At 36.2% G+C, this 72,089-nt stretch overlaps 1 protein-coding gene across 2 annotated transcripts; it reads left to right on the plus strand.

Moving 5' to 3' along the window:
• Positions 1–7,470: 7,470 nt before the first annotated feature.
• LOC117419978 (sodium-coupled neutral amino acid transporter 4-like) lies at positions 7,471–44,769 on the plus strand. Of its 2 annotated transcripts, none has more exons than XM_034033441.3 (16): positions 7,471–7,600; positions 19,164–19,418; positions 19,606–19,699; positions 19,777–19,892; positions 24,707–24,780; positions 24,891–24,983; positions 25,980–26,061; positions 29,940–30,022; positions 30,124–30,182; positions 31,029–31,289; positions 31,379–31,458; positions 32,329–32,429; positions 33,479–33,603; positions 37,072–37,216; positions 37,954–38,051; positions 39,448–44,769. In XM_034033441.3, the coding sequence occupies exons 2-16, from the start codon at positions 19,300–19,302 to the stop codon at positions 39,547–39,549; spliced, it is 1,632 nt and encodes a 543-aa protein (XP_033889332.2). In that variant the 5' UTR covers positions 7,471–7,600; positions 19,164–19,299; the 3' UTR covers positions 39,550–44,769. The 2 variants fall into 2 exon arrangements, with proteins under 2 accessions (XP_033889332.2, XP_033889331.2); XM_034033440.3 differs by lacking the exon at positions 7,471–7,600 and adding an exon at positions 18,051–18,142.
• Positions 44,770–72,089: the final 27,320 nt, after the last annotated feature.

Raw genomic sequence — 72,089 nt, forward strand, 5'->3', positions numbered from 1 at the left:
ATGTAAACTATAATAAGATCTAAAATGGAAAATTACCTATATAGTAACAATATCCTGGGAGACAGTCAGCTTGGTTTTAGGAAAGGGAGTTCGTGTCTAACCTGCTTGATTCTTTTGAGGATGCAATATCAACAATGGATAACAGCAAAGCATACGACATGGTTTATTTAGATTTCCAGAAAGCTTTTGACAAAGTCCTGCATAAAAGATGAATTCTCAAACTGAATGCAGTAGGGATTCAAGGAAATGCATGCACAGGGATTAGGGAGTGGTTAACATGTAGAAAATAGAAAGTACTGATTAGAGGAGAAACCTCAAAATGGAGCGAGGTAACCAGTGGAGTACCACAGGGATCAGTATTCGGTCCTCTTCTATACCAGAATCTAAATCATTAATGTAGATTAGGAACAGCAAACAAACTTGTTAAATTTGCAGACGACACAATAGGAGGAGTGGCAAACACTGTTGCAGCAGCAAAGGTCATTCAAAATGATCTAGACAGCATTCAGAACTGGGCAGACACCTGGCAAATGACATTTAATAGAGAAAAGTGTAAGATACTGCATCCAGGCAATAAAAATGTGCATATAAAGATCATATGGGAGATCCTGAAATTGAAGGAGGAATCTATGAAAAAGACCTAGGAGTTTGTTGACAATGCCAATGTGGGGAAGCTATAAAAAAGGCCAACAAGATGCTTGGAAATATTGTGAGAAGAGTTTAATTTAAAATCAAGGGAAGTAATGTTAAAACTTTACAATGCATTAGTGAGACCTTACCTAGAATATTGTGTTCAGTTCTGGTCACCTTGTTACAAAAAGGATATTGCTGCTGTAGAAAAGGCATGTCGTATGCAGACAGGCTAAAATAATTGAATCTGTTTTTTTTGTTTGTTTATTTTTTACCACAGATAATTGTGAGGGTCTGGAACCAACTCCCCAGTAATGTTGTTGAAGCAGACACCCTGGGATCCTTCAAGAAGCTGCTTGAAGAGATTCTGGGATCAATAAGCTACTAACAACCAAACAAGCAAGATGGGCCGAATGGCCTCCCCTCGTTTGTAAATGTTCTTATGTAATGCATCGAATGAAGTGAGCAGGTGTTCATCTGCCAGAAAAAAAAAAGCCATTTAGAGAAATTCTTGTAAAGCTGCGCCTTCTTCATAATAACCCTATCTGTACTATGTACATATCCTTCTAATCTGAATGGATTTAAATATATAGTCTGAGTTTGTAAAAACCACCAGTGCAAGTCCTTGCTAAATTCATCTTTGTCCCCAGTTCAAATAACCTCTACTGGTAATCCATCTTTTTTTTAAATCACTTCTGATGTGCATCAGATTAAAAGAAAGATAGTGATCTATTAATCGTCAGTCTGTGTGTTTCTGGAGTTTTGAATGGAACGATTTCATGGAAAAAAGATCCAAGAAGGCTTTCAGAAGGTGTAAGCCTCCATAGAAACAAACATCCAAACAAGAACATGTATAAAACAGTATGTGTTCTGTGCATGCAGGTCAAACATATACAGCTGTTCTTTTTCTATTTGAGGTTTTCATAGAAATGGCCTTGGTCTGTCTATATAATTGGACTGGAAGTACACTTTATCCCCCCCACCCCACCCCACCCCACCCCACCCCACTCCACTGTTAATCAATACACCTTATTTAACAAATAACTGATGTAGTTTGGCGTACACTGTTTGTGAAAATAACTACAGGTAGCATATTACAACCAGGAGATTGCATTACAACCAGATAGATTGTATTTAAGGTGCATGCACTTTATTTGTAAAGCATTAGTAAATCTACAGAATGTTTATGCAATGTCTGTCATGCTAATGTTTAGGACTACAGCCCTACAGATACATTTATATTCACCTTTCCACCACAGTGCAAGTGCTGTGCAACACTTTAATCACAGCAAATTGCTTTCGTCTAAACTCAAACACTTTGATTGTCAAAACATTTACACTGCAACAATAGGTAACCAATTGTGTCTGCATTCTAAAGGAAATGGAACAAATCTTTGACGTTCTAAATATTTGCATGTTAACAGGCCATACCTCAAACCTGAAGAGGTTAATCATTTTTAACCGTCTCACTAACCAGGGTCACAGAGTTTGTAAGGTACACCATCAAAACACAGGCAGGATCTAAAATAAGTACTGGATTGGATGTCTTTGCTTCCTCCAACTATCTGCAATGTAAGAAAAAATAAATAAATAAAAAGGGAGAGAAAGCTCCTTTTAAAAATCCATAAATCTGATCTATGCAACACTGAAATATAAAGAATATGCTGTGGACTAGGGACAGCAAGTTTCTCCTACCCTGGGCAAGTTACAGAAATAAGGTTCTCGTACACTATATAGTTCTCAGCAGTGCCAACAATGGATATACAGTAAAGAGTGCAGGATTGTGCAGTCTATTGCCAATTAACCAAACTTCTCCCTGGTGCAGAAATAAAGTAATTTATTTTAAAATGTAATACAAACTTATTTGTTTTAGAACACAATGTCCAAAGCAGTGGCATATGAACATCATTCTGTTACAAGACTGTAATGGGTAAATTAGGCCCAGTCTTAACCTGGACGAGGTAGTACCCACTGACGACCTTGTTTTGATTTGGAAGCTGCTACATGGTTGCTATAGAAACTGGTGAGGACAAATTAGAGATTACATGTATATTATAGGCTTGCTACTTTGATTGTAATCGGTAATGCTCGTTAAACGTCGAATTCCACCCCCCCCCCCCAAAAAAAAAAAAAGTTGACTAAAATAATTTATACAAAAAAAGTCATTTAAATGACTGTCAATCAGACCAACTGTGCACTTCCATTTGTCAGCTACAGCGCCTGTCATTCGAAGCGCCTACTTTGAAGTTAGCCGGTTAAGGTGTAGGTAAGCGTTTGCTATTATAGGTATATACGGTGACAGTTACTAGTTTGATTTGAAAATGGGGAGCATGAGGAAAACACAAGTATTGTGCACAATTAGGGTTGCCAACCCGCCAGTATTTTAATGTAGTTTGACCCCCTGTCCGTTTTTTTTGAAGATGTCCGGTAATTCTAAGAATTCTAATCTATTGGATATATTCTTAAATGTGTTACAATAAACAATTTAATATAACATGTTGTGCTTGTACGAGTGAAATTCAAATACTATAATACAGCGGTGTGTAAATGCACCAGAAAGAATTAAAGGCAACAACGTAAGCCACCAAAACACTGTACCGTTATGTTTTTCTTGTGTACTCACCGCTGTGTGTTCTCTGGTATGAGCATGCGCGCTGCTGTAAAGTTTGACAGCCCTTTGAATGAAGAAGCTTGTACTTGTAACTGTAACATTAGTCACAATGTAACTAAAAAAGTAACTATAACGTTAGTCACAATGGCAGAGACAAATGAAGAAGTTGACAATAGGAGGGGATGGGGCGTCCGGTATTTTCGTATCTCAAAAAGGTGGCAACCCTATGCACAATACCCTGTTCAACAGCAGACATCTCCGCGGCAGGACGAAGCGGACCAGTCTGCCTTGCCTCCAATTAGTCCAGTTGTACTAAGGAGAGGGGCGGAGCTCTAAATTAGTGCAAGTTTTTGTTGCTTGTCAAATACGATAAAGGGGTTTCTCCAAAGGAGACGTTTCTGGCAGAAATAAAATCTTTCAAAAACAGACACTCTGCGTCACCCTGCATCGAGAATCGCCTCCATTAGGTCGCATTTAACATATTTTACTTAAAAGGTCTCCTTCAAGAAACTAGAAGCATGGTGGCATTTACAATTGCAAGCTGCTTCTCATGATAGAGGGATATACGGTCACAAATTTGCATTTCATTATCAAATCACTTACAGTATAAAAGCAATCTCAAATAATTACCTCACTGTCTTAAACAGATTTAGAAAACAGCCTTTTGACCCAGAAAATGCAACATATTCCTCAGTAAAGTTGCCATCCAAACATGTCTCATTACTTTCTTAAACTAGTTACTTTTCAACAATGGTCTTTGATCTGACTGTCAAAGAACATTTTACTAAGATCACCGTTTAAAGATTTGACAAAGGAATCAGAGAGGGTAATTTGCATGAAAACTTCTACAGTAATTTCTTGTTGCAAATTACAACTGTCATGTTGCCAGTAATTTCCAAATGTTATTTACCTTGCGGTTTACCGTTTTGTTTGATTAAATAAGTTTCATATGCAGGTCTAGAACAGTTTTGTGAATGTCAAACTATTTAATACAAAGACATGCGAGTACATTACAAACAAACCACTACCACACCCAGCAGTCACATGAGTTTTGAGTAAATGCAATTACTATGTCTACCAAGTTTGACAAGTTACAAAGTCATGCATTAAAATGACAGTTAACCGCTTACACAATGCCAACATTCCACAATTACAAGTCTACATAACCTATTTAAAATGTGACATACCATTAAACAGCTCAATACTGCACCTTAAAGCCACACAAGAGAATAAATACCCCTCACATTTGGCCATAGCCTGTCAAACTTCAATAGAAATCACAGAGTAAAGTGTTTTTGTAAAGGTTATATGAATCTGAGTAACCAATAGTGACCTGGGACAATGAGATATTTCTTTGTTTTGGGGTGAAGTAATTACCTTTTAAAAATGCATACCAATATACCAGCAAGATGTTGCCAACAATTAGACTTTTGCATTACAAATGCACTACTTAGTTACCTGGCATTGTAAAATCTTCTGTCCTCCAATCACCTCGTGTTAAAAAGCTTTAAAGCTACCAATACATTCCCCTCTCAAATCTAGACAGATCCTGATACACAGTAGTAAATGCAGTACTGATAATCAGCCCTCAATCCCTAAAAATTACTCCACTAAACCAAACCTCTCCAAGTCCCCGTTCACACTACTGGGCCGCTCCATATTTAGGCCTACAACCCCGTTCACGTTTAAGGCGCCTTTGTGCATTCACATATGTGACTGAAAAGCAGGCCTAAAACGTTCCTAACTTTTTTTTTTTTTTTTATTAAACAATAGCCTGCACTCAGAATGGAAGAGCTACCAGTATACACAGTAATCCTTTTGTAGAAGTACCTTTCATACTACAATTGCGCACACCTTCAATCAGGCTCCTTCACACAGCAACAGCCCTGCCTAGACTGGCTGCTTTCTTTAAATACCCTGCACCTGGCTCTGATTTACAATAATAGCCAGGTGCAGGTGATGATTTACAATAAAACAATAATTAAACAATTAAACAAAATACACGTTTTTAGGCAGGGAGGATATTAACCTCCTCCCTGCTATGTGTGTGCGTGGTTTTTTTTTTTTTTTTTTTTTTTGGTATTTACGTTTAAGCAAACAGGTGTTCTGGTTGTTCCATCCATTAAATAAATTAGTGACAAAGGTCTTATTTTTTATATTATTATTATTATTATTATTATTATTATTATTATTATTATTATTATTATTATTCATTTCTTAGCAGATACCCTTATCCATGGCGACTTACAATTGTTACAAGATATCACATTATTTTTACATACAATTACATTATTTTTTACACATTATTTTTATATAAAATTATGTAAAAATAGTGAAGTACTATGCAACACTGATCTTCGAACTGACCCAACTGGGTGCACCGAGACAAAATATTAACCATATACAGTAATAAGACACAAAATGAACTGGTGCTGTATTACAACCACACTGTAAATGTACTCAGATGATATCTTCTCATGTTAACTGATTGGTAATGGAGCTCAGAGTGAAAGATGTGCATATAAAAGGTCATATGTTTTGTTATGCATTACATATTTGCTGTTTTCCTTTCTTTTTAACACCATACAAAAACAAAAAAAAAAAACAATCTTAATTCAGAAGTTTATTTGGGATAATCAATGTACTCATTTTTTTCCCAAATATTTAAAATTGGATACTAAGTACTGTATGCAAAATACAATATTATAGTTATATTTACAAAAAACGTAAATAGAAAGGGCATCTTTATGCATATGCCTCAATTGAGTACTAATCGGCTAATTGTTTACACAATCGAAAATGGCAGGCTATTCCTGTATACAAGGTAATGCATGTCACTGGATGTTCTAATAATACTGCTGATGGTGTAGTCCAGTTATTAGAAGCTCATGTTGAAAATGTCAGCTCAGTACGTGTTTCCTGTCATTGCTTTGTATCTGGATAACAAAAACACTGTTACATAAAAAAATAAAAATAAAACTGACGGGCCTTTTTTTTTTCTTCTTTTGTTTACATTTTTGTTTTACTTCCCAGGCCCACATCACAGCTTGCAGGCAACATTAATAACCTGCTGTTGCTGCAGGAAGCGAGGCAGTATACAGTGACAGAATGATATGAAGACTTCAAAGAGAGAAGCAAGGGTACATAAGTAAGAAGATACACTGTAAAGCCAAATATTTATTATAGTAATAGTATAGTAAGTTGCTGCGCCACATTATTATTTGTTTATTTAGCAGACACCTTAATCCAAGGCAATTTACAGAGACTAGGGTGTGTGAACTATGCATCAGCTGCAGAGTCACTTACAACTACGTCTCACCAGAAAGACGTAGCACAAGGAGGTTAAGTGACTTGCTCAGGGTCACACAATGAGTCAGTATTTCAGTAACTGGGGAAAAAAACACCACTCAGATTAAAGACAAACATCAGAAAAATGTAAAGGGACAGAAAAAACTAAGAAAATGGAATTTGAACCTTTAAATGGAATAGATTGTCAGTGCATTTTCAGAGTCATTGAAAGGGGCCCCCTCTGGTTAAACTGGCTGAACGACTGTTCTCTGATAGCTGACAGACAAGTACTGAACTTAAGCGATAAGCTTGATACTGAGACAATTCAAACCACAAGATTGAGGGGCCAGCAGCATGTTTGACTTCAAGACTATTGCATTGGAATGTACATAATGTAATAAATGCAATACCATTTAAACTGTTCAATGAATTGTCGCGTAATATTTAGAAGTCTAATTCCAAGAATAGGCCTATACAATAAAATCAGCAGTTTCTCGTCAGAAAAACAAAAACTTGGCGTTTTATGACTTTACGCATTTGATTCACGCTGTCCTGTCACGCTGTGTCAAGTGGCATATCATCAAAGCTATTGTGCTGTAGTGGCGGTAAATCAATGTGGAAACTGCATTTTTTTAATCAGCAAAATGTCAAAATACATTACCAATGTATACGCTTGTGATCACCGCAATATTGTGCAAAGTGTGTGTGTGTATATATATATATATATATATATATATATATATATATATATATATATATATATATATATATATATACGCGCGCACATATCGTTTAAATCATTGATTATCAATATCCACGTGAATAAGCACGTTGTGGTGTTGATAAATATACATTAATTCTATCGCCTCTCTTTCCCTGATTGGTTGCAAGGCTGTCCCGGGTGTTCCATTTCATGGATGAAACACGATGCGAAGGGAGGGATAGGATCACATGGTGGAAATTTCCACTCTGTCTTCATGCTGTTAAATGGGAAGGGTCTGTTGATGCATTCACACATTTCTCTATTCGCCCATGCCTCAACCCCGATTCCTGTTGCATTTTACAAACAAGGTGGGTTTCAAAATAAGCTTCTTAACTAAAGTCTCACATCTCAATGCATTGTGTTAAACATTAATATTATAGGCAGGTACTGCAATAGCTGGTAGTGGATTTATTGCTTCATCTGTTTCTGACAGTTAAAAACAAACCCTTTGGAGATTTGACAGAATGCAAATCTCAAACCCAAGATGCAGTGTTCTAAGTAGTGCTTTTCTGTTGAAAACTGCATCGTATTCACTAAAACAATGCAGAGTGGACTTGACACCTTTTTGATATGCCTTGGAACGCTGTAATTGATGGCTGCTACAATAAAAACATATGAAGAACCCGCTAGGTGGTGGCGGTAGAATTGCGCGTGGGGGTGGGGTGTGTAATAATAATAATAATAATAATAATATGTATATATTTAAAATAATGATTTTTATGTTTAATGAAAAGTTTTCTTTTGGTCTTTATAATTTTCAAAAGTGAAGTAGATATTATCACATGTCTATTGTTGTATTCATTGGTGATACTTTGTTTAAATATACAGTACAGTTATATCACCAAATACAGCAGTTTCGAGTAATGTCGTTTTATTTATGAATGTTGCTAGACTATTAATACACAGGACTACATATAGAGAGAGAAAGAGAGAAGTGTATCTCATGCGTGCACTGTGTTACTTTATCTACAGATAGATTAATAAATACAAATTGTTGATATAATCTGATTTGTGGGTGTGATCAATTTTTAATGTTCAAATTAAAACACGTTGCTTTATGTATAAAACATATAATAAGTGAGCAGCGGAAAGAATCAGAATATGTATATTTATTTTAATGTATTTTGAAATATTCCATATTTTATCATCAAACCAAGTTCCATTTTCCATGGACGCTCATATTCCCAATGGATTTAAAGTAACTATTGTTGAAGTTCTGCCGTGTTTTATGCTTTGGGCGATATTCTGGAAGATTCTTCCATGGTTAAGTGATTTATGACCCTGGGGTATGTTTTTGTTTTGTTTGTAGCTTTTAAGTCTGTTTGGTTGACGAATAACCAGAAAGGTACTTGTATTAGCGTTTTAAACTATGCACTAACGGGGTTTCCGAGGAGTATTTTGAAATATGGTTCATACTGTGCATACTGTGTCTTCACTGATTATCCACTTGGCAGGGCTATGACATTTTAAGTGCGTATTACTACATATACGTCACAATTTGTATTTGGTATGGCTTGGCACACCATACCTAAATGAAGTTGTTCCACATACCAATATATACTCATTAGGAGCTCAATATACAGACTAAAAAGTTCTACCTGATAAATACTTGGGTAAATAGAAGCCGCTTTCCTCAGTTAGTTGCAATATAACCAATATGCCACAAATCTTGATAAAAAAAAACTGCATAGACAGCAAGAGTGATGTGGACATATAACCTGTTTAAAAAAAAAAAAAAAAAAAGCACACACATAAAGCACATAAAGATGTTACAAACTGATAACATAAGGTAGTTGTAGCTCTGTCTACCCTTATAAAACCATATGCACCATGCCAGTTAATAGCAAAGTGTTTTAAAGCATTGTGAAAGCCTCGTAAAGCAAAGGCAAGCATGTACTGCAAGCATGTACTGTATGGTACATTTCCAACGTAAATCACAACCTTGGCATTTGATTTAAAATATCCTTTGAAAGCTGGGTTTAAAATGTTGGATAAATGACAATAGAGTACATAAACATTGATTGCAGTCTGATGCATTTACCAGCATTTCACAAGAAAGAAAGAAAGAAAGAAAGAAAGAATGTTATTGTATCTCTCCAAGGACAGAAATAATTGGGGGGGGGCAGCAAGACTTCACATGTTTGAGAAACAGACCAATTGCTGTGAGCAAGCAGTAAACTATTAAGTTGTCAGTGAAAGCAACCCCTTTTACTGGAAGCACATTGTGTACTGTCCTTATGATTCCCTATGGCACCCCTCATGTATTTTAATAATACATCTTCAAAGTAGGATAACAAGGGAAAATAGCAATGCCAAGTCATTTCTTACATGTTGAATGTACTAGAATGTATGCCCCCTCTGTACAAGTACAGTTTTGTTTTTGCGATTTACAATGTTATTCATGTGCCGCTTGCCCAAACATAATGAGATCGCTTATACAATAAAAGACACAAAACACATTTACTAATAGCTTTCAGCTCAAAATCCACTTTGAAGTAACATGATAATCAGGACACCTCAAAGGGTCTTCTCAAAGAGACCTTTTAGACAGGTGGACTTTATAATGGAAGATATGTACACATACAAGGATTCATCAGTGGCCCCTTTTGACAGATGGTCTTTAGCTGAAGGCCACTAACAGTACCTTTTTGCATTTCAGTCTATTTTAAACCAGATTGTACTGCAAACCCAGAAATCAGGGGGACTTTTTAGTACAATATAACAGTCGATATTTGAGAATAAAAATGCCTGCCAAAAATGAAGAATATTCAACAATACAAAGATTAAAGAAATCTATCTAATATTCTGTCGTCGTCATCGTAGTCCCAACACTGTTCAAAAACAATTTGCACTGTGACAAAATTGCAGTTGCTGTAGAGTTCTCTTCAGCTCTTGCCATTCCTCCAATAAGAATGTTAAAAGTCAGCAGGAAGAATGGCGTTTTTGAACTGAACTTTTCAACAAACCTGTTTTGGCACATCAATTTTGAACATGAATTTAAACAAAGATTTTAAACAAAACAAAAAAGGTAATAAGTCTGTCTTTTTAAGGCAGACTATTTTAAGAGAATACTGCAGCTAGATAAGTTGAATCCTCTGTAGTATAAATCCTGTAACTGAGCCAAAAGAAAACATTTTTAGTAGCTTTAAGGACAGCAGAGATTACCAAGTGTGTACAGTGACGACTAAACAAAAGCATTTGCCTTTTTAAATTAAATAATGTATTTTTTTATTGATATGATAATTCCCAGTGCTCATTTTTTTATTGTGGTGTAAAAGCAGTCTGACTGTGGTCTAATTTTACTTTAAAACCTTAACATGGACAGCTCCATCTGTGCTTCTATATCACAGTCAGTTAATCTTTCTGTCATATTCTTCACTGTTTCTGACAAGCTGAAACTCAAGACTTCCTTAGCAATGAGAAGTGAGCAGCCCTCTCCTTCCTGCTCGTATAACATGGATTGTAAGTGTAGCTGACTCGGAATACAGTAGAGAAAATGATAAAATCAGCATAGTCTTACTCCAAGTAAAATATTATTATTATTTATTTCTTAGACACCCTTATCCAGGGCGACTTACAATTGTTACAAGATATCACATTATTTTTACATACAATTACATTATTTTTTACATACAATTACCCATTTATACAGTTGGGTTTTTACTGGAGCAATCTAGGTGAAGTACCTTGCTCAAGGGTACAGCAGCAGTGTCCCCCATCTGGGTTTGAACCCACAACCCTCCGGTCAAGAGTCCAGAGCCCTAACCACTACTCCACACTGCTGCCCAACATTAAAATATGCTATTATTATTATTATTATTATTATTATTATTATTATTATTATTATTATTATTATTATTATTATTATTATTATTATTATTATTATTATTATTATTATTATTATTATTTGCAGGTCCCTGTTAGATAATAGGACTGCATGCGCAACCTCTAGTTAGACAAGCTTCTTTATTGACTTCATCTCAGAACATCTGTACAAACCAAACCAGTAAAATAAGCACATCAAAATTACGTCTAGATTTCAAATGATATGCATTAGATTTCAGATCCAAACTAGTTATTTTAGCTGCAGTCATGTAGTCTTTCAACGCAGTTCAACAGTTATTGAATCATTAGTTTGTGATAAAAAATAAAGAAATAAATAAAATCAAGATACCAAGATACTGAAATAGAAGGAACAGGAAAGGACCATTGTCTATTCTGGTTGGCAAACCTTAGTGTTTATATCCATTGTGTCACGTAAGCCTTCTTGGCTGGCATGCTAGTACAGAATGTTGTCCAGAAAGTGAACATCAGTATTCAACACCACAGACATATAACACAACATCAAAACCATTGTATCTGTAACTTAATGACTCTCAAACGTGATTGCATTGTGTAGTAATCTATGGTATTGGTCTATATTCATGGTATATTTTTAAAGAAATACCAGCAGTGTAAAAACTGAGTTTTTAAAAATCCTTTTATTGAATTTCAAGCAGCAGAGGAATCACCATTTCCTCTGTTCCTGACCTGGTTGGGCCACAGAAATAGCGTGAAGACGGGTTGTCATGAAACACATTTGGCTGAACTGAAGGGACTGGAGAATTCCTTTTGTTGGGCACAGCAAAACAGGATGTGTGTTCTTTTAATCAAGTTACTTTCTCTCGAAGTGCTGGATGAAGGGTCAGGAAGAGTTATGTAAAGAAATCATTCCACCCGATTTGGCACATGTGCCAATGCCCACTCTATCCACACAAACTGACCCCCCACACTCTGGCATATACCAGTTTGCTACTCTCCCATCTCCTCTCTTGTTAGAACAAGTAGGAGCTGACCACGTTTGATTATGCCATATTGATCCTGATACCATGTACTAAGATGTTTGCTAAAACTGCCCAATTTACCAAAACCATCCATGTTCTGTATTACATTTTTGTGTTTTAACCCGCTACAGTAAAACCTGTCTAATCCAGCCCCTCTCCATACCGGCATTCTGTATAATTCAGCATGATTTTGGGGTCCCGATCAAATCCCAGAAACTGTCTGTTCTGGAATCCGGCATGATTTTTAAGTCTAAATTTGACTGTGATTTTTCTTTTGTTGTGTTTCATTTTGTGTTTATTATACCGTAGATGCAGTATTATTATTATTATTTTTAAGCATTCAAATAGTTTTGTCATTGTACAATTGTTTTGGTACAGGATTAGATTTCTTACAGTAACTCTAATCCAGCACACAGTCCAATTCAACACAAGTGACGCCACAGTGGAATTTTCACACTATTTGGTGAAAATAAACCGTGATGTTGTCAAATTACCCGCATCAGTTTAATCAGAACCCTCAGTTGCAGTTCCGATTACAGTGCAGGGATAAGGTTTTATGTACAGTACAACAGTGCATGACATTGTAAAACATCTGTGCTGGTTTGTTCCTGTGTCTGGAATATTTGTATTATATAAACTTAGCCGTGTGTTTCTACTGATTTGAGCAGTGACTGTCTTGTGACATTACGCTGTGTTTTGACGTGGAGATTTTTGTTTAAAATCTTAGACACATCAACTGCATAATGTTGAACTCTATTTTGGACCCGTGTGCTGTTAGTATGTACACTTCTGCTTTTTTTTATCTTGTGTGCTGCATGTCACATGGTCTGATTGCAGTCAACACATGAAGTAATTAGGTACCAATAAACAGCAGCTATTCATCTATAGCCTTGTCTTTGAAATATCTGCATATAAATTGTCTATGACACACAGGTCAGCTGTTAGCCAATAGGTTAGAGCCCGAGCCTCACAGATTACTGTTTCACAAGGTGGCCTTGTCTATGATAGTTCCATGATACATTCTCCAAGGTTTTGTAATAACATTCCATTATCAAAGCAGATAAAACAGACATAGCTATTCTACGTGTGAGTATGTGTTTATTGAAACAGTGTTTTTTTTTATTTTTTATTATATGCATTGGCACGTTTTTAAACTAACTTTTCCTGTAGTTGTTTTCAAAATGTTTATGTAGTTCAAAAGGGTACTTGAACATCAAACATCTCTCATCAGGGTTGTTTTGATGTAAATGGCAGGGTCATCGCCTGCTTGTAAACCATGTTCAGAATCCTTTTTCTTTGTGTTAGTGAACGTAGATTGAATGAAAACAGAAGGTTATTATGTACGTTATGTGACTTATACAGAATGGCTGAAGGGCAGGACAGTTAACATTGGCTGTGTTTACAACAAAAACAGAGGTAGCACGCTATGACAGTAGCACTGTTATTCCTGAAAAAAAAATCCAAGTACCACACCAGTGGGTGTCATTTCATGGTAATTAAGGAGGACCTATTCTAATTTCAAATATCATGTAATTATAAGAACCATACTATAAATTAAACATGCATTGCATTAAAAGGGGGTGTTTACAACTTTTACAATGATATTACAGAAAGATAACCTAATCGTGCACATCAGCAGATGTAACTGGAGCGTTGTGCTTGCTTTTATTTATTTATTTTATCTTTGAGGATGGTTGAATGTAACTATTTGTTAAATGTCTCCTTTAAGACTGCTTCACAACACAAAAGAGATGTGTTAATGTGCTGTGTTCAAGTTGTACCAACAGGCTACCACTACTACAAATAAAATCACTTCACTGCAGTATGAACTTCATGTTAAAACAAAATGTGTTGGAAAAGATGTACATTCTTAACTCTAAAGCAAAGGCTACAGCTATTAGAATTCTAAAATCTTACAAAGTCTTCGTAAACACAATTTGCAATGCATGTTTAATAAAGTGTACGGTTCTAATGGTGTCTGACATCCAACATATTAGCATAGCCCTTCTTTAATACCATAAATAACACCCATTGGCAGGGCACTTTAGAAGTCTGCTGCAAACCCATGTCAGAATAAAAGACAGTGTCAAGTTGATTTTATGTTCAGGAATATAGCGCTACCATCATAGCATACTACTTCTATTTTTGTTGTAAACATAGCCAATGTTGTTTAAACAAGTCAACAGACATGCAGTAATGCGTACAGACACTTCCTGAATTGTCTAAAATGTCCTGTTCTACAAAAGCTTGGGGTAGAAAAATGTTCTTGGATTTGGTTCTGCTTTAAACTAACAGCCTTCCCCTCAACAATAACAATTTAAAATGAATGTCTGTGCTAAAAAGATGAGCAGTAACGACTGTAACAAATCACCTTTGATAGTGTATTATTCCATTGAAAAACCACTGCTACTTAGAGAACACCCTGAAGCTCATACATTACTGTACCTCACCACACTATAGGGTTACAAATTGGTCAAGTTAACGGAAAGTAACTGAGAGTCAAGGCTCCGGACATGTAATTTAAACCAGCAGGTCCGAGGTAATCTGCTGGTCATCTTTTAAAACTGTCTAGCAAATGAAGTGCGACATTTTTGCAGCTTGTAATGATATTCATTAAATTCACTCCTGAATATATTCTGAAGTATACTCTGTACTTTTGGTCCTTATATTTTGCAACCAGAGACTCCAAAGTTGGCCTAGACCATAACTTTACCTTAATCATAAATGCCGAGGTAAAATCAATGTCAACATTTAGAGTAATGTCTACATCAGTGGGAAGGCATCTGCACAAAAGATGCCAGCCTATTGACGTACGTTTTTGTTACCAGCCATTACATTTTTGCACGATAGAGGGCACTATGCGGCTCGAAACTGGAATTATAACTGAAATACATCTGTTCACCAGCAGATATCACGCACTGTAGATCATGTTACTGTGGACTATGCAATCAATAGTTTGCCATATAATTCAAAAAATGGTTACAACACATTTTGAAATATACTTGAAAAGTGAATGTTCTAATTTGATCAAAACAAAAACCAACAAAGTAGATGTTTCAGTGCACTAGCTGTGCTGCAATTTCTTAGCCAGAAAGTTCAAGGTTAAACTGCCCAAAGCCTAATCTTAATCAAAAACAAACAAATAGCCTATTTCAAACTGTTCATGACGAACAAGATATTTGATTGAAATATGTTTACTGAAAAGATTACAATACCTTAGCTTAAATGTATTATTACTAATAATAATAATAATAATAATAATAATAATAATAATAATAATAATAATAATAATAGGTGTTATGCAGGTTTAGACAACATACAGTACTTGTATCAATTTAATATTTGGGTGACAGTTTTGCTACAAAAATAAACTGAAGTTTGTCACAGATGCCAAAAGCAGACAGACACCTGGAGGCAGGAATAACAAAGTGCAGGTGAATTAAGTTTTTCAGAAAATTCCCAATTGCTGCAAAACCATCATGACACACATGCTGTAATCTGCAGCCTGGCGGTAAGAACGTGCTGCTCCCACTGTATGCCAGCTGTTATTTCTCCATTGTTGTATGAATAATGAAATATGAATTCTACATGTCTGCGGGCCAGATTTGTTTGTGCCAGTGGGGCAGAGGTGTATCTGATATTGAGAGGGACTGTAAAAACTGTCCCACCTCCACACTCACCAGTTATTTGTACCTACAACATACAGTATATACACCATTCTATCCTGTATAGGACCCGTTATTTCAGTGCATACACAGCAGTGCATTTCCAGTAAAACTAAAGAAAACCATGGTGCTTACTTCTATAAATACACTTTGGCTGATCTAGCCTATGTTACATATATCTATGGCAGGCAACTGACCAGAAGATGAGCTCCAGAACTCCAGGGAAAGCACAGTAACTGGAGTTGGAATAATGAAGGGCAGTAATACAGTAATACAGCGATTGAATGCAGCCTGTCTTACAGCTGCATTCAGATCATTCCCTTTCACCCTCAGGGGGTGACATGCTACACCAAAGAAATGTGTGTTAATCATTTAAATATGGCAAGGGGTCCTCTTGTATTTTAGAAACCTTTTACCCTTTTGGCACTTCTAACAGGAATTCACATGTCCCAAACTGTTTTTATGCAGTATGTTGAAAGAAAGTAGTTTTTCAAATACCTGACTAGGCAATCTGGAAAGTGAACCTATGTCATCAATTTGAAATAAAAGCAGTCCAGTTCCATAAGGTTGTTCTAAGTTTGCGTAAGATAACATGTTTTTTTCAGCTGATGTTCTCCATCAGTTGCATCACTTGTCTGCTCTGATTGTGCATGTAATAAACTAGGGGGTGATCATGTGTGATGCAGATGACTTCCTCTTGTATAGTCCTATGAAATGTAGTAATTTGATAAGGAACACCTGGTTAAGTAAATGAGCACATTCTGATAGCTTCATCTTTGGTTGTGATCAACAGGAAAAAGGAGTATCAGGACAGTTAAAACATGGTTAGTCTTTTTGATATATAATTTGGAGGATTTGATTATTTGGGCATTTTAAAGTGTTTTATGGTTGGCGTAAGAACAATAGCTGCACCTTATCATATCATAGAAGTTGATTTTTAGTGCCATTTAATATGTAGATAGTACCTGGTCTGAATAGTGAATGGCATTGCCGGTGATATTTGTAAGATGACGTAAGAAACCTTGCTTTTTCTTCAATATTGCATGCCTTGTAAGATCTAATTAGTGTCCTTCATAACAAATTTGAAGGAAACTTTCTAGGCGTAATTAAGATCATGTTTTAAAAGTACTTTTGTGTAACTGTTTTACCTGCTTCAGTACATAATGTGCAGCTTGAATGTTGCACTGTTTGACTTGTACAATGGTTGCATTTAGTAGTGCGTTTCCAGACGGTTGGGGTAGCACAGATTTTGTAAATATTCTGAAGCGTTACAGCGGCTCATTGTAGTGAATATAAGGTAAAAGCAATAACGCGTCTTCATTTATTTTTCTTTTGTAATGTATGTGCTTGTTTAATTACTGGACTGTATTTGCAATTGCCTTTTTGGAGGCTACTTTTTCCTTAATATCTCCGAACCAGCTCAAAGTATTTAAATGTATAATATCTGGCTTTTCCAGTTCCACTGGTTGAGAGGCTAGGTAACCTAATGAACCTCAAGACAGACCCTTCCAACTTGACATTGTTAACAAACGTTTCCATACATTAACATGCAATATATATGGTATTACAGTACATACAACCTTTTTATTGGGGAAAACAATTGCGTTGTGGTTCTTGTGTTGAAAGATGCTTAGAACTATGTATATGTTATTGAAGTGAGTTCAATTATGTAAATGCATGCTGCACAGAACACAGTAAACAAGAAACTGTAACACTAAAGCTGTGAGTTGTTCATAACATTATCATTTTCTACTTGCAGAAAACAGATGCAAAATGAGCATATCAAAATATAAATCTACAAATCTGTCCAGTTAAATAGATTTGTAGTCGCTATATTCTGAATCCCAAATGTTGTGAAATACCAAAGTACATGATTGGTGACCTTGGTCACAGCCCTCGGAGACAACCAGTACTGGCATATTGGATCATTAACAGTAAATATGGCTGTTAATGAATGAACCCAAGAGTCCCCTAGCATCAGCTGACTCATCTATTGGATGGCATACTATAGCCAGTGACGGTATTGATTGTTATAACCTACTGCAGACGCACAATTTTGTGTTTTCATCAAGAATCCCCCCCAAAACAAATATCTGGTGCAATCCTGATGTTTAATCTTGGACGCAGTTTGCAGTAGCTTTTTCTGTTGGTGACAGTATGGAAGTGGAGGGCAGGAGTTTAGATGCACTGATGATTGGCCCTGTCCGCGCACACCCACTTGTCTTTAAAAGTGCCCCCTCACCTGACTGAACTAAATTAAGATACATTCTATTTCTGTCGGCCAGGGGCATTTGTCATTCCAAGTCCGCATTTCAAAGTGAATACATTGGAAGCAAAGTCTTTAAAGATTCCGTCCAGCAAGGTAATATTTATTTATATATATATATATATATATATATGGATGCATAAAACTGATTTATTTTAAAAGATTTACAGAGCATTTCTTTAGTAAATCCCTTGTGAACTATTGTTGATACTGCATTTTGTAAATCAAATAAACTGAGCTGAATAGATCTCAGATATCATGCTGGTATACAAAGGTATCTTTTTAGTTGTAAAAAGAAACGATTGTAGTTATATACTGCTTACAATTATATGTAGTTTGTTTTGTATACTAAGTTGATTTGCTTTACCCTAAACATTAATTGTTACTGTAAAAGAAGTTAAGGGATAGGAAAGTAGGAAATCCATCTTATCTTGCTTCAATTACTGGCATGTAACGATGTAATGATGCATACTGTCGTTACTGGCATTGAAGTTAAATATGGTGGGTGGCATTTGATTTAGAAAAAAAGGTTCAATGTTCAATGTGAATGATCAATCTATTTATTCCTAATGTACATTTGGGGAAACTCCCTACCTTGTGTCGGACTATATATATATATATATATATATATATATATATATATATATATATATATATATATATATATATATATTCCCTGACACCCTTACAGTTTTGACATTAGATACTACCAATTGCCTTGTGGAACTAGAATTGTAATACTGTGTTTAAACACAATTTCATTGACATATGTTAACATCAAAAAGAAATGGGAAACTAAAGGTATTACCAGTTAATCTGCCTCTTTCACATGCACAATAAAACCTAGTTAATAGGAAAGTTACATAATCCTTAATGTAAAGGGAAACCAATAAAAGTATACTGCCAAAGAACAACCAACTAATGTTTTTCCAAGCAGTCCACTTCTTTGTGTTTCCTATATTTCTTTACAATAGGGTATTGTATGCAGTCTATGCTGGACAATGTCCTGATGATTATGACTTCCTTCACAAGTGCCTGCAGCAAATGAGTGTCCGGTCATTTATCTGAGCCATGGGGAATACTTCTGACAATATTATATACTGTGCTTTGTTTACAGAACACGGTGTCACAAGTTTGATTCTGCATAAGAACCAGTAAGAAAACACCAAAACAAATACTGTAAAGCAGAGAAACACTACGCACGGCACGGAATTCCAGCTTGAACAGCACATTCAAAACAGCTTCTCGCGGATATGGACCGCATGGAACTAAAGAAAGTCAGCACTGACCCTGATGATGAGAGCAACAGTGGAGACAGCATGGATGGCTGCTTCAATGAGCCAATAGATTCAGAAAAGGCTACCATTAGCAGGTAAGGAGCTGCACAACTAATACATGAACATTTAAAGTGGATTCCAGACATTTGTGTGGATGAAGTCCTCCTTACTATTCTTTACAACTATCTGTTGCTTATTCCCAGACACTGTACTTATATACTTATATAGCTGAGCATGAAATATTATATACAACACAAGTTTTATCCTTTTTATTCTTTCCAGTCAATTTGCTGATGAAGACGACGCAGAAAGTCAAAAGTTCCTGACGAATGGAGGTTTGGGGAGGAAGAAATATGAAGAGTATCAAGAAGAATGTGTAAGTACAGTTGAATGGCCTGAACAATATCATGCACTTGATTTCTATCAACCGACACTGTGTTTTATCTCATACAGCACCCAGGAACCACCTCCTTTGGGATGTCAGTATTTAACCTCAGCAATGCCATAATGGGAAGTGGCATCCTTGGGCTGTCTTATGCCATGGCCAACACTGGGATTGTTTTGTTTGTGTAAGTATTTGAAAGTAAACACACATTTCATTTATAATGCAACACAGTTTACTTTTTAATCGAGTTTGCTTTTTTTAATAATACTGTAAATATGTATTTGTTTTATCGATGCAGTAGACTATATCTGTCAATTGGGTGTTATATTTTAGAGCCTGTTATTGTCACAACAAAAATAATTTTACCAGGGCTCCCGAGTGGCGCATCCAGTAAAGGCGCTCCTCGCAGGATGTGCCCTATAGCCTGGAGATCGCTGGTTCGAATCCAGGCTATGTCACAGCTGACCGTGACCGAGAGTTCCTAGGGGGCGGCGCACAATTGGCTGAGCGCTGCCCGGGTAGGGAGGGCTTAGGTCGGCAGGGGAATCCACAGCTCACCGCGCATCAGCGACCCCTGTGGCCGATAGGGCGCCTGTGGCTCTGCAGCGGAGCCGCCAGATCTGTGTTGTCCTCCGGCACTATAGGTCTGGTAGCATTGCTGTGGATCTGCAGTGCGAAAAATGACGGCTTGGAAGGAGCACGTTTCGGAGGACGCGTGTTTCAGCCTCCGTTTCCTGAGTCGGCGGGGGGGTTGCGAGCGGTGAGCCGGGGATACAGATAATAATTGGGCATGCTAAATTGGGGTGAAAACCGGGGTAAAAATAATTGGCGACGACTAAATTTAATTTAAAAAAAAATAAAAAAATAATAATTTACCAAGTCAGAACAAAAAGAAATGTTCCAAATCAGTTTAGTCAGTCTGGTGTTTAGTTTTTCAGTGTGAAGGTTATCAATAGCAGAGCTGATACGTTTTTCAATAGTTTCTTGTGTTTGTGGGCGAAGGTTTGTACTTTCGGGTCAGTTGTAATTTTAGATTTTAAAGCGTTCAGATGTAACTGTATGGCATATCCTTTGATACTGTGTTTACTTAGACTAACAAATAACTGACATTTAGAATAATATGTGCAAAAGAGTTGTGCTGGAGTTGTTCCTAGGGTCCTATTCTCTTTAAAAACTGTTTAATCTCGGAGCATGTTTCTAAACACTGCAAGAAAACATTTCTAAAAAAAAAAAAAATGCAAACACGTTTTACAAATGTATATGTTATACTCCTTTAAGAAGAGTGTTGTATTGTTTGGGGTGATAAGATTGGTTTTAAAATAAAATGACATAGAGCCACTTTATAAATAATTCTGCTATTAGTGACCATATTGTCTTCATTACTAACCACAAAGCTGGCAGTATTATAATTGCTCTGTGAATAATTGAAGACCAAATTATACAGTTTATTACCCAGAACTTTATATACAATCCTGGTCTACATTTGTATTTCAGCTTCTATGTTATTATTTGTTTATTTAGCAGACGCCTTTATCCAAGGCAACTTACAGAGACAAGGGTTTGTGAACTATGCATTAGCTGCAGAGTCACTTACAATTACATCTCACCCGAAAGACAGAGCACAAGGAGGTTAAGTGACTTGCTCAGGGTCACACAATGAGTCAGTGGCTGAGATGGGATTTGAACCGGGGACTTCCTGGTTACAAGCCCTTTTCTTTAACCACTGGACCACACAGCCTCCTATGTTCAAAATATAAATAAAATAAATATATTAAAATCATGGATTTACAGTATCATTTTAATGATCTGGTTAGGACTAAATGAAGATGTGTTTACTTTGTGCTGTATAGAAGTAGAGAAGGTCGATGTACTGTAAGTAAATTGAAATAAATATTTGGTGCTGCAAATCTCAAACCACACAACTGTCCAAGAATAACACAGTAGATATCAAAATAGACTCTGGTAGATTTCCACTCGGCTGCAGCAGACCTTCGGCTTGCTCCATGCATGCTGATGAGGTGGAGGTTGTATTGCCAGCTAAAGCAGAAATTACAAGTAATTTATGGAACACACTGCAGTGCAATGTGCAGTGTGTTCTAATTCTGCAGCCAGTGCCCCGAGCAGCCTTCCTTCCTGCACCCACAGCACGTGCACAGGTAGGTGTTGGCGGTGCTGAGTGATCCTCATGGTTTTAGGATACTGTGTCCTATACTGTATCTGACAGAAAGGAGCAGCTGATAGTGATTCCGATCTACAGAGAGGCTGATCTCATGCTGTGAGTGCAGGGTTTTTTTTTTTTTTTTAGTCTTGCTCCAGTTATTTGAGAGGTAACTAAAGTTTAGGAAACAGAAAATCTATTTTTATAAGGATTAAACCATTTTTGTAACATTTAAAAAATATGCAAGTATGTGTGGATTCCAGGAGAGAGTGAAATGTAAAGTGATAAGACCCCACCAAAATAATTATACATTTTTAAATACTGCAATGTTAGGCTCCCGCATACCCCAAAAACTAAGTTAGTCCTCTCCTCCCAGTGCATAAAACTGTCAAATATGTGATTAATTACGTGTCTGTTAACACTAACACTGAGGAATGTTAGTTTTGTAAATGTGCTATGACTTTAGTACAACTACGCCTATGTTAATTTGTAGGCAATTCACACTTTAGGCACACAAGTTGATTTCATTTTACATGAAGCCATACTGCTTACAACACCAAACTCCTTCTAAACAACCTTGCTCAGTAGCATCTGTGAATATATTGTGCAAAAATTTGGTACATAAGTTTTAAATAATTCAGAAAGGAGAACTATGTTTATTCAGCCAGAAGGCGTTTTGTAAAAGCATGCATTGACCTGCAGATGCATTGCTAGTGTAGGATGAATTTAAACTGGGAAGAGAACTAATCAACTGTGATTTGAAAATTCCCAGAGATGTGGAGAGTTGAATTTCATTACTAATTACAACCTGTCACAGATGGCTTGGTGGGTGATGTCAGACCAGGAAGTTGACACACACTCAGTACTGTGGGTTGAGACGCAAATGCGCTCCTTTTATTTAACAACACTGGAACAAAACAAAAGGCACGGTGGCCCAACATAAACAGTTACAGAAAACACTGCAAACACTGAACAAAACAAGTATCGTGCTGGTTTAAAACCAGCACACGTAGCAATGGTCTTTTAGCTTACCTTCGTAATAGATCTCTCTAGTTCCTTCTCTCCACTCTCATCAACCCATGTCAGCAAAAGCTGCTGATTTTTATAGTGGTCGAGGGATTAACTGGCTATAAATTACCTTGTTTATCCTTCGACCACATTCTGCATGGGAGTTCTAATACGCGTGGTCGACGGCAAATTTGTCAATAAATTATTAGCTGCCGACCACAGGTTCTCACAGGATGTTTTTTGGCAGAGATGAGAAGCAAACATCATCCCTGCCAAACTACATTTAACTATAAAGTTACACAAATACATTTAAATAATAACAATAATACACAAATAATACAAATAAACACAGGGGCTAGGTGTACCCCGTCACACAGCCGTATAATCAACATCCTGATACTGAGTTTAAATGTGGTGGTCACTCATAAAAGACAGTGGGAGAGATACTATCTTTGATTAAAGCTGAGTGTTATTAGAGGATTCTCCAGTGGCAGCCAGGTTCCATGCCCTAAAGGGGAAGAAGTTCCAGCATTTACAGAAGCAACATGTTAAGTGTCATTAAAACAAGCCATAGGAGTGAACGTAAATACAAAGGGCCAGGATTATGAAGGCCTCTATGCCAGAGTGCATTTTGCACTATTTGTGTAAGAACAATGCAACTGTTATCAAACAGCATAGGCACATTTTTGAGTCCTTGAATTGTTTGCTATTTCTAACACTAAGAGTTTTATTTTCCTTTTAAAAATTGTGCACATTTGATTTTGTTTTGTAACCTATCACTATACAGTATGTTTTCAAGCATGTTTTTGGCTACCTAGTATCAGTGTCCTACAGTGTTTCAGAACTTGTGCAGTGCTTACCTAACCAGTAGTTTCGTCCAGACAGGCTGCAATGACTTTGCTTAAAAAGTTGCTTGCGGGTTTGCTGCTGCTCTACTGCTGCTCTTCTGATTGTCTCTTGACTTTTGGTGGATTTATAATTTATAATTTGCATTCAAACTAGATTTTCAGAAAGGTGTTTTCATTTTACCATCCCTCCTAATGCGCCACTTACAAGAGGCCTCGTCATAAAATGAATTTCAAGCATACAGGTTGTAAGTGTGCAACCTGCACTCTCTGTTTGGAACATAGATAGGGTCATACCATTTTGATCTCATTGACAAAAAGTCAGAAATACAAAAAGGATTAATCAATTTTGGTTTACTGAAAAATAATACAATAGCATTTACTTTGAATCCAGTATAGCAGTATTACAGTATAGCATACCATATGGTATTCTGAAATAATACTAAAGGACTGGAAAAAAGAATGGAATGCAAAAACATAGGATTCATAGCGCACAGAAATACTTAAGTACTGTATTTGAGAAGACAGAAAGGACTAAGGTTGTAGTATCTGCTCTTTGTTCTCTTTGAAGCCATGCCCTTCACATTGTGCCTGAAACATCTTTGAGCACAGACTTGCATATTTAGAATTTGTGTTATCACTCTTTTTTTTATATATATAATAAAATGAACATAATAACATATTATTACTTGGGATACCTGTATATCCTGGACCCTATTCGTTTTTAAATAAAAAAGAACAGTCATAAAATAAAAATGTATTTTATTCTTGAAAATAGGCTTTCTTTAAATGCCATTATACTATAGGTATAATTGTAATTTATATATATATATATATATATATATATATATATATATATATATATATATATATATATAGTAATTGGGAGTTGGAGTTGAAGAATGTCTTTAAACATGAGACAATGCTTGAACCGATTTCACTGTTTGCTGGATTTTCATCTGAATACTTTTTTTTTTTTTTTTCCAGAATCCTCTTGCTAGGAGTAGCAATATTATCACTGTATTCTGTTCATCTTTTATTGCTAACGTCAAAAGAAGGAGGTTTGCTTATCTCTTTTTTCATAAGAAAAGTGCACACTCACTTTATCACATAAATATTTGCTACATACTTTATGAATTGTTTAACAATAGCACTTTCTTTGTCTGTTCAGGGTCTTTAATTTATGAGAAACTAGGAGAAAAGGCCTTTGGCTGGCCAGGGAAACTTGCTGCATTTTTATCTATAACAATGCAGAATATTGGAGGTAAGATAAAGCACATTTAACAGCTTATTCCTGTCTTGCATCGTGCTTACAATTTATATTTGTATAGGCTTGGCCTGCAATATAATTTGTATGTAATTCATTAAGATTGAAATAGCAATAATACTTCACTGTTTTAAAGTATGGTTTTAGTACATTTATAAAATATGATGATCATCTTAACTAATGCATTCTTCTTGTTTAGAATCACTTTGATATTTTTCTACTTTAGTCATCAAATCCCTGAGGCCTCAAAAGGGCTCTCAAATATGTTCTTTGTGGCCGTTGCCCTGTCCCCCAGCAGCAGTCTTCCCCCTGGTGGAGGTAACAAACACTGCATTTGCTCTATGTATTGCGTACATTCACAAAGAGCAGTGTTGCCGGGGATGGGTTATTGGCAACAATCTGGTTTATGAGCTGAGCTTAGACAGATATGTTTTTAAGAACAGAATGATATACAAAGTGATTCTGAACAAGAAGAATGCCTTCCCTTATGGAACAAACATGTTTTTAATATATGGTAGAAAAGTATGATCCTTATACTTTTCATATATAGAAATTGGCCCCTTTTTATATATTTAAAATATATGGGATATATTTAAAACATATTTTAGTCTGTAATCCATATTAATTTTATATGGATTACAGACGAATGAAAATATATGGTGCACCATATATTTTCTACATATAAAATAAATATATGGATTACATATGGGAATGAAAGCAATATCTTTTTGTTATACCATTTGCTTCCTGGCCTTGAAGATTTAATTTCTTACTTCCCACTGCTTCTCTCTCAAGTAGTAGCAGAGCTTGTTAGAAGAGGACCTCAGAGAAATGTCAATAATAGACTATGCACCAGGCTCAGCTATGCATTTTAACAGAAATTATTTTCAAATGGATTATGTCTTTGGGTCCTTCATTTTTTTTTATCTTCACTAATGGAAAGTGCATGGGACTCTGGTTTATCGTATTCTTTTCATGGTTTTTGTTCTGCAGCTATGTCAAGCTACCTCTTTATAGTGAAATATGAACTCCCGGAAGTAATCCGAGCATTCATGGGCCTGGAGGAGAACACTGGGTATGTTTAAATGAAAAACTGTACATATGGTTTGATTCACAGCAGCGATGTAATTACTCTTCAAGCTTGATGTCTAATTACAAGAGAAATCTTAAGGACCTGTGCAGTACAAAGAGTATTATTTCCAGAGACACAATTAGCGCATTGTTGATTCCCATGGTTTTTTTAAAAATTTACATGCATTCAGAGAACTGTTACATAGGGCCATAATTGGAGCCTCGTGCCTCATGTAGTTATAGCTACCCAGCAACAGTGCAAGACTAAAGTTCTTCCATCTGTGTTTGTTTTGTAATCAGAAATGTCAGAATCTAATGAAAGAAATGTCTGTCTTCTTGGTTTTTAATAATTAAGTTTTGTTAATATTATATTGCTACCACATGCATGTTTTCATTGTATTTGAAGATTTTGTTTTGTTTTGTTTTGCTTTTGAATAATGAAGTGTTTACAATGCATTGATGATATTCCTGTCTGATATTCGATTTGGAAATTTGTGGCGGATTGCACATCTAATTATTTCAATGACTTTGTGAAACCAAATACATGTTGTGTTTAATACCCAAGGCTATTACTTATGTATAGTACAAATAAGCATACACAATTTGAATATAGTAGTTTGGAAAGAGGGGTCCAGTTAAATTATAACATGCTTTTTGGTGCAGCTCTGTTTTGAAGGACTGATTTATTCTGATTGGTGTGGTTTTTTTTATTTTTTATAAAGGCCTTATTTTGCCTGATGGCGTACTTTTAAATCAACGAGAGGGGGCACCTTTTTTTTAGTGCCTGTTCCTTGTAAAACAAACAATATTTAATGGCCATGTGATACTAATTAAAATACTCCACTTCAAGAAAGTCATAAAATCTTACAATCATCAAATCAAGTGCCACAGAACTGCAGCCTCCATGGGGCTTTGCAGAATGGACTGTGTACTTTTTACACTTCTACTGCAGAAAGTGATAAAGACCTGGACAGTGAGGTATTTGTTCAGACAAGCTACTCCCAGTAACAAATGTCTTAGTTGTGAAGGTTTAGTCTGATTTACTGACCAACTCCCTTAAACCTGTCAAACAACTTTCAGTAAGCCAGATAACAATCAGCATGGGAAAATGAAAGGATATATCAGACACCCCCCATTCCCCCACCCCTCCCAAAACCGTGACCAAACAAAACTGGCAGCATTTCTTAGAGACCTTGCTGTAGGTGGGATTAACAATAATGACTAAATTTAAAAGAATGCTAGTATTTCTTACCTGTCCCTCTTTCATGACCTCTTTTGCTGTCAGGTCTGTGTGAACAAAAAAGTTAGAAATTCATATTTTTTTCTGGTATTGGTGTACATAGAAAAGTGTTCAGGTTTAAAACTATCTGGATGTAATAGAATGTGATGTAAATATATGCAACCTTCTTGAATCATTGGTTAGCAATCTATGTGTAGCAGAGTACACAACACACAGTCATAGGCACGATTTGTGTCCAAAATATGGGTGTGTATGGCAAAACAAATTTACAATCCCTGAAAAAGTGTTATTGTCTATTTGCTTTTGTGATAGGGTAGCGTCACAGCCAAGGCCGGTACTGACAGGAAAGAGACCCAGAGACAGAGACTGCAAGGTTTAACGTGCTTTAATAATAACTAATAACAAAACACAAAACAAACACGCACAAGGGCCAAAACAAACCGTTTTAACAAAATAATATAAACATGTTTAACTACCGCGGCTTCAGGCCGAACAGTTGTTTCCAGCAACACACAGCTCCATAAAACTCCCGGTAACACCAACGATAATTTGCATACCTTCACCAACAAACACCGACATTAACTCTCACCGCTAATTCCAACTAATACCTGTGAAAACTGTGACAGGCTGGCTCGCAGTGGTGACGTCACGGACCAGGAAGTACAGAAACCAAAACAATGGATGGGCGTGTGAAGCCGAGTGCAACGGCACTCAGCGGATTTATTAATAAATCAAATAAACAAAACAAAAGATTTAAACAATCAACAAAACACAAAACAAAAAGGCACAAGGGCCAAACGAATAAACAAATACTGTTTAGCAGTCGTTTTTAAATGTCGTTATTTTTTCGCTCGCTCTCTCCGGTCCCCGTACTCTCCACTGTACACTCCAAGAACGGACAGCTGCAGGTTCTTATACTCTGGCCGAAGGGTTAACCAGCTGTTAATTATCTTATTACCCCTCGGCCAGAGTCTGCACGCGTTTGGTAAGGATGCATGACTGTCAGCTAGTTACATAATCAGTAGCTGATCAGTCATGCATCCTCACGGGGTTTTTAAATATAAATAATAAGAAATACGCGGCACTGTTATCCGCGCCGCAAACAATAATACAAATAATAATAATAGGGGCGGGACACTCCGCCACACCACCCTTTTTATACACTGGTGGCTGGAGCCTAATTAATCATTTATTCAGCCACATTCCCACATGTTTTGACAGGGAGGAATTGAACCCCCTCCCTGCCACCCAATATTCCCCACACACACCTATGCATCGGCAGGGCTTTCACCCTGCCACACTGCCACAGCTATCTACAAAGCCTACTTCAAATCCATGGTGTTCTATTTCTTTGAAAAGTGACTTGCAATCCTTTTACCCAGTGCTAATTGATTGAATTTTTGGTTGTCGATACAATAAAATGATTGAAGAATGTATTGCCTATAACCAGGGGACTGTGAACGCTTACCCATCTCAAGTGCTAGTGTTTTTCTATACCTTGTATGGGCTACACAATTTTGTTTAGAGATATATTATTATACAGTGTATTAGAAAGCCGACTTTGTTGCTGTCCCAGCTTTTGTACATTCACTAAATAGTTATTGATTTGTTTATCTAGAAGTCAACGAAAGCCTAGTTGTCAGCTCTTAATTTAAATTATTTCAATACTATCATGTAGGCAACTTGCGTTTGATTTATATACATTTTAATCAGTAAATAAAACAAGCTTCACAATGAACTTCACAATAAAGTTTGCAGATGACATTCAAAAGCACCTGTTTAGCTTGAGTGACTGTGTTAAAAATAAGTTTTCTGCAGCTTAATTTATTGGAAATGTACAAAAAACTGAAAGGGCAACATTTTTTGTATACAAATGAACATTTTGCTGCTTTAACATTTGTATTGCTTTACCACAATCTCTTCTTAGGGATCAAGTCGTTTTTGTTTATTGATGCAAATAAATAAATAACCAAGAATGTTCTCCCTTCGATTTCCTCCCATATTTTCACAGCATTGACTATTGATATTACTTCTTAAAATCAGTACAGTATGTGCAAGCCTAGATTGATATGCTAAAGAATAAAGAAGGCAGCTTGTAAAGAGTGTCCCATTAATCCTGCATATGTGTACAATATACTTCTAGCTTGTAACACACACAGAGCAGTCTCAAGCCTACAGCTGATGAGCCGATAACAAGATCAAAAGATGCATTGTCCAATATGTATTCTGCAGACACATTTGGTAATTGAAGAGCAATAGAGCTATTAGAAGGTAAAAAATAAGAGCTCCTTGACAAGATGAGTAATGTGTTACATTAATGCCCAGCTATGTGGCAAACAGACTTGCATGATGTGTATGAAACCAAGTGGAACTTCTGACTAGCTAAAACACACAGTATAATTACACAACAGTGCTAGCCATCATGTTTTAAAAACGTAAAACACCAAAAATAACCCTATGCATAAAGAACATGTCAGACAACTTCAGAAGGCATGTCATTTATTTTTAACTGTACAGTTAATTTGAAACTAGTGATTTTATACAGATAAGCAAACCTTGAACTTGTGACGGGTAAGTTGTATATCAACTCAGACAAATGTTGCAGTCCAACTTCATTGATGTTCGTTCTTTCTTTTTAACAGAGAATGGTACTTAAATGGCAATTACCTTGTGGTGGTTGTATCACTGGCAATCATCCTTCCTCTTTCCATGCTTAAAAATCTGGGTAAGCATCTTTGACTTCCAGGTCTTCCTATAGTGTTTTATTTTTTGCTTTCTGATTGTTCTCTTTTTAAAATAAAATATACAATTGTTGTTCTTGGATAGGTTACCTTGGTTATACCAGTGGCTTTTCTCTCACATGCATGGTGTTTTTCCTCGGAGTTGTAAGTATTTCATGTTAATATCGTACATTATTTCATAAGAAGCGGAATCTCTCTGCCATTCACTTTCATTGGGATTCCAAATCTAGTTTGATGAATTATGTGGTAAAATATTACCATTTGGGTAAACAAACATCTTAAGGAGTCCATTGACACCATAGCAACAGCATTCTGTAGCCGAGCGGAATGACTGATTCTGTTGAAGTAAAACTCAGAGCAGAAGCGGCACTTAACTTTTTTTTTTTTTTTAAATAAAAAAAAATAGAATCTTAAAACTCAAGGACCAAAGTACTTGTCATATAACTAAAGGGTGCGTCGCCTGTGCTGTAGTTGAAGGTAACGGGCCCCCTCACTAATAGTCTCAGAATGGATCCATTTGGCAGACTGTTACCCCCTAGTATACTCTATGTGCTCTGTAGTTATTCATTAATTATCTTGGCATTAGAAACCTAAAATATTTTATAAAATACAGTAAATAAAGCTTTGTTGTTTTATAAGATGTCTACAAGATGAATATTCTTCATTGATAGCCCATAGTTACCGCTATATATCAGGGAAGACATTTGTGAAAAAAAAAAAAAAAAAAATGCATGTGAGGACTATTTGCACTTCAGTTTATGCTGCATATTACATGTTATTATTATTATTATTATTATTATTATTATTCTTATTATTATTATTATTATTCTTATTCTTATTATTATTATTATTATGTTGAGTTATATACTGTATACATTTTTGTAAGTGTGTGTGTGTATATATATATATATATATATATATATATATATATATATATATATATATATGTGTGTGTGTGTGTGTAATATATATAATTTCCTGTGTTTTTAGTTGATCTACAAGAAGTCCCAAATCCCCTGCCCACTGCCCCTTTTGGACCCAATTGGAGCGAACCAAACCTATAATACCAGCATGCACATGTCTCCAGCTATGTTACACAACAGAACGGTTCATTCTGGTGCTGACTTCACTATGGAATACTCTCATGGCGAAACCAAAGCTCCTGGAGAGCACAGCAATGGGGTGGTTTATGAAACTCACCACGAGGAGGAGGACATGTGCAAACCAAAGTACTTTGTGTTCAACTCACAGGTATGTGGGCCTTTGAAGGACATTTATATTTATATCTGATCCTAACACACGCTGAGTTACTAAATATGTGTTACATTTTTATTTTTTAGACCGCTTACACAATACCAATCCTGGCATTCGCATTTGTGTGTCACCCCGAGGTGCTGCCAATCTTCAGTGAACTGAAAGAGTAAGTATACTGTTTGTGTGCCAGTTTGACTCCATGCTGCCTTAATTACAAAGAAAGTGCAACACTCACCTCTGTATTTAGCAACAAAAGGGTAGATTTGCAAAGCTGTTTACTCCAAACTCATTAGTGCATTATTTTCTCATTAAATATATAACACCAATTATAATTCTAAAAAGATTAATAAACAAATATTAACTGTACAAGCCCCAAAATTAAATTCCTGAGATGGTTATTTCTGGTTTCTGAACATTATTGGTTTTGTTTTTTTCTTTCAGAAATAATAATAATAATTTTTTTTTTTTTTTTTTTGCTAATGACAAGGAATAAATAGTTAGCTCAAAGGGCATTCAAATTTAATCTGTTGTATATTTTAAAAAAAAGAGAGCGTAAGGTCGATAATCAAATCTCAGGGTTTAAAGTTTGATATTCAGCCTCGAGACTTTTAATGAAGCCAAAAATGGTTTAATGAATAAAGTTTTAAACAATAGCTTTGAAATTAATTGACTACTGTTATTAGATGTTGGAGTGGGTTTGAAACCAAAGGGCATGAAGTGATTTCGTTACCAGAAAACAGCAGCAATCCCTGTGCTGATATTCATAATACACATTACAATCTTGCACTTGACAAAACATCTGCTGGATTTAACAAAACTGTAAAATGTGTAAATCTACACATATGTAGACCAATTCTCTCCATAATTCCAATTCAAACAATGTTTCCATATAGGCATTAAACTGTGAGATATGAAAGAAGAGAGTTTGATGTTTGCACTCTCTCCCATGAAAACTCCAACAGAGTAACCTTCTGTTTAAAGTCTGAAGCTCTTTAGAGTAGGGTTTCTAACAGGATCTTTTCCTTCTACTTCCCAGCCGTTCACGAAAGAAGATGCAGAACGTCTCTAACATATCCATCACTGCCATGCTTGTTATGTATATGTTTTCAGCTCTGTTTGGGTATCTTACTTTCTATGGTAAGTAAAAATAGCAGCCAGAAAGATGAAATTCTAGGGGTTAGTAAGTTACTGTATCAATTGTCAAGAGAACTTGCATACATAACTTTATTTAATCCATCAAGCATCATATACTGCCAATTTGGAAGCAAGTGGGGTGTTTCAGAGCCCTTGCAAGCCCCCTCCAGAGTGCCTGTTTTAGATATCTCAGGCTGAGTCAGCCCTGGCTAGAAATCAAAACCCACAACCACTTACCTTGCAGACACTTGTTCTAACCTCAGTGATGTTTAGTTGGTTTGTCACAGCTCTCACCTTTTGAAGTACTTCCTTTAAAATAATACTAGATGCGGTCAATACCACTTGTATTGCAATATAATGTTTTTGTCTTTCATAGTATCTTTGTTTTGTTTAAACAAAGAGAATAAATAGATGATACACCATGAACATTTATGGAGTACTGTAGTTCTTCCATGAAAGAGAATGGCTGAGTTATTTACTACCATCCTTATGTGTGAATAATCACACTACTTCACTAATAAGTACAATGTATGGAAAGAAGTATGTTTAAACCGAAATTAAACAACTGAATTCAGAGAATATATTTCCTTAGATCAGCTCTGCTTAGCAGTGCAGTGTAATTTGGAACAGTGCATTTGCCTGGTCATTCTGTCTTCGGATTTGAATGAATGAGAGATAGATGAGATCCTGTATATAATAATAATAATAATAATAATAATAATAATAATAATAATAATAATAATAATAATTCTCTCAGCAGCATCGAATTTGAAAAAGTTATTCAACCCAAGATCTCCCAAAGCTTGTTGTATAACTGGTAAAATAGTATGGACTAGAGGGTGTGTAAAAATGTCCTTTTAATTAAAATAAACCACAATTACAGCATTAGTGCACTGGATGTTCTGTGTGTTTTATTATAAATCTTTTTTATTCTGTATACTACAGTGTGATGTAGTTGTAAATATGTATTGAGGAGGCTGCTGGTTAATGTTTTTCATTCATGTTGCTTGTGTGAAACATTCATCTTCCTTTTTATTTATTTTTAATTTTAGGTAACGTGGAAGCAGAATTGCTTCATACCTTCACCAAAGTATATAGGTTTGACACCCTGCTCCTCATGGTCCGTCTTGCAGTACTGATAGCTGTCACCTTGACTGTCCCCATTGTCCTCTTTCCAGTAAGCATTCATCTTTCCTTAAAAACAGCACATATCATGCATCAGTGTAGATTTGTCACTTTGGAGGAATCTCCAAAATAAGTTCCTGGGGTGTGAGTGATTTGCAAAACGATTAGCTTGGTATTAAAAGCGGACTAAACAGAGCTTTCTATCAGATTTCAGAAAGGATTTCAATACCAGTGTCCATGCCGTTTTATTCATTCTAGGTACAGAGGTTCTTCATGAAAGCTTAATCGATATCAGAACACAGAAATAAATCTTGTTATTATCGTGAAATGTTACAGTAGTTAAATATTGAATTATAGCTGTGAATAGATAGATAGATAGATAGCTTCGGTAATTGAATGCTTCTGCCAGATGTACTTTTTTTAGTCTTTGGACACAATCTTGTTTTAAATGGTTCTACAGTGACATTTTTAGGATATATGGGTTTATGAATTACAAATTATTCCTCGTTCAAGTCCAGTAAAACAGTTTCGTATTTTAAAAGCAGCCAAACAGAAAATGTAATATATAACACAATACAAATGTCAAATTATCTACATTCCAGCTTTCAAGTCAACGTCAACACCTTGGGGGTATTTTTGATTGCTTTAAATAGGCCTGTGCTGTGCTTTGCTTGATCGCTAGCCCCACTATAAAAATGACAGATACATTGAGTGTGGCTCATAAGCAGGTTGAAAGAAAGGGAGCTGTGGGTTGGCTATAACAGAATGGAATTACACAGCATGTTCTCAGCTTATTCTCTCAGGACTTGCTAACCCAAATAAAGAACAGAGATCCTCAAAGACCAAGTTACGGAAGCTTGAACTGATACATATAATATTTAACTGCCATTCAATATGTGCTCTTCTTGAGTTCTGCTTTGTCTCGAAGGACACCTATGCTGTTCTTTCCTGGTAAATACAGAATCCATTTAAAACTAGTTCTCAGGAAGTCGTTTCAATAAGCTGGCCCCTTCCTACTTACCATATTTGGGTCTGGTCTTTATTTGGCTGTGTGACTACTGTAGGAGTGCTATGGGAATGTAATGAACAGCTGTGAACAGCTCCATATGATCCCTGACAGTGCCCATCAAAGGGAGCCAGATATCATTTTCAAGTGAAACAGTAATCGCCATACAGTCTAAATGTGTCTCTTATGGTTGTAGTGTAATGTGGATGTAGTGGATGATGTTTCCTTTATTGCCTGTTACTGTGGATTTTTTTTTATTTTCAAAAAAAGACCCATTCCTGTTTCCCTCTCTACACAAGAAATAACAGAAAACAGCCAGCAGGAGGCACACTTTCACTGTTACAATTACAATTGAGTAGTCTCAAGAACAATCACATGGAGATCAGTCAAGTTTTAAGTGGGCGTTGGAACCTTTTCACACCCCTGTGTTTTGCGGTTTGCTTAGACAGAATGTTCCAGTCCCTCAGCACTGCTGTTCCACGTCCTCATTTAAACATACAAAGAGGAAAGTACTTCCTGTAGTTTGTAAGTGAGGAAAAATCTACTTTTTTTTAACTCTTATACCTATTAGTACTTTCTGGAACAAACCTTAGATAAATCGGCTTTCTACAGCTGAATACTAACACAGAGAAGTAATGTCCTTTTTGTAGACTGCTGTCAGTTGTTGTGTTTTTTTTTTTTTTTTAGAGCTCTCGAAACTGTAAAGGGCTTATTCATTTGTAAATAGCCAGGCCTTGAGTATCTGGTGCTTTTCATCAATGTGCAGAAGAGGTTTAATAATTCAGAGCCTGTATTCTTTTTTTGAAGACTGAACTGGGTAGACTGTGTAACAGTGATGCCTTTAAATTAAACTACCAGTGATGACATGAATATGACGTGGGAATTGGAACTAGCAGAAGCTTTTACTCTTTTTAATTAAAGCCTTCTCTTTGCACTAATGCTTAATACATATTGCTCTGACAACTGCATACCATTATAGAAAGACAGGAGTTTTTTGGTTCTGCGGTAATTGTTTTTTTAAGGTTTGGTGCAGTTGCTTAAACAAGGGATTTATCTCTTTCCTTTATCGATTGTTTATTGGGTCCCATCACCTGGCCTTGGTTGACCTCTTGGAGAGCGGCTCCTTTCAGGCCAAAAGGCGAGATCCTGGGCCACACGTATGCAATCATTTCCTTACATAAACATTCACACTTATCAGAATTGCAAACATAAGATCATTGAGAGGAAAAATACAAGATGCATGTATTATTCTTCATCAGTGATTGCCAGTCCAAAACAGTTAGTGTTTAATCAGTCAACGGTTCAGTTCAGCTAGACCAGGGGTGGGCAATCCTGGTCCTGGAGGGCCGGTGTCCCTCCTGGCTTTTGTTCCAACTGTGCTCTAAATTACTTAAATAGACCAATAATTGGTAATAATCAGTACAATTAAGTAATTTAGAGCACAGTTGGAACAAAAGCCAGGAGGGACACCGGCCCTCCAGGACCAGGATTGCCCACCCCTGAGCTAGACCCATGAAGTGCATCTGTTGTCAAGTTTTCATATGCAGTAGAATGCTTTGTTCATACACAGCTTTAGAAAGAACAAGGTATTTGTGGCTCTTTTGGACAGCAACACCACTCTGCTGCCTTTGTCATTCAAAGTTGTGATAGTGGTCAGTAAAACATGCTATTTAGGGTATGGGAAATATATAGGAAAAAGGAACTTGTGCTTTGTGATGCTTTGTGTTTTCATGAATTAAAATATCATTATTATTTACAACAAAACTGCTTTTTTAATGTACAGTTATTCTTAGCAAAATGATCTGTGCAATAATGTTCTATTGGATTATAGTATAACTGCACCTGTTCTGAACAAGCCATTCCTCCTATGGCTGATGCAAGCTCCACTTGCAATTGCTTGTCTCTCCCTTACAGCCTCTGTTTGAGTTGCGATGACACTTGACCCCATATTTCTTTTCACCTTAGGAAAAAAACGCTTAAGTCACGCCCCTTAAAACTTCCCCCGGCCAATCATTGAGCAGATTGTTGTTCTGTGGTGTACCATTTGCAACTCTTGAACTTTCACCTACTTAAATTCACAATGGAAGGAGCTAATCTGTGCACTGCATGTAAGGTGTTCCATTACTGAATCACACAAACCTGATTGCAATGTAAAAAAAAAAACAAAAAAAAAAACCTCTGTGTCTGTAGTCCCTTATCTTAAAAGAAAAAGAAAATACACATCAAACTGTTTGAAAGCAGACAGTGTTTTATTTTACAGAAATATAGACCCTATTTACAATAACACTAATAAGCTTATTTGAGGATTTGTTTTAAAGTACTAAGAGCAAAAGACTATAAATAAGCTTGAAAAAAACTGTTCAATCTACGATTATTGCTCTGCAGCAAAAATGTCCTATAAAATATAAAGCATAAGCACTCTGTCTATATATCTGGCTATTTCTGTTGGTATTATTTAATAACTGATGTCCTTTCTTTTAGTTGTTTTTTATTCTTATTCTTTTCCCACTGTAGGTCCGGTCTTCGATTACAACCCTATTATTTGCCGGGAGAGAGTTCAGCTGGATCAGGCATTTCCTGATTGCAGTAGTCCTGCTGGTTTTTAACAATCTTCTGGTGATATTTGTGCCTACCATTAGAGACATCTTTGGTTTCATTGGTAAGTTTCATTTTGTTTGCTGGGCCCATGTTTCACTGTGCAGTAATCCTGGGCTTAGTCACAACATGTTAAGGACCCTGGTTACCGCTTAGTAATAGATCTATGCGGTAAAAAACAAAAGAAAAAACACAAATTATTGGATATTTAACTGGTTGAAACATTATGGAAACACACAGCAGATGATATATCTTTTTAATGATGTGGTCAGTAAATCATGTCTAATGTAAAGTATGAAAATCTGCCACTGTTTAAAATCATTAAATTGAGAAAGGGGTTAACATGCCATCAATGATTGTAAAAATCAAAAAGAGAAGGAAGTAACGTGTTTCCCTGAATGCAAATAGATAGTTATTTAGTTCAATACATACATTTTAAGCATCCTGTATTCATTATTAACAGCTTCTTGGGGTTGTAACAATAATGGTTATTTTTTGCTGGCCTAGGAATTAGGCTGCAGCTATATGAATGATAGCTTCTTGCTGTACAGCAACCGTGAACAGCTGTTAGCTGGGAGGGGATGTTGCGTCACTTACAAGGGAGGAATAATTAAAGTCATTGACGGCCAAATTTGTTATGACTTTATTGTCTGCATTTTTGATGAACCATGTAAAATAAAAATAATAATAAAAGACTTGCTTAGGTACGGCTTGAAATATCTCTAAATTGCTTTTTGTGCACAAGTCTCTGTTTTTGAAATATATATTGCCACGTTTATAAATCGACTTTTCTTTTATCAGGTTCCTCTGCTGCGACCATGCTTATCTTTATCCTTCCAGCTGCGTTCTACATTAGACTAGTGAAAAGCATACCTCTTAAATCACCACAAAAGATAGGGGTAAGTACAAATAAAAAAAAATAAAAAAAATTGGTAGTTAATTCACTGTTCATTCTAATTTGGATGCTATACTATGTTTTATGTAAATCACTGTTTGTGAAGCGCCTTCAGCAAATGTGGCAGATGACCTTTAGTTTAAAGTAATTCCTGTTAAATGGCAGATTTACGTTATTGTAGAGAAAGTATAGTTGAGTGTATAAAGAATAACTGGATTCAAATGACATTTTAATTGATTATTTACTTTGTTTTTTTCTGGCCCTCGTAATCATTCTTTGTGGTTGTGGCTTCTGCTCTGATGTTGAGTTCTCATCATTGTTCTTTATACTCTGTCTTTTACCTGGCTCCGCTGTCTTTCAACTTGCCTGAACAAGCCTAGCTGCCTGACATTGAGCAGACTTCCTCATTGCATTCAAGTCATGTGACAATAGGACCTTACAACTGACTTAAATGGAATAGGGAAGTCTATTCATTTTTTATAAAGGGACACGTTAAATAATCTGCACATTAAACCTCATGCCGAGACTTTCTTATACAAATAATTATTTGTGGTACTGCACAACTTTACCAACAGAACTGCTTAGCATTAGTCAACACCCCCTGACTACTGTTTGAACTATTTCTGCTGACGGTGTTATCCTTTATTAAGCACAACTGTGATTCTTTCCCCATTTCTTTGGTTATTGATCGACTGGGGGGAAAGTAATTTCACTGTCCAACAGCCCGGCTTCTGTCTACCTATCAGCCGACCTCAACCAATGTTTAAATAGTGTTTTTGTACCGTGCCCTTTTGAATCCACCGCTAGCATGCAAATTGCTTAGATGCTAACATTTACCTCACACCACGGTACTGAACAGTTGGATCCAAAATGGCAACAGAGGGATGTTTACCTTAACTCCACTTTCAATAAATCTTGCCCTCAGCCACTTGGCTATTTTTTCTGTTTCAACGATGGCAGTGGTGAAGATGTTTTATTTATTTATTCATTTAACACAGAAGGTGGAATGGAGGTCGTCTTCCAAAACAGTATGAGCTGTGAGCAGTGAAACTACTTGAGCAACAACAAAAGCAAAACTATAGTTATTGTTTTTAAGGAGACATTTACAATTGTACACAAGAGACTGCGGCAGCAAGTAGATAGAATGAGTTTAGGAGTGTTTCAGGGTATAGCATAAGTGCCTCGGAGTACGAAATAAAGGGGGTTATTTCCTAGTGTTCCTGCAAGGATGACAAGTTAGTTATTTGGCCATGTAGCCCCTGCAGGTGATGAGACAGGTGCAGCCAGTATGATAAGCCAACAGAGTCCCAGGCTGTCAACTACATGGGATGAGAAAGAGAAGGCAATGTGTACTGTATGTATGCTGCACAGTACTGACCCTGCCTTTTCTCAACCTTTAGGCACTTGTGTTCCTCGTCGTGGGAATTGTTTTTATGATCGGAAGCATGTCACTCATTGTAAGTGACTGGATTCACAACCCTCCCGGTTCTGGTGGCCACTAACCCATTTGGGTTGAAAAACAAGTATACACTGATGACTTGAAGCTCTGAATGCCATTCTCCAGCAAGTCCCCCCAGGGAAAGAGCACCTGTGTCACTCAAGGAGGGAGGTGTTTTTCCACGCTCATGTTAAAGCAGGATCCAAAAGACTGTGTATTAGTGCAGTACAAGTGTTCTTTCAAAGAAGAAAAAAACACACCCTGTAGTGATAGGGAGTGTTTCTATTTATGTTTTTAAGAAAGTTAACGCTTGCGTTTAGTTTACCTAAAGATTATGGGGTAGATGTACTAAGATGGGGCCAGCTGCAGTGCAAACACACCGCAGTTTGCATTTTCGTTATGACAATTCACAAAGTGCACATTTTGTCGTATGTACTAAGAAAAAATATGTTAATGAAGAGAGCCGCAATATACTAATTTAACCCTTAGCGGTCCATTTATTCAGCGCACCCTTTGTTCGCTGTATTTTTCACATACCTCTACATAGTAGTGCATACCAATAAATCATCTCCTGATCACTCGTTTTATCACCAAACTCCTCAATAATGCGATCCAAGTCATTATTTTATTACTATAACATCTAAAAAAAAGCTCTGCAAATGTCAGTGACATTCTTTGAGCGCTGGATGCGGAAGCAGCTATCTTGTTTGTTTATGTCCGTGTTATCTATGTGGTGTCTGGGCTATCTGTATTCATGAGGACCGCAAAGGGTCAAATATTTGCGTCATCTTAGCGAGATCTCTAGCGAGAGATGTGCGACATTTTTTCAAATAAAATAGCGGCAGTTGAGTTGTGGTTTGCTGCAGCAGAGTGTCCGAAGGGTAACGTCTATACATGCAAGGCTGCAAGAATCAAAATAACATTGTTTTTTGTTAAATGTAATCGTCTGTACCATTTTACCTATTTTAATACTGTTATATATATAAAAGATGAAAGGCAGTTTAATCCCATCAGATTCTATAGTGGGTCACCAACCTTCACCCCCCAAAAGCTAATCATAATCATACAGTAACCCCTTGCTAAACCGGACATGCTTGTCCGACATAAGGAGGTGTCGGGTTTAAAAACAATACAATAAAATCACACGCACATGCATTTACAGTTCTCTATGTATTTTAAATATAAATCATTGCACTGAAATGACACTAATGTGTTTTGGGTAGGCTAAACATTACATTATGTAAAAATATAGATCTGTATAGTAGGCCTATACAGTATACAGTACAGTAGTAAAATCAAATGAATACCTAGCACACTTATTTCTGTACTTTAGCCTACTGGTAACACAAAATAAATCATGCTGCTGCATTGTACACATTGGTGTTCTTAACAAATTGATGCATTTGTAAGTGTCGCAATTGTCGGCAGCTTTAGTACATCTCATTATAATATTTGTGAACCCTCATCTCTGCCCCCTTTTTGCAAATGTATGCAGGAATGCCCATAATTACATATTCATCTACGGTTGAACCGCAAAGAAAAACTGCTGCCGCAAAGCATTCCTTAAAAAGTCGCTAACAGCATTGCTCTTGTTTAGTACATTTCACCCTAGGCTTCTGACTCGTTTGCAACGCTTAAGTACACTTTAGTACATCTACCCTTATGTGTGCAGTGTGTTTTTTTATTTCTATTTTTTATTGTTATTTTTTTTTTAATTCTCAGTAGTGCAGGAGCAGTATGAACACAGCTGCTGAATATGTAACATATCCACTGTAGTTGCCCCGCAAAAATATGTTGCAAGTGTGCCTTTCCACCTTCAGTATATGTGCTATACCTGCGACCTGTAACATGTCCAGGTCAATGCCAACAGTGACCTTAACTGTATGTGTGTGTGTGTGTGTGTGTGTGCGTGTGCGTGTGTCTATATATATATATATATATATATATATATATATATATATATATATATATATAACCAGGCCATAGTATTCATGCACTGGTGATTAAGGGGATTTTCTTTTTTTAAGTGTGACTCTCTCATTTTATTTGTATATATACATGTATATTAATATTGTCTTCAAGCTAGACTTAATCCCCCCCATGCTGGCTGCATATTTGTATTTTATTTCATACACTGTTAAGTGGAGTAGATAACCGTTTCTCAAGTCAAGTATTGTCCTTTTAATTTAGGCATGCTTTTCACAACAAGGGGGAGAAACAAGATTGTGTTTGTCTTTATTGACCAGATATGTCTAAAGATGTTTGATGCAGGAGACTGTTTATATTGGTAATATTTCTATAATAAGCTTGTTGGTTGACTTAATTTGGTTTTGATTGAATATCACAGGATTTAGTTTGTTGCTAAATATGTATAGGGTTCTCTCTTTTCCAATGCGCAGATATTGGTTGCCATGTTTTAGGAACTTGTACAGTATGTTTATATTTGTGTTGAGGTTTGGAATGTGAATGCTGAGATGTGCCTGTAAAGTGGTATTGCTTGTTACTTTTTACCACTCAAGCTATTAAATTGTTGCTGCAGTCATCAGAAGGTAATGGCATGAATCTAGCATGCCTCGCAATAGCTTCACTTGGAATTTAAAACAAGAATATTCGGTGTTCTAGTCATTGTTTCTTTTCTGTAGGTCACACAGCCTTTTTGCCTTAGATCTCAAACATACCAGAAAGTGAAATAATGCCAATAGGTTACCCTTATTCAGCATGGCGTGCGGCCAAGAATTCATCACAAACAGTAGTCCGTAGGAAGCGTCGTATTGGCTCTTGCGCTCCCATTGTTTAGGGAGGCTAAACCAGCAGGGACTGTTTCTCCTCATTGCGCTATAGTGAACCCTACTGGCCAGGCGCCCAGTAAGCTCATAGGCGGACATACCTCTTTGCTTTAATTTCTATATTCCATATTCTCACTGTAATGGCCTTTGTACTCCAAAGGCCGGTAGCTCGCTGACATCTGCTTTCGAGTCTCTGGGTGAGAAAGGATGCTGGCTTGGCCATGGGATTGGAGGACGCACACTGAACCTTTGGCTCTCCTGATCCATGTGGTGAATGGCTGCAGTGAGAGAAAAGCAAATGGGCATTCCAAATTGGGAGAAAACTGTAGGAAAAATAATAATTGGACACAATTTTTTTTTAAAAATCACAAAAACTACTAAATAGTTGTATACATTTTTCATATATCTTGCCGGAGTAGACTTAGTGAAAATATCAACAAATAATTGACTGAAAGAGAAACATATAGAACTGTAATATAAATGCAAGTACATTTTATCATGAACAAATTAATAACTGAAATATATGTTGTGGGCCACATCAAAAAATGCACTGCAAAAGGTTTTATTACTCTCTCTGAAAGAAGAGTTGTTTGTCTTGGTGTAAAAGGTCAAAAGAACTGAGCAAAATAATTTGTTTTGAAGTCTTCAAAGATAGTGGTTAAATTGTAAACGATTACCTAAATGTTTACAGAAGCTTACGCCAGCAATACTTTAACAGATGCAGATGCCAAATAAACACCTTACGCTGAAGCTTAATATTTTTGTCCAAATATCTTGCCACGGCCCTTCTACAGTCATATCTTGCCAAGAAAGAGTTACAAACAAGCCGAACCAAGGAGTGTGTCAAATCTTGCAAGCCAAAGTGGACAACATTTATAGATCTTTTGTAGATCTACATATACAAGTAACAAGTGGATATTTCAAATGAAATGGCTTAATATTACATGCATGTTTTAGATTACATACATGGTCTTTTTTGACGATTGTATATGTACTGTAAATATGTTTTCTGTGGTACACTTTTTTTTTAATATAGATATATATATATAATTGTGGGGGGGTTATAAGGGATTGTGCCACCAGATTCTCCTTATAGGTAAGGTTTTGAAAATAAGATTGTGGTCAATGTAATTGATACGGAATAGTAAACCTGGATTTACTGTTGCTGTTTATTCAGGAAAAAAATGGCCAAGCGTGGGTTGCATTGCTGTGTTTGTCTACTGCTATCAATGGTGAAAACATGTCCCGTTTACCTAAATAAACAAGCTGTCTCTTGGTCAAAACATAATGTGTATATATAAGTGAGTTCAATGATTATCCAAGGTGTACCTTAAGTGACTTCAAATGACATATGCAGTTGTGTTTTACTCTCCCTTTGCAGTGTATGATGTTTACAATCACTCTGAGCAGTTATTTTACTCAATGACTGTGTGTTTTTAATGTTTTAGCTTTTGATATTGGGAAGGTGCTTTGACCTGAATTCAGAATCTGCCCTTCAGCTCTAGTGGTCAGCCATAGACATAAGTAACACAGGCCAGATCAGCCCAATGTAAAGGGTCAGTAAAATAGAAATTAAAAACAATATCAATGTAATTTGAAGCTACTTACTTAAATATGAAAGCACTTTCCATTTGCACTGTAACCCTTGATCGGCAATGCAACTCTGGCCTGCCTTTTATATAACTGTATATAGTTGTTTTTGTACCCTACCAAGGAAACCCTCTTAGACAGAAATTATATCACAACATGAAAGTTTTGGCTTACTTAATCCAGGATGCTTGTACCTGTTATATAAACCTTAAATGCTTCATGGAAAATGCTTGAGGAATCTTGGATGAAATGGATTAAAGCATACTCAAGTTATGGCAGGCAAATTAATATTACCATATATCTTTTCCAAGGTGTGTTTTTTTTTTTTTAAATTTAAAACTCAGCAACTTAGTTTGCAAAAAGGCAACTTAGCTTTTATAGGAGTTTTTTTTTTAACACAATGTAAACTTGTATATGCTATTGTTACATATCTAGTATATGAATACAAAATTTGATAAGCCTTAAGTCTTTCATTTATCAGGTACCATTGGACCTGTATGTGGTAGAAGTTTACTATATGTTTTGTAGCATATCCAGAGACTTCTAATAACAGTTTTAATAATGTATGCTGGAAGTTTACATGTAACTACCATGTTTGTAAACAATTTATTCTATTTAGGAATATTTTTCAGATGCCTTATTGGTGTTTCCTGGTTCATGGATCTGAAAGCAAACAAGCATGCTAGCCAAACAAACGGTTGTCATGTTGCTGCTGTTGTAAAAATACAAATAGCATGTCTACAGTAGTTCCAGTTTTGTACTGTGTAGGTTTTTTTTTTTTTTTTTTAAATGTCTTCTGTGGTACAACTAAACTCAACCTGTGCGTTTGTTGGAACAAAGAGGCTGTTTTGTATTAGAGAAACAATTGCAATATATGCAAGATGCACAATAAACATTTTAAAAACAAACGTATCTCGTCTTGTGTCTTGTGTGCCACAGTACTCCATATGAATAGAAGAACAAAAACCAACAACCTAAAAAAAACAAAAACACTGATGAAGGCACTATAGTTTGTCTGCTAGGCATGCTGTGCCTTATCTAGGTGACGAAGAGTATAGAGCAGCACAGAACAAGTCATGGTTAATACAATAATGTAATATTAAAAAAATGCTCATAGGGGGTGCTGTTAAATCCCATATAACTTGGTTAATTAACTATGCACAGTGTTTGAGGCCTTCGCTCCTTAACTCGTCATCTCTGTGATTTTAACACTCTGGGCATTTTTCTTTTGTGTCATTTTATTCCCTTTGGCTAGTTCAGTGCTAATACCAAAATTCAGCACTCTACATGGCCTAAATAAGCCATAACATGTGGATGTACCCCAGGTGACTTTATGACAGCCCCACAAATGTTTCCATACATTTCATCCATTTAATTCCCATTTACAAAATTTGCTAGTGATTCAGATATCTGACACTTAATAAAAAGCAAATTGATTCCTAAAATGAAGTGGTATACTATGGTAAAAGCAAAACAAAGTGTGATGTCTCAAAGCGAAGTTGCATATTGTTGTTATATTGTTAGACATTTTAATTAAAATATTCATATTCATTAACCATAACCAGATATCTCGCAGTAGATATTCTGTTAAATCCAAAATTAATACATTCATTTTAGAATGATTTATTTAAATCCAATAGAGCGCACAATCTTGCTTATGCAATTAAAAAATGATCTGGAAGAAAAATTCAACAAACATATTTAATTTACAACAAATGCACAATGTTTCCATTGAGGATACTGTATATTGTGTAGATAGAGAGAGGCTGAACATAAACATTCAAAATGCCTATCATTAAACTTCCATAAACAGACAGGATGACACTTATTCTACAACGTGTTTAAATTGTTCTGCAGGGTCACAAGACCATTTCTCAATAATTAGCACCTGCATTTCCTTCAGGGAAGTGCTGGCAAGGTATTCACTTTAGAGACGGTTCCTTGTAAAACACTGATTCATTGTCAAAACAAATCAAATCAAATTTTAGTTATAAAGTGCTTTTCATGGCAAGCCATCCCAAGGCGCTTTTAAGTGAAGTCTTTGATATGAAAGTTTCATTTTAAACTTAAGCTTTCTGCCCAGTAAAATACAGCACTTTTATCAGGGAAATTAAAATCAAACACATAAGCAAATAAGCTTTCAAAATCTGAGCCTGAATATAATAATAATTTCTGTTACATGTGAATGGGGTCACTGTAGAGCTGTAGATAAACCTTGCAGTAATGCCACTGTAGACATATTAAAGATGAGATAATAAGTTACTGATTTTACGCAAAAGAAACATTGAAATGGTTCACATGTGTGGTTTTCCAAGTAATGCATATAGATTGTACTTCGAAGCCTTTTCATTCGACTCACTGGAGATTATAATAGATTTGCTGAAAATGAAGCATAACATTTTGTATTTGTATTTTAAAATGACCAGAATTTATAATTAAACCTAATTACATTTTATTTTGCTTTAACTTTGCCTACTTACTGTTTAAAAGCCACACAGTCTATGAATAAAAAAGTTATAAAATGCTAACTAGATAAAAGGTTACCTGTTTGTTGTTATTCTTTTCTACAGTGTTAGAAAGCCTAATGCAGCTCATGACAGACCATTCCAAATGTCTGAACTTTATAAACAGCAGATGGAGCCACAAACTGTTCTAAGAAGTGATTCTGCAACAGACATTGGCTTCATTTATACACATTTGTATTGCCCTTGATTAAGTTCATATTGCACATGCTGTGTGAATCGCAGTGATGTGATCTGATAAACAAATTTTCCCTCCATACATGCTCGTGGAAGTGGTTAGCAATATTCAATTCAGGATGCAGTTTCATGTATTATGTACTTTATTCTAGTCTCACATTGCCATGTACTGTTCACAAATGTTCACCTCAATATGCACAGGAGAATTCTGAAAAGTTGTCCTGTGAATATTCTTTTTGGGGACGGGGACGGGGGGCTTTCAATTTCAATGATTTTATTAAGTTGTTTTATAAAATATTCCTCTCTTTATCTCTCTTTCTTTAGGCTATGATAAAGCCAGTATTTAATAAAAAAAGTAGGTACATTATGGCATTACAGTGGGACCATGTACTGTATGTAATATTGGGTTGGGCCACTATTGGCCCTGATGACAGCCTTAGCATGAAGTTGTCAGAAGGTGTCTTGAAGGATGGTAATCCATTCAGTCAATAATATTTCACGTTATTGGTGAAGAGAGGTAGGCAGACGATCGGGATGTCAAATGCATTGTTCAAGTTCATCCAAAACATGCTCAACTGGATTGCGATCCAGGGATTGTGGCCATGGACGATGTAATGCTCCTCTGACCAGTCACGCACGATTCTGACACGGTGGATGGGATAGCCATCACCATCAGGATACAAGTGCAGCATTGTTGGGTGGACTTCATCCATAATAATGTTTACTGTAAGTAAATTATGAAATTCATTTGACCCATGATATATCCAGAGAACATGCCCCACACCAGAGTGATTCCAAATCCAATTCGGTAGTGAGGTCCTAACAAAGTGACCAGGCAGTGAGAAAGAGTTTCCTACGGTATAAATTGAATAACGTTAATGTATTTCAGAACATGAAAGTGAAAAAAGAACAAGAAAATCACTTTTGCTCAAAGATACTGTGAAGACCACACATCTTTCTGGGTCCAAGTAAAAGAAGTGAACAGTTTTATATTTAAGATTGCAAAATGTTATATTAAAGATTGCAGAATCCTGGAAATCAGAAAAGATAAAGATAAGGATTTGGCAGAACAAATTATTGGTTACAACAGGTAATGATGTAAAGACCTTTCCTAGATGTGTATTTTAGAAACACACTCAATACTGAATGTTGTCAGTGTAGGTCGTTATTGGCAGGAGCACGACTGAGGCAAACATTTAAGTAGCCTGAGATATGTAGTATCGACTTGGCTGCAGTTTTGCATAGTAAGCTTATCAACAATAACCTTTGTTTGCTGGACTGACAGTCTAATTAAACATTAATACATTAATATGCGTCAATCACATTTTGTTTAGGAAGCTACTGAAATGTATGTTAAATTGTGCAATTAAACTTTATAAAAAAATAATAATAATAATATTCAAACACATCCAGTATTTTTCAGGACGGATACCTAGGTTCTATATTTTCTGACTATGACCATCTCTGATTGAAATGTCAAATTTAAATCTGTTGTATCATATTCATTTATTTTGATTATTCTTAATAACATTCTGTTATAATTACAAAGAGCAGTACATGTATCTATGGAAACGTTTCGGGATTGGTTTGATCAATCTATACCACACTGGAATAAACCAATAAACCACAACTGGATTTTAGAGCATTTTACAGCACCGCGGAATCTACTGTGGTTATCCCTGGATTACCTCTCCAGAAAGTAGTTAAGGCAATCCAGTTGGATTCCTGGTGCTATAAAATGCTGTAAAAAATAGCCATGGTTAATAGTTTTGTACAGCTTGTACAATTATACATTTAAAAATTTGAAAAGAAAAACTTAGTAAATACCATGACAAATGTTTAGATAAAAGTTGTTTTTTTTTTTTTTCTGAAGACATTGAGAAAGACATTTAGTATTTCTAAATTTACCACAGTAAAGTAAGCAAACATCTGACATGGGAATGGGAGCATGCAAACCTGAAGAACAAAGAAAAAAAAAAAATATATATATATATATATATATATATAACACAGGCCAACATTGTCTGATCTGTTGAAGAGCCAGTAAATTCAAATTTACAAAACTCACGTCCTGAACAGATATGTAACACTAGTGTGTGGTTTGCTGGGGCCGGCAATGCAGCCAGATGAACAAATCGATGACCTTTCACTACTTTGAAAATGGTGCCACTAAAGTTATACAATGGCGTGCCTTTTACCTTGAGTCTGACATCAGATGAAGCTTTGAGATTTGCATTGATCTTCAGAGATCTGGAAATGCGAGTTAAAGGATAAAAGTTTAATAAATCAATTTCATAAACATCATCTAGAAACATTATTCACTCTGTACGTCGCTCATTGCATGTTATGAAAGAACCACACTTTATGAAAATAATATTTTATAGTGATAAAATTAGTCACTGATTCTCTCAGAATTTCAGCCACCAGGAAATGATGGAAGCATAGCAATCTAATTACGGCTCTTGTGATGACTAGAAGATGTTAGTCCAAGTTTCTATACGAGAGAGGCAAACAGTTGTATAAGAGTCCTTTAGAGTACAATTATAAACATCAGTTGATCTATTTTTAAAAACTCTTTAAAAGTAGACTATATACACCTGAATAAGTTCAATATGTTTGTTTTTTGTTTTGTTTTAGAATTAGTCTTTTGGTTTACATATCAAAAAAGCTGCATCTAAAGTTCCTTTGCTCTTTTCTTGTGTAATGTACATGACTATTTTTCATTCATTTCACAGTTAAAATCACATGGGGTTCCAGAGCCACTACATGCTTCTGTGCAGATTGCCACTGCCATTGATATTGATCCTAATGATGGTGACAGCTTAACTTGAATGGAGGGTCAGTCAGGTTCATCATTTGCAGTAATCCCAAAAAAGCAGGTCACAGTCCTGCGCATGCTAATCGCTGTAGATTTGGGTTATATAAGACAGCAGTTGTTGGGGTGGAGATGGTAAAGACCAATTGTCTAGCCATGACAATTCCTCTGAAAGGAACAGCCAAGTCTATTAGATCCCCTTGAGGTCAATGATATACTATATTCTACTGCTTTCACCACCCTGCATTTGGATCATTTTAATCAAGTGTGATTCTAATCTATTTGTATTTTGTTCATGCACTTTTTGAGAGCTTTTTGGCAAGACATAGTACAGCATTCAAATCGGTTACAAACAATCAATAACAAAGATACAACACACAATACAAAATGGGAAATAGAAAATAGAAATAAAGCATAGTCGACAGTGTAGATCCAGATCAGTTTGTTCTGATCAATTTACAAAAGCTCGCATTATGACTGTGCTATGTGTACATATGAAAAAAAATTATATGTGAAATATATACGGTACAGATTAATTAAAACATCATGTATTTATTTTGAGTATGGGCCAGGCTGCTGCAGAAGTCCTGTTGGACAAATTACACTTATTATATAACAGTGTGGCAGGGTTTGTTTTAAAATGGGTTAGCATGAGCAACCATTTTCTCATACACACCAACCTTCACTGACTTGGGCTCTGGGCCAGTTGAGAATATAACGGTCTGGTACTGATTCCTGGCAAGCATTCCAGCAATAAGCAAACACTACTGATGTCAGAGTGGAAACAGAGACAGAGATCTACAATTGTCCCAGGCTGAAAAATACTTCTGACCACAACACTTTTGCCATAAAACCATTTTAATAATCCTCCAATTTCCTACATAGTGTTATGTTGGTCATGAAAGCTTAAACAACCTGGACATGTTTACGAATACTGTCCCATTTCCATAGCCCTAGGAGATATCCCAGAAATGAACCCACATGGCCTGGCATCAGTGCAATCCGGCCTTTAACTCTGCCAACACATGGGTGGTTGTGAATGTCATAATGTTCTGTCATCCCATACACCCCAAAGGAACAATGTGCCTGTTTAAAGACATATTAAATATCTACTGCCATTTGGTGCTAGGTTTTACTTTTCATCATTGTGCTGTAAATGTGTTAAAATGTTACATTATATATCTATTTTACTATTATTAATATTTCATTATTTTGAAACCTGCAGACATGTACTGTGAGTGTCAGCTGCTTTCATCTTCCTGCACCTCTTTGAAATGTGATGTAAATGTAGAAAAACGAAACAGAATCGAATTGATTTGAATTAGTGCATATTAAAAACAGCAGTCTGTTTGGTAAAGACCACTTGCCCAGTCTATGACACCAACCTTTGATGTTTCAGTTGATTAGATTATTCCACTGAAAAGTGTAAATCCTTTAAAGAAACCACAGCAATCAATTGTATGGTACAATGAATCACAGGCAACACATTAAAAGTAAATGCACCTTATAGAGCTGTGAGTTAATTACAAAGGTGTAATACATAGGGGTGCAACCAGTTTAGTTGAATGATCGTCAATAATCAATGCACTGAGAATGCTTACTTATTCAACAGCAGGATGCAAAAAATGTGTAGACTTCAGAAAACCCTTCAAATACAATGGCAGACATGCAGGTGCATATTTTAATCATGCATAGTAATATATGCATTGAGAATTTTATACATAGTAATATATGCATCGAGAAAAGGAATATATTGTAACTATTAATTTGATTAATAGAAAACATTAATAGATGGTATCCATCTGATTGTTTCATTATATTCTAATATTTCTCATCCAATGGAAGAGCTTTCTAGCAACAAGGAAGGACAGCACATGTTATTGGGTCCAAACAGGGCACCAGGGTGAAAAATTGATCAATGAAAGTTTAATTAAGGGTCACATGTCAATAGCCATGTCAATAAATAATCAATTCATTCATTCATTCATTTCTGACACCTTTTATTGACCAGTAACAGGATCAACAGGTTTTTGGAGGGAGTTCAATTAGAAATGTTATGTAGCATGCTAATCCCATGCAATTAATATACAATATTGGCCTAATAAAAGTATTCTTACTTAGATTGCATATGCTATCAGCTGCAGTTGTATCTCTTCATAGAAGTAGTATTGTTATTAAATTGAGAGCCATGTTATAAAAAGAGTTTATCCACTCATTATATTTTGGCTATCTCTCCCTTAGGTTAGGATTTGAGAGCTTTGCTGTCCTTGGTAGATGAGCCAGATAAACAATTAATATTCTTATTCGTTGATGCACAATAACATTTAAAAAACACATTCTTCACAAATCCTGCTTTGTGTGAGGTATTGTTGTTAGTGCTTGGGATTTTTGACCTGAAAATGTTCCACCACAAGTTCTTGTGCATTCCCAATTGGCACTATATAAATCAAGCAATGCAGACTTCCATACGCTGCCCCACACTACTCCAGTGCTGTTCAGTCTACATGCCTAATGGAGGCTTGACATTTACAGGAGGAACAGTCCTCAACACACGATATACAGTATCTCTCTACAGATTAAGCACTAACCTTTTAATATTGTGGTAAAGCTGTAAGAAATTGACACAAGCTGACAGACGTTGCTGTTAATGTCTTCATGCTGATGAAGGAGTAGGAGAAACATTTGTCTACGACACTAATAGTTTTTGCTCAAAATGTATGACGGTTTGAGTATTTGAAGTATGGATGAACCTATAAATATTACTCAGATTTCTACCTTTCCTATGAATTCTCAACACACCACCTGGCAATTGCTTTTCTGCCAGGCAAGCATTTGGGCAAAGTTATTTCAAACACATCTTCTAATTCCCTCAAATTGTTGGGCTTGTCCAAAACTACTGAATGCATTTAAAGTCAAACATTGACGCCAATCATTTTTCTTAACTGTGTAAATAAACAGTGCGATACTGAGGGATGAGGTACTAATCTAACAAACTAAATAGCACTTCTTTGATGTGATTCTAATCCTGTACTCCAAAAGGAGTATCAAAACCATGCAGAGGTCCACTATGTATTTCCTTCTGTAATTCTTTATTATTATTTATTTATTTATTTATTTATTTTTGCTGATGCACAGAATTGGGATTCCAAAGGCTCTTCCTGCAGCAGAAAGGCAGCCTGCAGTCAAGGCAGTGACATCAGAGCACGTGAACACTGCTGCATGTGGAGACGTGCTGCAGTGCAGGTATTCCTCATTGCATCCGGGAGGACAGCAGAGAGATCTAAGGATAGAGAGTGTCATGTGGTGCTGGTGCCGATTACATGGATAAGTGATTGCCATGTGGCACATCTTACTTCGACAGTGCAAGTGCGAGACAGTAAAGCTGTGTCCATTGGTGGTTAGTGCTGCTGGCATAGGAAAAAAAAGAAGCTTCAGACAAGACCATATGGACTGTGTGGCAAAAACTGGTACAGTGCCAAAGAAAGGAGAGTGATGCCATAGCTGGTTTATTCCTGTACGGGCATATCTGTGCGCAGGCATTTTTGTGCTTACTGAATGTCGGAAACATAAAATATTTAACACTTGAATGCATTGTGCTTAGATGCTGTAGATATTAACATCCGTCAGAGGCCACAACCTTGACTCACATCCGTCTCAGTGTTAAAGTGGGTTGAAATGTTACTGCTTCAGGATAAAAATAAAAGCTTTTATTCACTGTAGATTCTAATTAACAACTGCTTTTGCTAACTATAATCTACTGGAAGGCTTTTTAGTAGAGGCTTAAAAGTGGTGTATTTTAATAGTTTATTTTCTGCATCCTCAACTGGGTTCTGCAAAATGTATCCCAGAATCCTGCACTATCCTTGTATGTGTGTCTCCTTTACTGTGGTAATCTTGATATGTAGGTCAGATGCATCAGAAACAGGTACACTGTGTACCATGATTTCTAATCTTTCTCTCGTCTAATGTATTAGTTCTGAAGATGTCTCAGTAACTATAACAAATTCAACTAATTCTGTATAAGGTTTAACGATAAACAGCTGGATCTATACTTGATGCAATTAAATGTGTTACCCTGAGGAAATGGTGGACTAAAGATTGAAGAGTCTGGAATGGATGAATTGCAATTTCTAATATTGTATGCCTCTGTACCTTCAACATGTGGTAAGCAGAATGGTATTTTTTGGCAGTCAGTCCTATAGCTTTCCAGCCAGGACATTTACCAATGTTTAGAATGAGAGGACAAAACTGTCATACATCTTGTAGTGTGCCAGAGGTGTACCCAGTATAACGTTTACAGTAAAACATATATAGGGTAGTCTGACTGTAGCAGTAACTGGGGCTATCTTCTCTACCTAGCTGGCATAGGTATGCCCACAGGGGAAAGGCACCTTCACGTTAATAATAATTGTGACAGGTTCCCCCTGCTAAATTGCTTTTTCTGCTTGTATATTCTGCTAGCTTTTGTCAGAAGTAAAATTAGTAAAAATGTTCAATGTGTTTCCATTCTTTTCTTTTTTTTTCATGTGGCAGGATGGGTTGGGGTAGCAAAATTGCTGGCAATCAGATTATACAGTAAATTGATCCAGCTTAATTTTTTCTACCAGGGATAGTCAGATCACAAGACTGTGAGATTACCTGATTAATATAGGCGTCATAATCTCTAGCAGTTATTATTATTATTATTATTATTATTATTATTATTATTATTATTATTATTATTATTATTAATAATAATAATAATAATAATAATAATAATAATAATAATAATAATACCATCACAGATAATGCTGGAATGCAGGAACAGAGTATTCTCAGTAATAATAACCAGATAGTGTATGCTGTGGCAGGTACTGTACAGCAGTGTTCTCTAGGAAACTGTTACATTTACCACATTTTGAGGGGCATTGTTCTGTTTGTCTTCAGAACAAGATTATTTGTTTTAATAAACTTTATGAACCTAATATCATTATAATAGATAATGGAACACTTTATGATACAGTGTGTCCACTTTTCTATACAATATTGCTGAAATTGTATTTTTATGGAGTCCCATATGCACTGATCATACCTGTCTGTCCATCACTCTCTGATTTTACAATCTTCACGAAACACATACACTAATAAAAACACAAAGAAAAGTATTGATTTATGACGATCCTAATGGATGCATTATTTGTAGGGCTGTATTTTCTTCACAGTAAAAAGTAGCTTATTTCACCGGGTCATCTTTGGCCATCAGCAAATCCAGTAAAAAAAACATTATCCACCTTTTAAAGATATTCTGTTTTCACCATCAGTGAATTATCAAACAAAATATAAACAAAAATAAATAAAAAATAACAACAGACACGTGAACTGTCCCCTTCTTCTAGTGGAAGGAGATCATTTAAAACATGTATCAGATGTCTAGAAAACAAGACATACCTTCAATATACCATCCAAATAAAATATCTAGTTAATGCAATGCAAGTAATCTAATCAGCATTATTATAGTAAATGTAGGTTCAGCAAGATAACACCCGTCTACCCACCAACATGTGAAAAATGTAACATACGTGATGAAAGCTTCTAGGCAAAAATGCATGAAAGATTCATTTTCATTTCTGAATATCACACATTCTCAACACTCGGTGTTCTGAGGTTGTGAAATTCAACTGCAATATTATTTCATTTGGAGCAGGAATTCACCATGTGCTCAACCACCAAGGCATTGCCTGTCATGAAAACCAATCCAGTTAGTTAATAAAAGATTTTTCTTTGGGGCATACATATTGAAAAGCAAGTTCAATCAGTGAAAGGAGACAGTCATGAATATCTATTGCTTAAGACTTTGCTTAACACTTTAAATAAAGTGTCTCCTACTACAATTGAATAGCATTGTAATTACATATGTGGTTACATATTAATTACATTGTAAATAAACAAACCCATGTGTAAATATGGTGTAATGGCAAAAATGTGCATGTTGTTGCATTGTAACTACACATCTGTATATGTAATTATTGTGTAGTTACATTGTACAGTTCCTGGGGACCCATGTAAATTGTTACCAGAGTTTCTATAGAAAATCTACATGTACAAACAACATTATGTAATAAATTGTTTTCCTTAAATTAGCCTAACATTCATTTGTGGTTGTCCCAGAATCATTCAAAGCATCACTTTCTAATTGTTCTCCAGAGGGTGGAATTGTGGATTAGGGAATTAGAGGAATATACTAACTCTGTTGATTCACAAGATCTGTGAAATAACATCTTCTTTAGGTTTAAATGGGTTTTCTAATGTCATTGGTCAGTGTTTGTCAACAACAACACCTACAATTTTAAAGCCCCGAAATATGCATCTTTTAGAGTTGGTAATTTCAACAGTTGCATTTTTATATTGAAAAAAAATGGTGCAAATTATGTTTTGGAGGAAACAGCTTTGAGAATCTAGCCCTTCTGAAATCTTTCAGAAAACCACTCCAATGCACAGCATTACAGACAAAATAATCATATTGCATTTTTGATGATAAAATGTGAAATAGAATACGCGTCACTTGATGTTCCTACATGAAAACAAAAGGTCATACCTCCCAAGTATGTCTTGCCAGATAACACACAGATTTAAGGATTTAAGGACAAAGATACAGACAGGGACCCAGTCCACAAAGCCATGCAAGTAGTAATTAGGACAGCAGTGTGGAGTAGTGGTTAGGGCTCTGGACTCTTGACCGGAGTGTTGTGGGTTCAATCCCAGTGGGGGACACTGCTGCTGTACCCTTGAGCAAGGTACTTTACCTAGATTGCTCCAGTAAAAACCCAACTGTATACATGGGCAATTGTATGTAAAAATAATGTGATATCTTGTAATAATTGTAAGTTGCCCTGGATAAGGATGTCTGCTAATAAATAAATAATAATTAAGGAGTAAATATCTTCAAATTCTATAGTTTATGTGTTTTTCTTACCCTTTTTGATGATGTTTGTCTTCCACCGGGTCTGTTTCCCTAAAATCCCCTTTATAATTGTATTTACCTAGCTTCACTAAGTTAAGGGCTCACTGTAGACTGCTACAGTAACTAACTCTGTATGTCTGCTTTTAGATTATCAGGTCTTAAAGAAACAGAAAGTAATTGAGATGAATAAGTTAATAGGTGGAATATTTTTTATGAAATCATGTTGCTTTTTAAAATGTTTAATGCTTCAAGTAATATTTCCTTCCCATTGTGATAAGGGGCTGTGCCATATTATTTACAGAAAGGTGGAACAAAGGAATAGGGACATGCTTTGACTTATGCTTTGTGGTAATATTTAACCAACACCCATTGCAAATAACCTACATGTATTCCAAAATGTTCGGAAGTCTTGAAAATATTGCATCAGACAGGTGGTTATGTAATTATTTTACTTCAACTATTGAGTAAGAGATATTTATTTACTGTTTCAAATGGTACATAAGCACTTTTGCGTGCTACAAATAAACATCAGTGTTTACATTACTATATTTTTGATTATGCCTTTTTATTTTTACTTAATCTAGCATGCATGTGTCTTTTTGTTGACTTCACTGAAATACAAACTGCAGTAAACATTTTTTTTTATTTTATTTTTTTGGTACTTTTCTCAGCTGTACAAAAAAATACTACTCACTGCAGCAGCAGTAAACAAATAATCCAATTTTTTGAAACAAAATTGATAAAATCACCACCACCAGCGAATTAGCTGTATGTTTACTTAAACAATGTAACGCCTTCCGGTGTAAAGAAGTTAATTTTCCAGACTTTATTGATAAAAAAAAGTGTAAGTGTATCAATAAACACCCCCCTGTGTTAACTTTTATTAAACTTGGTTACGTATAGTGTGGCTGGGAAAGCTCACTTTATAACTATAGGATGATGGCACACACCTCAAAACATTGAGTCACTATGGTGGACAAAAAAGACTGTTCCTAACAGAAATACATACACCATGGATATTATTTATTTGACTCGGATAAGAGTGTGCATACATATATTTCCTTACTTGGTTCAGTTAAATATTCTCATGTGGTTTCTTTATTAGCGGTAATGCCTATTCATTGTAGTTGTATTGCCTAATTAGGGATGTGTTGGAAATAATGACAAAGCGCGGTAAAGACAAACCCCAATGTGGGTGCATATTAATAGAATTATAACAACTTTTGTTTCAGGGATTTTCGATAGCAGGATTTAGGGGTCGTCAACTGAGTTCTGTATACAGTAAATTACTTAACCCCTGTTGAATGTGAAATGTTTTCTTTAAATTTGCTGCAAGAAAAAACGGATATGCAGGGCTGGCATAGAGTCGCTTGGCTTCATTTATATCCACATAGACTGTGGCTTATCTAGCCAATTTATGGATTTTACATTAGCACAGAACAAGCCATGGGGAAAACAATAATGCAGTAAATGAGCTGCATAAAGGTGTGTGTTTGAGGCCTCGGCTCGTTCTTTCAGCATTGTATCACTCAGTGAGTTTATCTATGTTATATGGCCCCCCACTGACCTTTTCTCTCTTTTTTGCATCATTGTGTTTACCTTGGCATCACTGTGTTTTCATAACCTTCATTGTATTCTTATTGTGGTATATTTTTAGGTTACTATGGTGTAAAAGAGGGTCGTGGGTATCCACTGAGCTTGGTGAGACACATGAATTGACTTTACAATGTTGTACAGGTGACATAATTTATTTACAGAATTTGCAGTGGCAAATGTAGGTTTGGGTTTCTTTACTCACAAGATGAGTTTTTCCTTTGTTCCTTTGTTCCTTTGTTCTTTTGTTAGTTTGTTCTTTTGTTCTTTTGTTCGTTTGTTCTTTTGTGCATTTGTTCTTTGTTGTCTTGACCGTATGATCTCCGTCACAAAGATCAGTATGTTCTGGTTAATCAGCATGGCAGTGTGTTAGTGAGACGCGCTGCCTGGACACTCCCACCAGCCGGTCAAGGATCGGCAGCCGCACTATCCTCGGCTGAGATTCCCTGTAAATAAAATACACAGCTCGTAGCGCTTAATAGGTGGAGCGCCTGTCTGCTTCCTGCAAACACACGCATGTGTCCGAGAAGCCAGTACATTGTCTCAGTTACATATCGATATTCCTGAAAACTGTTTTGTCAGTTGGATAAATCAAATAAAGTGAAATGAAGCAATAGCCATTGAGAAAGCACCACCATCATTATGATTAAATAGCATCATATCTGTCGCTATAAAGGAACTGTGTCCATCTCACTGTATTTGAAAATCATTATTACATATTATTCTTGATGTTTTGGTAAAACTAAGTCTTCTTTTTTAATTAAAATAATAATTTTTTTATGGTCCAAAAAGTTAAATGAATGTTCTCAAGTTGCATGCATGATCGATGCTGCAGGATGTTTTCAATGATGTTTGTTGTGCAGCTTTGATTACAGAGCGCTTTTTCTAAATGAGTCCACTGCATTTTATTTGCACAAGACAAATTCCTGTACACCAGCGTGTCTTATGTAGTTTGGTTTTTATTTGTCTTTCGTATTAAATTTATACATCATTAGATAGTGCATCTGCAAAAATTGCTTCATAAAGTCGAATGAAACCTGCTGAATAATGTTACGTTAACATACTGAATTACATATCGCTCTGTAGGTTTCCATATATTAACGAAAAACTGACAAAAATAAAAAAAAATAAAAATTTATCATGAAATACTGTACTACTATTATGGTTCCGGTAGACTTTTGTGATGTCGTTTTGTAGTTTATTTGATGATATCATGCTAATTATGTGTCAATCCTAAAATTCTAGGTGATGCACAACTTTTGGCCATAGCTGTACCTACAGACATAAAGTGTTTGATTCTGATCTGGTTAGCTGAAAGGCAAAGAATCCAAACAAGAAAAGAGGCTTATTTCACTTTTGTTGCCCCCTCTATCATGATGACACAGGTACAATTTTATTCCTCTTGTGGGCTTAAAAAAGTTAAAATCTTGACTTGGGCCCCAGACTACTGGAACAAAGACCCTGAAGCGACAGCAGGTGCTACTTGGAGGACTACAGAATTGCACAATTGTGATAGTGTTTGCGGTGTTAAACTGAGGACATCCTATGGAAAAAGCAGGTTTATTAATCATGGTGTCTCAGCTAAACTCAATTTTAATTGAATAATATAATTTAATTAGTAAACATAAACCGCATACTGAAAAGCATTCTGTGCTTTTCAATATCAATGACATTAGACAGGATTCTTTGTAGTAATGCACATAAGAATGGTGACATTTGAAAGGATAAGGATTAAAAGAAATAAAACATAGTATTTTACAAACCCAGTGTTACAGGGGGGAGACACTATTATATAAAAAATATTATTAATTTTAGCTTGATCACGCTCATTATGCAAAATGCTGTATTGGCGGTATATATTGAAAGTTACTAACTAACTACTAAAAAATATTGTTTAATTTTTTTTCTTGTAAATGCTGTGCCCCTGAAACATGTACAGTTGATAGCTAGCAGTTGGTCACCATGGCGACTTCCTCTTAAATCTTTTCCAACTTAAATATTGTAATTAAAAGGGTTGCATTCCTAAATTTCGACGTGGTTTTATCTTGTAAGTACGACCATTGTAGGAGATGTGCCCTGCAGGTAGAACAATCAGAGAATGTCCCAAACTGTGTATACAAATAATTAAATGTTTACATCTCTTCTGTGGTTAGAAGTGGGAGCAAATGGACGCGTACAGTAGAATGGACTCGTTACAACTTGTTTAAACCTTTTCTTAAGTTCTCTCTCTCTCCACCCACCTATCTAAAATGTAATTAATTTGTCTCACCCTGCAGTTCAATGTTTACTCTCTTACAGCTGCTGGAGATCTAGTTTAAGGATAACAAACGTTATGATTCGTATGTTTCAGCACACTAATCATAACTAGATACCTGGGAGCTACAGCAATACTTTCTCGTAGGCTCTATCTTTCAGTCTGTACAATTACAGGTAAGATATCTGTCCAGAACTGTCTTTAAAAAGTCAGTAACACTTTACATTTAGTGTCTCTAATTACTGTGTATTTACATAGTAGTTCATTAATAAATACACTTGTACTTACACATAATTACAGTGTTATTATGCATAGTTACAATGTACTTAATGTGTAAATCTTTTTGCACTTAATGTAAAGTGTACCAAGAAGTCAATTTCGAACTAGTTACAGTTTAAATAGAATTAAAGCAAAATTGAATTCCTCTCGTCAATTTCAATCCAGTTGCACATATTTTTTCTTTGTCTTGATAATATATTCAGTTTTAGTTTTGGGCCCCTGAAATTCATTATTCAATTTGGATTTGGATTAAGGTGAATAATTGCGTGTATATTACCAATATCCTCTGCAGTGGACATTACTTTTAGATATTTGCCCTGGTCTTTAAGTGCCCTCGTCTTTGACTTGGGACACCTAACAGTGTTGGACATTAATGCTTATTTCAACTACATCTCTATTCAGTGATACAAATAAATAATAACCAATACTGAATCTGAAGTATACTGCTCTGACTACATTGAAGCAAATGGGTTGGACAAACAAGTAATCTCCTGTTACATCAGCACATGAAGAGAAAGGAGAATTTGATCTGCTTACAAGCATCAAGGTATTTGAGTCTTGATTCCTGGCAACATTAAGGGTACAGTACGTCAATGGTACAGTATGTCAACAATACAGTAATTCAAGTAAGAAAATGAAATGTAAATATTGTGAGATGACTGATGTTAGCTGTTCTCCATGTGTTTGTGTGCACTGGCTAATCCTGCCTCATATGCTGCTACTCCCTCCAGCATGTTAGGATTATTCATCATGATATCTGTAGCTTCACTGTATGTTACGAAAGCAGTTTATACGTGTAAAAATCTCCTGTTTTTCCAAATAGCATTTCGATTGTAGGAATCAAGGACATCCTAACTGTACTGTGTTATGTAATGTGGGATAACAGGATTTAGAATCCCAGTGAAACTGAATGTCAGAAAGCTTGATTATCAGGGTTTTAAAAACCATGCCTGTATTGTTATGTTACATTTTTAATTACATGGAGACAAAAGTCTCGTTAGTATTAAGTCTCCACTTTTTCTTTACTTGGAGACTGTTATCTGCTTGTACACTTTACGCATTCTGTACATCTTGCTTTATTGCATACAAGGTATGCAATAGAGGCAAGTGACACAGAAGTCAAAAGTTGACATTCATCATTACCTAGAAAAGGACTTAGAGCTCAAGATCTAAGAAAGCTACAATTATTTCTGAACCCATCAACCTCGAAAGTTTATATTTTCATGCCAAGAAGGACAAAGTTCATTATTTCACAGCAATCATTTCTCGTTAACAATGTTTGGAACTGTCCACCTCTTTCATCCATTCACCTAAAGCTGTAATTTCCAGAGCTCTGTGGGATAATAGTGTAACAGTTATCGAGTTTTATGCTGGCAAGCCTTGATGTCTAGTCTCATGAGACTACTTATATATTTTTTTTTTCATTGACTAGATCATCACTTGTGCCATGTGATGCAATAGAAAATAAAGTGGGTTTGTCACTGATATATTTAATCTTAATTAAACAAAATTATCCATCAATATAAGAAAATCAGACTCTGGGAATAGGTTTATTTAATCCAGAAACTGTTAAGGATGTGCCAATAAACATCCTTATTAGGCAAGATGCATTCTTCAGGCATTTCCTAGGATCTGCAGCCAGCTAAATTCTTGCTAGATACTGTAATGAACAAAAAAAAGGTTTCCCAATACAACAATTTGAACTGTATATAGAAACATAATGGGAAAAGACAATAGAAACTATTCCCAAGCTACATCAGAGTGATAACTAAAATAACACTGCACTAAAACAATGAAACATGCAGTCCACTCCACTTTAAACATAATATAGACTTCCCAGACAGCGTACATATTTAATTGTCAAGGACAGAATGACATGTTCTCTGTGTTAAACTTCAAACAGTGCTCTTTGAAATGGACTGAAGGGAGAACCTAGTCTCGTTTGTTTTGCTAGAGATTCAATTGGAACACTTAAAAAATGCTTCAATATGAATACGCTATGTAAAACATAAGTTAATAGACAAGTAAAGATAAAAGTTAATTATGGCTCAAGGTGCTTTAATTACATATGTGTTACAAAAGGAAATTGTGTCATTTTGACCTGAGTCACTGCCCCAAATTTGAATTTTGACACTTTCATTATGGTTTCACTCGTAAACCTTCCACTCACCTCCCACATAGACTTATAGTAGCAGTCACAAAATGACAGTGTTGGGAACTCATGTATTACATGCATATGTATAATGGAGGCTGTGGCAGGGTGGTCGTGTGGTGACGTCAGGCCAGATGCAGGAACAGAAAAACTGACACCAGGTAGGTACTGCAGTGCAAAAAGATGTGTGGTGCGCCGTTTATTTAAATAATACAAAAATAAAATAAATATTCAAACAAAAACACTTTTCTCATAGAGCGAAATAAAATATTTAAACAAAATAATCACAAACACAAAATAATATATAAATGATCCAGGTCAGGCTGGGCAAATCGCCTTCACTGTTCCTAGATTATTTTTTAGTTTTAGTTTCGTTTTGTTTCTCTCCTCTAGCTCTCCCGTTCCTCCTCCGAACACCCACCTAGAACAGAGAGCGCTGCAGGTTTATATGCAGGTGACCACCTCCCGATTTAGCAACAAATTAATCACTTAATATTAATTCAGGAGATGGCCATCTTCTGCATGAGGTTTTTAAATACTCCTGGCAGAGGACGAGTGCTAATCTCGCCTCTGCCAGAACACGTCTTAAATTAAACAAAATAACAAAACATACAGCGCTTCGCCGACATGTATTTAAATACATAAATCATAAAACAAAAATTCAAAATAACACAGGGGCGGAGGGGGAAGCCCAGTTCTAAAAATAAACAAATACAAAACAATAACCTGCACAGGGGCAGAGGGGGAGACCCTGTTCTAAAAATAAACACATTTAAACAGCAGGTCTTTCTACCGCCCTGCTACAGAGGCAAATGTATATTCGGATGTCAATACATTACATTTTAGCATAAAAATAAATGTTACCTTTTGTGAAATTCGGGGGCGTGAACCAGGGCTTCGCTATTCCCTAATTTTACCTGTCTATCATCATTGACCATATTTAAACCCTGTCACAGCTCAGCCCTTTCTCTTGCATTAGCTTTTTCCTCCTCCTCCTAACTTTTTTTTTTTAATTATCCGGGTTCCTCTGTGTCAGTCTCCTCTGGGGGGGATAGTGATTCTCACTTCCCCAACCTTGAGTTCCCATAACTCCACAGGTTATTCGTGTGGTCAGAAGGGACCACCGGCCACACTGTTCTTTCACAGCTCATGTCTTACTTCTTATTTGATCCTCCTGGGACGTGGCCATCATACTCTTAGTGCTCGAGTCCCATAACTAACAATTATTTGTGTTCTTTCAGATTCTCTTTTCTTCCTTATGTCAAGGCTTCGTATGAGCCGTTCAGTCCTCTGAGGGTCGTACCCAGTCGCTAACTAGGACCCAGTCATGAGGCCGAGCCTATAACAACTCTCCAAGAAGTCAGAGGACTCTGTATTTTCAGGGGCCCGGAGGCCGATAGTGCCAGCCTCGACTCCATAGGGAAGGCTCTCTCGATTGGAGTCCGGCCCGTCCTTTCTCTGTCTCTCTCTCCTTCTCTAGAAGCCAAGCCTCAAATCCTAAGTTGCAAAACACTCCCTTCCTCTCGCAGCCCTGGTTCCCGCCCTATGAAATGTAAGCAATAGCTGTTTAAACTCCTGAAGCTTAGCACATGCGACTTCAAAGGGTATTGGTATTTTAAACATATTGGTGATTTTGCATCACTTGCTGCTCATGATGGGGTAACATTCTTTTTTATCACAGTGGCATGTTCAGGGATTGCACAATTTGAATGAATATCACCATAGAATGGGAATATTACTGAGCTAATAGCTCAGTAACAAATACCTATATATAGTATACGCTGTATCTTGATTTTATATCCCTTTCAGTTATGCATTTAGTTAAATGTAGTTATTCGTTAAGGTTTATTATATTGGAGTACAAAAATACCAAATCAGAACTAATTGTGTTGTAAAGTACATGCAGTTCTCTGCTAAAGTATTATAACAAGTTCCTGGTATTCAATGGGTAGTCACAGAAGGGGTCAGGGAAACAACACAAAGCATGTAAGAAGTACCTGACAAATTCCACATCAATATAGCAGGTTTTCAATCTTACAAAAAAAAAGTCTTAAAATAGGACAGTGGACTCCTCAACCCGTCTGAATCAGGCACACTATGCAGTTTTAATGGAAGACAGACCCAAGCAATGGTCAAGGAAATAGAAACATATTTATTCCTTGGGGAGCTTAAAGTGTTTTCAAAATACCTGTCCTCAAGCATTGCTGTATCTGTCTCAAACCAATGTTAAATGCATTGTCAAGTCACCACATTGGAAAACATCTATTAACCAGTAAAACTACCTCAGAGAAGCAGGTGGCGATTAATTTAAAAGTATAAAAAGACAATAATGTTTGTCTATTCCCTTCTTGTATGGAAGCCAAATGCATCTTATCCAGATTATTAAATAAAGTCTACCACACTGTACTATTACCTCATGTTCTAAGGAAGGCAGGGCCAGAAGTTTTGTCATGTCTTTGAAGCTCAAAACAGCTATTAGAAGAAGCTTGTTTGTTCATAAATTGCAATGAAAATCACTGACATCCAATAGCTATAAAATATCTTGTGGTTACGTTCAATGAAGGGTTCAATTAAGCAATTGAGCGCTGCGTTGGAACAAAAACCAGCAGACACAGGAACAGGGTTGGGAAACACTGACCTAATATTCAGTCATACGTCTGACACACAAGAAAGGACATGTCTAAGTAACAGTCAATCCCCTGGATGCCTTCTAAATCTACATTGCCTTTTGATTGTTTGACTTGAAAAACATCGGTTGCAGTCATGTATTTCATACAAGTCTTTTGATACAGTCACACCATTCTGGAAAAAAAGCTTGAGTTCTTTGTGTTTCATTAACTGTTATGTAATATCTAGAATTATGGGCAACTTGACACTAAGGTTGCACTATATATATATTTTTTAAATCGCTCTTCCTGTAGTGATTTAGGGCAGTGGTGTCTGCTGGTTTTTATTTCAACTGAGCTCTCAATTACTTAATTAGACCCTTAATTGAATTTATAATTTGCTGAATTCAACCTTTTTAATTGTTTTCAGCTCATAACAGTTGCATATTTCAAGTTAGCTATACTATTTTATAAGTAACTTGAACCATGCAACTGTTGAAGAGCTGAAAACAATTGAAAAGCAAATTATCAGTTCAATTAAGGGTCTAGTTAAGTAATTGAGAGCTCAGTTGGAATGAAAACCAGCAGACACAGGGGGTCCCCAGGACCGGGTTTGAAAACCATTAATTTAGAGGACGCAGGACACAGAGGTAACAGAAATAACTACCCATGATGTCGTACGGAACACAAAAGCCAGAGCACTTGTAGTTCTTATTTTTTTCCTAATCGCTCTTCTGGCAATGATCAGAGGACACACCACTGATCTCAAACCTCAGTGCACAAGAGCAGTCATTTTGAAAAGAGCTTTGAAACAGACTTTAAAGTTATAAGTGTAAAACGTTATCAGGATGTTAACAATGAAAAGAAAAATGACAGGTACATTATTTAAACAGTCGCGCTATATTTTTCGGAACCCCGCTACTTCCTCTTTAATGCCCTTCAACTGTTTCTATGGGTCAGTCCAAGTTAGGGGTTTCCTACCATATAAGAATACTAACAAGCTTAAGAGAAAAAAAAATACAACTGGTGGAGCTGAAGATGGCACAGTGGAACATTGTTGCATGGTCTAAAACAACACATTTGAACATTAGCACATAATATAAGAAAGTTTTTACAAGCTTAGGATTGATATTCAATTCAATTTGGCTGATACAGAGGATTTTTTTTAATCACTTGAAATAAAGCTTTTAATAAAACACCAAATAAAACAGCAATCCTATTTAAATTAAAAAACAATACTGCAGGATGATGAATAACTCCAAAAGTTTATTGTCCAATCCAGAGCATTTAAACAAGGATGGGGTCAGCCAAAATTGGTTTTGTTCAAACTAAGGGTGAATGAATACGGTAATTTAGCTTTTTTTCTGTAGTTCAGTTCAATTTTACACATACACTTGATAACCCAAATGTTTTTAGATCATCTATTCCTGCTTCTAATACCAACACAATACAGTTTTATAAAAACTGAAATGTTTTTTTTCAAACCATTTTAATAATAGAAATAGTTGTAGTTGGTAATTAGGCAAAATGACAAGAATTTCAAATTGTAGCATATAAGCCTTTTCTAGCACCCTCAAATTTTACAAGACTACAAGAACCTGGAAGAAATTCTGTATTTGTATTGTTCCCAAATCTTGACACTGTGCAAATGTCAACATAGTTGTATTGTATATTCATGTAAAGTGCTTGTATTGTAAACTACTTGTTTGAGGCGCTTCACAACGAATGATGATAGACACTGCCCCATAGCTTAATTAACCTACGATATAGTTTGTACTCTTGTGCTTTTGTTTATTATTTTTGTGGAATTTTCAGTAAAACACATCATCAAGAATCATTGTAAACTGAATTTTTTTTTTTTTTTTACAAAGTGCTCTGGCTTTTGTGTTTTGGGTTGTTATTTCTGTTACCTGTTTTGCTGATAGTGTAAGGATTATTGCCCACATTGCCACAGAACATTAGCATAACAAGGCATTATTATAGATGAAAACATCATTGAGATAAATATAGTAATGTGCATGTGTGATTGCCAATAGTATGTCATATGACAGTGAGTAGGTCATAATAATAGTGTCTTACAGTGTGCATGCATACAATCAAATGGAATACTGGTAAATTAGTAAAATGATGCCTGACCATTAATTCCACATGTTGCCCTGTCTTGCAACAATATGAACAACTTTGATTAACCTCATGTTGTAAATTAAAGTGAAGGACTTACACTAATAAACATGAATACATTTTTTTTTAATAAAACCATTGTATTTAGTGCAATAAGGTTTTCTATAAACATATACAGGATTCAAATATTACTTCTGGAAAGTGAAGTAATTACATTACTGGGGGCATTACTGACAAGTGAGTTCTAACCGAATGCCTGATGCAGTGGACACTAACAGAACAGTTCCTAATACAAGCAGTGTTTTTTCAATGCATTTATTTGTATTCTCCTTACACAAAAAAAATAAAAAAATAAATAAAATATAAAACACCAGTTGAGGGCTCCCGAGTGGCACATCCGGTAAAGGCGCTCCGCGTGGAGTGCAGGATGTGCTCTATAGCCTCAACATCGACGGCTCAAGTCCAGGCTATTCCCCTGCCGACCGAGTTCCCAGGGGGTGGCCCAGTGAGGGGTGGGCTTAGTTCGGCCAGGGTGTCCTCGGCTCACCGTGCACAAGCGACCCCTATAGTCTGGTTGGGCGCCTGCGGGTTTGCCTGTAAGCTGCCCAGAGCTGCGTTGTCCTTCGAAGCTGTAGCTCTTAGGTGGCTGCATGGCGGGCCTGCAGTGTGTAAAAGAAGCTGTTGGCTGACGGCACACTCTTCGAAGGACAGCGTGTGTTCATCTTCGCCGCTCTCGAGTCAGCGCGGTGGTGGTAGCGGTGAGCTGAGCCTAAAAATTAATTGGCTATTCCAAATTGGGAGAAACAAATGATAAAAACAATTGGCGACTTAAAAAAAATAAAAAACACCAGTTGTTACTAGATTCATTCCTCTATGGCTAACCATTTTAAAACTGTTTTGTTTGTTTTCTGTAGAAAAGCTTTTTAAAACTGATTTTTGTATACATTTCTAAGAGCTTTTCATATTTCTTATGTCTTTTAACGAATTAGGAGCAAACAGTTAAGGGTTATTTTATTTTGTTTTTATTTTCAGAATATGACAAGAAAGTATTTCAAGCCTTAGTGTGTCCTACCTAAAAAACACAAAGAAGTAAAAACATTAAATAAACTGAATTTTAGGAACGTTGTCATGGCAGCAAATGGTATTTCTTAACAGCTGTTTCCCTTTCAGTCTGAATTTGAAAAACCTTTTGTGTCTGGGACGAGGAATTCAAGGACCTCTTGATGTGGATTCCCTCTGAAAGGCAGATGTCTTTTATATTCGCACATAACTTCTCAGCAGCTGTTATGTATATTGTTTCATCCTGCTGCTGCATTTCAGAATCTGTGTTTGGCAGGAACACATGATCTGCATGCATTGCAAGTACTCTTAAGATCAGAAAAAGAATGGTATTTAAAAAATCAGCTTGTGTTACAAGTGAGATTTTAGCTTCCTGTATTTATTTCAGTTTATTTATCCATAACTTCAATACACTGAATGTAAGGTAAAACTAAGGGTTTTTTTTTGTCAACCTGTACTCCACTGGGATGATCCACCGAGCATTTTACAGTACCAGACAATCCACTTGTATTGCAGCAACCAATTATTTTTAGGTATAATCCATGGATATCTACAGATAAATGCTTGTTTAAATTTACTCATCAAGCAATATCAAATAATACAAATACGACTTACCATTCTCAATTCCAGAACCGTCCACTTTTTTGAACTCCTGAACCCAGCAATATCACATAACAGAAATAAGATTTATTATTCTAAACTCAGCAATTCCGCAAATTCCAATATTAGCACAACTGTGCCCAGAGGGTTGTTCAAAACAAGGCAAAGGAAAGTTGCATTAAACAGCTTGGCCAAGCAGATATTTGACCATATCTGAACACCCTGGGGTGTGTTGTTGTACTGCTCAAAATGGCACCCCTCAAACCTATATTTAATTTAACATGTGCTCATAAAGGGAAATTGTAAGTGACATGGTTTAGGATATTTAACCCCCAGCCAAAAATATGGACTCTTTTCCGATGTTCCCTGTGTGCTCACTCTACCTGCACAGCCCGGATCAGTAGACACACTTATTGAAACGCAAGTATTGTAGTGTACTGTTTTGTTTGTAACTGTTTTGTTCTATTTGTGCTAATAAATGTTTCTATTGTCTAGGCTAAGCTGTGCCTTCACTGGACCGTCTCCCAAATTCCTTCAATATCACCAAAACAAATGATTTTTCCTTCCTTTATATAGATGTGGCCATTCCCCAATTAGCACTCAATTACCTAATTAGGGAATCGCCACACCTGTGACTGTTGGCAGGGATAGATTTAACGCCATCCCTGCCAAACTTACATTCACACACCTATTTACACCAGCAGGGCTTCAGCCCAGCCACAGTTACCATCTACATTTTCCTAATATTTAATTTCTTATCATGTCTATTCTATATCGTTCTCTATTGTTGTTTCTGTTCAGATCATTTTTCATGAGTGCTAACTATTCCAGCAAACATTGCTCCTTGAAACAGCTCCTTAAGGCTGATAGTGGGGAAGTATATCAGAGTTACACAGGCTTCAGTCCACAATCATTCACATATTGGCTTCAGTGTACAGTGCAACACTAATAAGCTTCCCCACCTCACTTCCCCACAATGAGCCTTGATGAATCCTCTATAAGCAATGTATTGCTGGAATAATTAGTAAACATGACAGCAATGCAGAAACAATTATACAGATCACACATATTAAACAGGTGAGACATTAAATACAAGGAAAATGAAGATGATGTAAATCATCCCTTTAACTGTAGAGTGCATAAGATTTGCTCTACAAAACAGCACTGACCCCTCATACCCTGCACAGTTCTTTGAAGTTATAAATTAGGCAAGAGTCCGCCCAACATATAGTATTAAACAGACACATTTAACACCTTATGCTGCTTAGACAGACTTGACATATGTGCACTTGAAACAGACAATAAATTACAAATCAAGTGCCTAGCAACTGGATTGTCATTTGACTCTGTATCAAGTTACACTGACTGAACTCGTCTTTGTTGCTCTCCAGCTGTGAAAGTAGCTTGCAAGGGGATATGGGGTGTTCCCTTTGGCCCATAATGTCATCAATCATGCAAGTCATCGTGGCTTTCAGTTGTTGCTGAGTCTGCACACTACCCTTTCGTATTAGGTGGCCGCACCTGAACACGACGCTTTGATCTGAATCATACATCTCTTATAGTGCAAGTGAGTCTCATCAGTAACTATGTTTACATGCACAAGGACTCCTTTTGTCATTTATTTCCAATTCAAAATCAAGTTTGAGGAATCAATGTTTCTGAACCTATGCATCTGAATCTGTTTAAACCTGACACGGTTAGAGCTTGAAACTGGTTTTAATGAAGAATACAGTATGTAGGATTCCTGGAACATGTGACTTGAATCCGATTAGAGTGTGTATATGAATAAGGTTAGTGTTGTCGTCTATAAAAGATTTCAGTGATATTACCTTCAGAAAATCAAAAGAAAACATATGTGATTCTAGTTATTAACATACTGTATACTGTATATCAAGGAAATGATAAAAGTTAATGTAACATTATTCAGCAGGTTTCATTCGACTTTATGAAGCAAAATTTATTAATCCTATAGGGCGCTGCAAAACTTTTGGCTATAGCTGTAGGTATCAAAATTACCAGTACTGTAAAACAGGGTGTAACTTTTTTTTTTAATCACAAGGGAAAAATGTACCAACATGTTCAAACTACTTGGAGAAGAAAGTGGCAAAGACATGTGATATTTAGACAAATTTTCTACTTCAAGGTAAATGCTGTTGCATTGTAGCAAGAAGTGAATGAGTGTGGTGTTTAAAATAACTGTGTGCAATTATTAAATACCAATGCTGCATAACAGTTATTGTTTGTTTTGTTAATTGGTTAATTTATAAGTTGTTATAAGAATTCTGGCATGTTAACTAACTTTAAATCTCTGGGTATATTACTGTACTCTTTACATTTTAATAGATATTTATGTACAACCTAATGTTTAAAAAATGAACTCTATAGGTGTTTCCTGCAATAATTTTATCCTGTATTTTGCAATGCGTCTTGAAAACAGCTTGAAGATCAAGGGATTTGAGTGTTTTAGGTTTTTTTTGGTTCTTTGTGTGTCCTGTAATGCCTTCATACCTCAGACCAGCATTCCCGTGTTTGCCATTGTGACAGAGACAGAATGATTCTTGGTGATAAATCTCTCTCCCGACCTGTGAGGGCGCTGTGTAAAGAGACCAGAGTGCCCTGGACCAGATGGCTAGACAATTCATTCCCAGGGTTAGAAGAAAGTCGGTCATCTAGAAAGGGGGCGGGGCTACGATACACTAAATCGTCGACCCGGAAGGGAAATGACGTGGCAGCCACGGATTGGAGGAGTGGTTGCACTAGTTAACCAAGGGGTCGTGATTGAAGGTGCAAAAGGGGGTGTAGCGAAATTATCTGTTCCTTTGTATGGTTAGAGCTGAACCGGAAGGAGACCGTGTATTGTAATCGTGAGTGTTTTGTTTGTTTTGTTGTTTGTTTTGTCGTGTCTAAAGAATTACTGTTTGTTATTATTAGACGGCTGAACATAATCCGGAGCTGTCGCCAAGGGCCAGCACATATCCAGACATCACAGCACTTGCTTCACAATAAACTGTATTTACACCGTGAGCACTAAATCACTCACTGTGGACTTGTTTGTGTTTTGTGTTACGTGTGGGTGTTTAGGAAACAGGACTGTTATTATTTCGGGACCA

Source organism: Acipenser ruthenus, chromosome 14 (assembly GCF_902713425.1).
Source record: "Acipenser ruthenus chromosome 14, fAciRut3.2 maternal haplotype, whole genome shotgun sequence".
NCBI classification, from domain to species: Eukaryota; Metazoa; Chordata; class Actinopteri; order Acipenseriformes; family Acipenseridae; genus Acipenser; species Acipenser ruthenus.

Excerpts from the sequence above, each read along its gene's own strand:
- LOC117419978 (XM_034033441.3), top strand. The coding sequence starts at position 19,300 with ATGGACCGCATGGAACTAAAGAAAGTCAGCACTGACCCTGATGATGAG. Across the intron at positions 19,893-24,706 it reads ACTGGGATTGTTTTGTTTGT|AATCCTCTTGCTAGGAGTAG; the intron begins GTAAGTATTTGA and ends TTTTTTTTCCAG. Across the intron at positions 32,430-33,478 it reads TGGGTATCTTACTTTCTATG|GTAACGTGGAAGCAGAATTG; the intron begins GTAAGTAAAAAT and ends TTTTAATTTTAG.